The 72,089-nt window shown below is 36.9% G+C and overlaps 1 protein-coding gene and 1 long non-coding RNA gene across 2 annotated transcripts; both read right to left on the reverse strand.

Annotated features, from left to right (window-relative positions):
• Positions 1–11,990: 11,990 nt before the first annotated feature.
• LOC104113055 (uncharacterized) lies at positions 11,991–13,261 on the reverse strand. The gene is made up of 2 exons (XR_011409063.1): positions 12,936–13,261; positions 11,991–12,549 (listed from the first exon to the last, which is right to left on the reverse strand). It is a non-coding gene; the product is annotated as an uncharacterized lncRNA (long non-coding RNA).
• A 14,824-nt stretch (positions 13,262–28,085) lies between these two features.
• On the reverse strand, positions 28,086–28,487 carry LOC138893633 (uncharacterized). Its single transcript, XM_070178277.1, has one exon. It carries the CDS (start codon positions 28,485–28,487, stop codon positions 28,086–28,088), a length of 402 nt encoding a protein of 133 aa, XP_070034378.1.
• Between the last annotated feature and the right edge of the window lie 43,602 nt (positions 28,488–72,089).

Genomic DNA, 72,089 nt, shown 5'->3' on the forward strand with positions numbered 1-72,089 from the left:
TGCTACTATTGCTTACTTTATTGTTACAATTTGTGAAACAATTGTGAAGTTGGTGAATTGAAGTCTTCAACGATAATCAATTTCCAACAAATTGTTCGTCAATTCGGTAAACTCGTTCCAACTCTTAAGTTTTAATATTATAATTTTATTTGTGTTTATTTATTTTCTATTACTTTATTAATTAAGATGACTTCCTTTTAAAAAAAAAATTGGTAAAAATAAGGGAAAATCCAAGAGTGACGAATGTAGTGCTCAAGCTTACGAAGAAATGCTAGCTGAACTTGCGGAGGATGTTGCTTCGCCCGGAAGTGGCGATGACCAAGCAACTTTTCCGCCACGACCAACGGAAATTCCTCCGGATCTTGATAGATTTATGAAGTTTGTAAGAGATACCATGTAACTTGTATGAACAAAAATTAGTATGTATTATGTAACTTATATTTTGGCACATCTTGATTAGTTTCTTTTTCTTCTAAATGGTGGTATTAGCACCTTGTTGTGCTCATTCCATAGGGGGATGAAGATTAAGAAAGATATTGCCATATTTTTTAATGCTATAATAAAATTACAAGGCATATCTCTTTACAATATTTTTGTCTTTAGACTTAGATATTATTTGTACAATATATATACACATCTTATATATATACTATATATACATTTAATATATATACTACACTATATATACATCTTATATATAGTATATAAGATGTATATATAGCTTATCGAATATAGCTTATATATATATATATATATATATATATATTATATATACATTTAATATATATACTATACTATATATATATTTAATATATATATAATTTAAATGACGCCAAATAAAACGTATTCAATTTTGGAATAGTTACGTATTTCGCCATATTTCTATGACTAATATGTGGTGTTCCAATCATTACAACTCAATCAAACATTTGAACTTACTTTCGGAATATCACGTGACCTAAATAAATACTCTATAATAATTAATTGAATTTAATAATATAAAATTCAAGTAACCAAGCGAACAAATTAAACATCGACGCAATCTCATCGCTCCCTCCTCTGCCAAACTATGTACAGTTTTTTAGGTGAGATATATCATAAAGATATAGGGTGTGCTTGGCACGGAGTTTTCACATGTTTGATTGGTTTAAATATTTTGGAAAATATTTTTCTTAATATATTTTTCTCCAATTGGAGAAAAATATTTTCCTTAGCAAAAGAAGGAAAAACATTTTCCAAAACTCCTTCTCAATCTTCCCCACTCTCAGCCTCCCCCCACCCCACTGCCCTCACCCCGCACAAAAAAAGGTTTTTTAAACTTTTTTTTTGTAATTTCAAATTTCTATTTTTTTTTCCTGCGTTTATCTGTCCCCCCCTCCCCCGGGAAAAAAAAAATATTTTTTATATATTTTTAGTTTTAGTTTTTTCATCTTTCGGTTTACAGATTTGAAATTTTACAAGTTCCAAAGTTATGAATTCAGAGGTTTATGTGTTTCGAAGTTTATGGGTTTAGAAATAATAAAGTTTATGGGTTCAAAATTTTGCAGTTTCGAAAGTTTAGCGGTTCAGAAGTTTATGAAATTTGTGGGTTTGAAAGGTAGTTGGTTCGAAAGTTTATGACTTCATATTTATTGTATCTAAATTATTTATGAATACTCTTGAGAAATTATTTCCTTAATTTGCGTACCAAACACCGAAAAATAAATAAGATTACTTCTTGTTTTCCAAGAAAATATTTTTCACGGAAAAGTTTTTCCGTTATACCAAACACACCCTTAAGCGAAAGTATTTTTGCCTAAATATAGCTATGTTACTTATCGGTAATTTTTGGCCTTTTGACCTTTGACACACTTCTTATGAAAATATTAACTCCTAGAAAAAATAGGTATTTTGACTAAATACCATAATTAAAATTTACATATTGTTAATTTGATACATTGAGATATGTAAATAAGGTACCCTCACAAGGTACTATTCCTCATAATAGAGTTTTACGAAAGCCGGCATCCTTGGTGCGTGATAGCTACGCAATATCCTTAGTTTCATCCTTTTTAAAGATACCAGTTTATGACCAAAATAAAATTAATTATTCTATTATGGAAGTAGGGATCCCACACTCTGGGTTAATCACTAAGGTCTTATACAATTTTATGTTGGATAATTTCGACCGAGGACCTTATAAAAAGAAAATTAATTCTTGAACCCCTTTCACGTTCATGTCACGTCAAGGTACTGCAGAAAAAAAAAGAAAAAGCAAAATCCGATCCAATTTATCATAATCGATTAGTTAACATGTTAGTTAACCGTATTCTGAAACACGTAAGGCAAAGGAGAAAGAAGTTGTCCCCTCTTCTCTAATGTCGTCGCATATGTAGAAAAAGAAGGAGCAGAGAAGGAAGAACAACCATTTGACTTTGGTACATGAGGGGGCGGGTTTGGCTAGGTAATATATTGGAAATGTATCACACTGTAAAAGCAAGTAGTGGACCGTCTGCTATCGGGACAGTCAGCCCAGTCGGCATCGGAGAATGCAAAGAAGGAGCGTATGGATTAATTCGAATCAATATGGAATTATTACCCCATGCTCATTCTATATTTTCTCCTTGGTTGATGATAATAGGTACAATACAAATAATCTATGCAGTTTCAACATCTCTTATCCAACGGAATTTAAAAGAAATAATAGCAAATTTTGGATTAACAAAGTTAATTCCTTCTTGATAATATAAAAGGTCACTTACTTTAGAACAAAATAAAAAAAAAATCACTTATTATTGACTAGAGGGAGTAGTATGTTAAAATAACTAGCGGAAAAAAAAAACTCCTAAAAAGAATTATTATGGCCTATTTGAAAAGCCACCGTGTAATTGAATTTGAGTGTAATTATACAGTTTTGGCATGTTTATTTGACCAATAATTACTTGGTCAACAAGTAATTGGGTGTAATTAAGGAGTTGTAATAACACTCTCCAATTCTCAAGGGGAGGCTGAGAATCACTAACTTTTATGTGAATTTTTTAAGAAAATGAATTTTTTGAAAAATGAGGCTAGAGTTGACCACTGTCAACATTTTGAGTAAACGATTTCGGATCAGTATTTTGACAATTCCGGTAAGTTCGTATGATATTTTTGGATTTGTACTCTCACGACCCAAAATCCCACCACAGACATCGTGATGACACTTAGTATCTAAGACTAAGTAAGACGATTACAATTACATTATCTCCCAAGACAGGTAATACTGAGTCACGAACTCTAACTGAATACATGGAATTATCTCAAGGATCGAATATACAATACTGTTCGAATAAGAGTTGACAGTATAATAAAAATGGAAAGACTCCAAGAGACTGCGACGGCCAAGCAGCTCTACCTTAAATCTTTGTGATCACACTCTAACCTCAGTCCAAATCTGATATCTCTAATACCTGGCTCTGCATAAAAATATGCAGAAGTGTAGTATGAGTACACCACGGTCAATACCCAGTAAGTATCAAGACTAACCTCGGTGGAGTAGTGACGAGGTACAGTCAAGACACTCACTAGTATAATAACCTGTGCAATATATGTCACGACCTAACATTTCACTTGCTAGGCAAGCCAACGTTAGAATAATATTATCCATTTTAAAATAATTTTTAAATTTATTAATAATAATTGAAACAAATGCGGAAGTAAAATCTAAAATATAGTGATTAATCCATACAAATAACGGTGTCTAAATACCATCCCAGAATTGGTCTCAAGTGCACAAGCTTCTAGAATAATACAAATAAAGGTCTGAATAAAATAAAATTATCTGGAAACAAACACACAAATAAAGTAAAGTAGACGGGGACTTCAAAACTGCGGACGCTGTGCAATTATACCTCAAGTCTCATCTGAGTAGCTGAAATCTGAGCATGTTTATGGTACGCCCCAGGGACCCACTCTGAAATATGAACAAGAAGTACAGAGTGTAGTATCAGTACAACCGACCCCATGTACTGGTAAGTATTGAGCCTAACCTCGACGAAGTAGTGACGAGGTTAAGGCGGGTCACTTACATTAACTTGTACGCAATATTAGTAACAATAACAAATAATAGAAATAAATTAGATAACTCATTTATAATAATTGAAACCAACTCAGCAGTCATAACCCATTATTATTTCAACCAATTTCTGTTAGAGCGTGCAAACTGCTCCTACAATATATTCATTTCAATCTTCTTATATATTTATTTTAATCAAGTATATATAGACTTTTAAATAAGTTTATTGCGGATATGATCCCCCAATATTGACTTTTAAATAAGTCTGTTGTGGCGTGCAATCCGATCTCCCAATATTGACTTTTAAATAAGTCTGTTGCGGCGTGCAATAATTATGATTTAATTATGAAACAAACAATGACAAATAACAATTTATCATGGAAATCAGGAAGAAAATAGAAGGTTTAATATTTAATATGCTAAATATCAAGTAGCAATTAATGAACATAAATCAAATAAGCATGTAGCAATTATTGCAGTAATTCAAGAACTAATATTTGACAAAGCATAGGAGAGAAATAATTTTTATAACAATTAATTCGTGTATTAAAACAAATTTAGGATTTTTAAATAATTATGAAAACAATTAATTTGATGACGTATAGACACTCGTCACCTCGCCTATACATCGTTCACATGCATTTCACATAACTAATAATTTAAATGTTCTATTCCCTCAAGTCAAGGTTAACCACGACACTTACCTCGCTTTGTAAATTCCAATAAATTATTCGACCACAGCTTTCCCTTTTGAATTTGTCTCCAAAAGCATCAAATCTATTCACAAACAATTCGATATACTCAATACGAATCATAGGAAATAATTTCATATGAATTTACTAATTTTTCGGATAAAAATATGAAATTCATTTAAATATTCGACTGTGAGACCCACGTCTCAAATCCCGAAAAAAATCTCAAAATTCAAACACCCTTTCCGATACGAGTTCAACCATACAAAACTTATCTAATTCCGATGTCAAATGGACCTTCAAATCTTAAATTTTCGTTTTTGAAAGATTTTATAAAAATCTGATTTTTCTTCCATAAACTCATGGATTCATGATGTAAATGAGTATGGAATCATAAAATATAATCAATATAGAATAAGGAACACTTATCCCAATTTTTTCCGTGAAAATCGCCCAAGAATTCGCCTTACCCGAGCTCAAAATGACCAAAATGAGTAAAACTCGCGTACTCTTCGATTTATACACTGCCCAAGCATTTCTGCACCTGCGGTGCCTGGGCTCGCATTTGCGAAAACAATCTCGCATCTGCGAAATGGGACTGCCAGGCGAGGCCTCGCATCTGCGGAGGAAAAATGCACACCTGTGTTGCCTTCCGCTTATGCGATCGTTGAGTTCGCTTCTGTGGACGCGCGAGTGCGTGCAAGTTTCCGCACCTGCGGACTTTTGCCCAGCTTGCCCAAGCCGCTTCTGGGAGCTCACACCTACGGTCCAAAATCCGCAGGTGCGATTACACCAAAAGGCCAAATATCAGATTTTTTATTAATATCACATCAAACATCGTTGAAATTACAATTCACACCCCGATTGAAACTTTTGAGTTTTAAACTTTCCAATTTGCAAATCTCGTGCCAAAATATATTAAATGAATCCAGAATGACTTCAAATTTTGCACACAAGTCCTAAATGATATAACTGAGCTATTTCAATTTCCAGAATTGAATTTCGACTCCGATATCAAAAAGTTAATCCTTTGGTCAAACTTGGAAATCTTTAGCCTTTAAATTACTAGTTTATGTTAAATGGTCATAACTTGAGCTAGGGATCTCCAAATTAAATTTTGGGCATACGCTCAAGTCCCAAATCACGATACGCCCAAGTCGGTTTGCTCAAAATGTTGATCAAAGTCAACTCAATTGAGTTTTAAAGCTCTATTTTATATTTTAATCTATTTTTCACATAAAAACTTTTCAAAAAGTTTTACGTACTGCGCACGTCAGTCGAAGAGTGATAAATAGTGCTTTTCGATGTCTTAGAATACAAAATTTATTATTAAATTTAAGGATGACACTTTGGGTCATCACAATATATTATACAAAAATAATAGGAAACAAATAGGAGTGATAGCAACCATAATCAACTAGTTTTGTAAACAGCAAGGTAACAAGAACACCATAAATATTTCTCAAACGAATAATAAACACAAGTACATCTAATTAACCAAGTCCTTCAAAATATACATCTTTTATCTATAATTTTTTCAAATAAAAATCTTTAGAATGTAATCCGTATAATTAAATGTATCTCGAATATACTTCCTCCAAATAAATATCTTACGAATATAATTCTTTCAAATAAATATCTTCAAATATAATTCTTTCAAGTAAATATCTTTCGAATATAATTCTTTAAAGTAAATACCTTTCGAATATAATTCTTTCAAGTAAAAGTCACCATGTGACACCTCATTTAACTTTTCTGGTGTGAGAAATATATTCAATATATCACATCAAATGGCACGATAATACCTTCGTGCACTTGTCTCATTCTCACCCGATATATATATATATATATATATATATATATATATATATATATATATATATATATATATATATATATATATATATATACTCATTCTCACCCGATATATATATGTAGATCAAATCAATTGGCATGGCAACACCCTTCATGCATTTATCTCTTTCTCACTGTGCATACATATAACAATACCAACTAGGTGGGAGAAATGTCAATAATAATAAAAAAAAATAAAATGGGAGGCACACAAGAAGCAACAACGACTACAAGTCACATAGAAAACATAGGGGCATAATAACATCTCAAGATAAAGGCGTGAATGTATACACAACGAAAAGATATCACAATATAATGTATGTCTCTCGTCCTCGCCTGCACGAAAACACCCTTCGTGCCATGAACATATAATAATATAAAAATAATGGCACGGCATCACCCTTCGTACTTTACACTCTCAATGGCACATCACCCTTCGTGCTTTACACTCTCAATTGGCACGGCATTACCCTTCGTGTTTTACACTCTCAAATGACACGGTACCACACTTTGTGATTTATACTCTCCCTCACATGATAATATAATTCAAATGGCACGGCATCACCCTTCGTTCTTTACACTCTCAAATGGTACGTGATCACCTTTCGCGCTTTACACTCTTCCTTACCAAGCACATGTATATCATTAACAAGCAAGGTAGGAAGCATAAATAACATCAAGGAGAGTGTTTAAACGATAACACAATACAACAATTCATATCACAATTTTCCCACTCACCACAACCAAATTCCAAAGATGTAGTAAAATCAATAAATTTCTCAACAAATAGCCCAAGGCTCCACAAAACGTATATAAAACCTCAAAAACAACAACATAGATGGAAAAGTAACTCAGCATAGGACACCAACTTCTTTATTCCAAATTTTTAATAAATATAAATTAATGCCTCATTTTAAACTTACATAATAATTATTTCCAGATAAGGATTTCAAGAAAAATATCAAATCAACAAATATATAGAATTCACATAAAATCCAAGTGACAATAATACTAAATTATCATATAAAATATAAACTCGACAAATAAGTAATGAGGCATGACAATTCAAGGATTTACCAAATATCAACAATTATCCAATTAAATACATAAAAATGCCTAAAACTTTAAACCAATAAAATTTACACATATAAGCCGTACATACTCGTCAGCTCACGTACATAGCTTCCAATCACATAATTTTCACATAAGACTCAATGCCTAAGGGGTAATTCCCTCACTCAAGGTTAGAAAAGATACTAACCTTTTTTGAAGTTATGTCAATATTTCAAAATAGTCTTCTTGCTTAAATTGACCTCCGGACAGCTCAAGTATATCCAAATTAATGCGATTAAGTCAATATAGATTATAGGAATTAATTCCATATGAAAATACAAATTTTCTAACAAAATCTGAAATTGCACTCAAAAATCGCTCCGTGGCCCACGTTTCGGTACCCGACAAAAGTTACAAAATATGAACTCCCATTCAACCACGAGTCCAACCATATAAAATTTACCAAATTCTGACTTCAACTAGACCTCCAAATCTCAAATTCTTATTTTGAAATCCCTAGGCCCAAATTCTCAAATTTCACCTCAAAAACATGTAATCTAGTCGAAATACTCAATGATAATCCAATATTATTGACTAACAATGATTAGAAGTGACTTACCTCAAGATTTTCCGTGAATTCTCGCTCAAACATCGCCTCAACCCGTGTTTGAAATGTCAAAATATGAGAAAAACTTTTGGACCCTTCGTTTATATTCTCCCCAGACATTTTTTGCATATACGATGCACTTAGCCGTATCTGCGGTCTCGCAGATGCCAGGGCCTTCACGCGTCAACGGTATGAGATGCTTCTGCAGACAACAATCCGCTTCTGCGAAGAAATTGTCCGCTTCTGCGATGAGGCTTGGCCTTTCCCTTTTCCGCTTCTGCGGTAAGGAGTGCGCATCTTCGGCCACTGCCCTTCCTAGTCCATGCCGTATCTGCGACCATTTTGTCTCTTTTGCAGTCGCGCGCCTGCGACCATTTCCATCACATGTGCGATTACACCAGAACTGGAAAAATTTCAGAATTGCTCAAGTCCAAATTTGATCCGTTTAACAATTCGAAACTCATCTGAGGCCCTCGGGGCCTTAATCAAATATAGAAACAAGTCCTAAAATATAATACGAACTTAGTCGAGGCCTCAAATCACATCAGCCATACCGAAACTACGAATCGCACCTCGAATCAAACTTATGAGTTTATGAAATTTCAAAATTCTATAACTTGTGCCGAAACATATCAAATCAATCCGGAATGACCCTAAATTTTGCACACGAGTCCTAAATGACATAATGGAGTTGTATAAATTTTTGGAATCAAATTTTGACCCCGATATCAATAAAGTCAAATCCCGATCAAATTTTCTAAAAATCTTCCATTTTCCAACATTCACCAAAATGCGTCAAATTATCCTATGGACTTTTAAATCCAAATTCGGACATACGCCTAAGTCCGCAATCACCATACGAAGTTATTGACATCATCAAAATCCTATTCCGGATTCGCTTGCTCAAAAGTCAAACTCCGATAAACTCTTTTCATTTAAACTTCAAAAATAAGGATTGTTCTCCCAATTTGATCCCAAATCGTCTGCAAACCAAACTCAACCACATACGTAAGTCATAATACGTATTACGAGGTTGCTCGAAATCTTAAGCCGCTGAACGGGATGCTAATACTGAAAACGATAAGTCGGGTCATTACATGTACACACATTTGATTGAGGTCCGGGGTGACTCGAACGTGTTTCAACGCATTATGGTGTTTACAAGGTTATTTTTGAATATTTTTTAATTTATTTTAAATTTACTCTATTCTTATTTTCTCTCAAATTTAATTTTTATTTTAACTTTCTAAATTCTTTTTTTTCAAATATTATTCCTTTTACATTATTTATCTTTTATTTTCTTATTTCTCATTTCTCAACCTTCACTTCACGTGTTTCTGCATAATTTCTCATATTTGATCACACACTTAAGTTTTGCTGATGATTTGCTACTATTTGCTATAGGGGATCTGAAATCAATACATGCAATTCAACAGAAGTTCTACCAGTTCACTCAAGCTTCTGGGCTACAAGCAAAACTCAACAAGAGTGAGGCCTACTTTGGAGGGGTTGCCTGAGATCATAAATAACTGTTCTTTAGTGGCAACCTCTCATTGAAAAAATGACTGCCAAAATTACTTCTTGGACTGCTAAGATTTTGTCTTATGCTGGGATGACTCAATTAGTTCAGAGTGTTTTGTTTGGTATACAAGCTTTCTGGGCACAATTATGTGTAATACCAACAAAAGTGATCAAACTTATTGAGGGATTGTGCAGGTCCTACATATAGTCGGGGGTCAATGAAATTACAAAGAAGACATTGGTTGCGTGGGACAAAGTTAGCTTACCCAAAGCTGGGGGTGGCCTTAACCTCACCAACTTGAAGATTTGGAACAAAGCAGCAATAACAAAGACTTGCTAGGACTTAGCACACAAACATGACAAATTATGGATTCACATATGACATCAAAGGGAAACATATCACTAACATGCCAATACCATAACAAGCTTGCTAGATGGTGAGGAAAGTGATAGAGGCTAAAGAGATACTGGAAAAAGATACTTTGAACAATCACACAAAAGAAGCTTGATCAGACAAATCTACCTATATTTTCTTGCTGACTATAGTCGAGTGGAATGGAAGAGCTTAATGTTCAACAATGCAGCAAGACCAAGAGCAAGATTCACAATGTGGCTAATGCTGTAGGGAAGATTGCTGACTTGTGATAGACTAAGCAAATGGGGAAATACTGTAGATCCTCAATGTGTGCTTTGCAGAATGCAAGAGGAAACGAAAGATCATTTGTTTATACAGTGTGAATACACAAAGCATATCTGGAACAAGCTATGTCAATGAATACAGACACAATATTTGGGAGCTCTGGATTGGCAACAATTCACACAATGGGCAATTCAATGTTCTAGAGGAAAATCCCAACGGGTACAGATGTTCAAAGTTGTGTATGCAGAAGCAGTTCATCAAATATGGATTGAAAGGAACATACGAATCTTTGAACAAAACAATCGAGTGTGGGAGAAGATTGCGAATGAAGTAGCCTATGTTTGTAGTGTTCGAGTAACTCCTAGGAACAAGTCTTTTTTGCATAGTTTGTGTTTCTAGGGAGTAGAGTATGGCCTTTGTCCGGAGATTTGATAGCAAGTTGTGTTAGCTTTGCTATGGTTTTGTAATTGATTCTTGGTGATTAATAAAATAAGTTAGTTACCAAAAAAAAATATGATATATTACTTATTAATATTTAACTAGTATTCTCATTTTTCAACTGTTATTTTTTGTGATTCCATGTACTTGCTCATATTTTTTATTTTATTTTATTTCCTTCATTTAACATAATTGTGCTATTATTCTAGTTTTAAAACTACACACCTACTAATATTAAAAATAATGAGTCATTAATAAATTTGATATATAACGAGTGATGTCATTAAAGTAGAATCTCATTCTTGAATAAGGTTATAGACTTATATTTTCCTTTTCTTTTGAATTATATTTACTTATTATGTTGAAACTTATTTTATGTTATGTTGTAATTAACATAAGAGTATTATGTTTTTTTTAAAATTTTAAATTTATATTTTAATTTCGGTTCCATTTTATTTGCTTTAGTAGTATTGATTATTAATTCAAATTGTATGCCATCCATTTTTCAGTTAGAGTTGATATATAGATTATTTTTTCGTAAAATATATGAGTAATGTTATGGAATTATATTTATAAATCTTAATCTTTTTATCAAACATGCAGTCCATGATGTTCTTAGAAAATATGTACTTTTAGTTTTTATAATTAATTAAAGTAAAACATTATTAACTTAAAAAATATATGTCAATTATTTTTACAATATTAGTTACAAATATATGATTAGTAAGTAATATATTTTCATGAAACAATATGTATCTTAAGTGTCAAATTTAATATCATTTATAAAGGTATATATTTGTTAAATATTTAACTTTTAATGTTTGATAATTATCTTTATATTAAATTTTTTTATTTAACAATTACACTTGTGCAACCAAACAGTACACTTGTAATTACACTGTAATTACATTATGACAAACAAACATGTCGTCGTAATTATAATAAAGTATAATTACTAGGTTGTGTAATTACTACCCTACTAATTATACCAATTTCAATTACCTGGTGGCTTTCCAAACAGACCCTTAATGTTGAAGTATGTGTATCATGTGCGGTAATGGAGATACGATCGCACTAAGGAAATTCAAAATATAAGGAAGTAAACACATGAATAGTTCTTGGGTTATGTAAATGGGATTCAACATCTACTATATACTATAATAAATAATCTTCCTTAATATATACAGTATAATTTCTAGGCGAATGAGAATTCGGATGGACCTCTTTGTGCCCCTTAGCTCCGCCCTTAGATCGCGTGTTTTTTTACATCCGTCTCATTTCAACATCATGATCCATTATAGCTTTGTTTTTGTACTCTATATCCGACTATAAAGAATTTATCAAGTATCCTGCAAATTGACTTCGGTACCAAAGAGAACAATAGAAGCCATAACGATGTTAAGACTATTGCATAAACCCTACCAAAATAGATGGTCGCAAATAAGGCGAAAATAATCAAATAAACACTTGAGCTAGATTTCTTGATATCATCACTTGTTGCTGCTGAAGCACTTATGGCATTTCTGTGGTTGTATGAATATGGCCTTGATGACTGTTTTCCCTTAGATAAATTGCCAATTGAAGTAATTTCCCTTTGCTGGTTATGATTACCCTTCAAAACTAGCGTTTCTTGATTCCTTGAGTGATCACCATGTAATGCTTTGAGTAACTTGTCCCTTCTATTTCGCCTGTAATTACTTCTTGATTCAAACTGCAAAATTGAAGGTTGCACTCGTCGTGACTCTAGCTATTACTTGGCGACTGTTGAAGACGTAATTCAGTAAATAAAAGAGCCATATATCTAACAATAACAAAGCAGCTAAAAATCATGAGTTTGAGTCTTAATACCACCAACAATCAAAAAAAAAATTCATGTGCTTCACCATGAAGAAAATATCAGGTCGGCAAGAGACATATTAAAAATATAATTAAGTAAATATAAGTGTATCACTGATTGAATGATTACACACTTCGACAGCAATAATATTTACAAAATTGATACACTCACATATATATCCTGGAGTTTGGATAGTCTAACATCAAAAATGGAAAAAGACAATTGGAAAGACTTTTAGATTCACAAGAAAGACTACTAACCAGTGGATCATTTTTGCCACATCTTTTTGTAATAATTGGAGAAGACCGATCAATAGTGTGGTTGTGAAGAACAGAGTCCTCAACAATGGGACGAAAACAAAGGAAGAACTTGCTCTTCATTGTCTTCTTTAAGCAAAAGACAAAGTATACTATTGGCCACACCAAAATATGAGTGTGTAATATATATAGAGAATAAAAGATGATAAGAGAGTGGTGAAAAACAAGAAAATGCTCTGCTTTGTTTGGTGGGGATTCAACAGTCTTGGCCGGCTGGCCCCTTTCTTCTCTATTTTAGTAACAATATTGGATTCGGAGAGTACTTTATGAACGAGTTTGGTGTTGGCCTAATAGTTGCGAATTGCGATTTTTAAGTACATATTTCAAATCTCACCAATCACTAAACGACTTCTATACTGTAATTTTTCTTCTTTTCTTTGTGTCATTTAAATATTTTCTTAAATGTCTTTTGTTTGATAAGATATGGGCAGTTAAAAAATATTTACACAGTGGAGTTTTTTAGTTTTTGACGTGGAATTTATATAGTGCTAAGCGCTGATAAAAATTAGTTTCGTAACCTTAATTTACTATATTATAGTGAGTAAAGTTATTTTAATATGAAAAAGTAATTTTAGACCTTCCATCGATAAACTTCAGTATTATGAGTGAAATCAACTTTAGCTTCTTAAGTTCCAAACAAAGAATTAACCTTACATATGACTATGAATTGTCAATATTAATTAAAATATAAAAGCAAATTGAGCATGTGAAAAAGGGACAGAACAATGTCCCAACATTAAAGTCTTGAGGCTCTCTGCCTAACTAAATAAAAAGATGAATTGACCTTAATTAAGATGAACTTTAATTAACTCTGTAAACAACACGCTTTACTTGTTCGAGTCTTATTATATTTCTATCCTGTAGTCTTTCTTTTGGACAATGTATGTGATGAGACTTTAAAATGTTGGAGAAGATACAAACCTAGTGGCATTATTTAATTATAATATGTGCCTTTTGTCTTAGCCTTTTAGTTGATTATCTGCTAACAAAGTACCACCATGATTTAGCAACTTGTTGTAGCGGCTTACATGACCGAGCAACCACTACTAAAAAAGAGTGTAATTCCGTCCGCTATTTCCGACCAAAATCAGTCGGAAATTAATAATTTCTGACCGAATTCCGACCGATTTTAATTGGTCGGGAAAACAATGGTCGCAAACGTGTACCGATCGAATTCGGTCGAAAACGTCAAAGCGTTGACTGACTGTCAAACTTTAATTTCTGACCGAAATCGGTCTGAAATAATTAAATATATTTTTTTTTAATTTTCAAATTTCCGACCGAAATCGGTCGGAAACTATTATTATTATTATTATTTTTCATTTTCATTTGCCGACAGAATTCAGTCGGAAATTTAAAATAATAATAATTTTATTTAATTAAATAATTAGTTGTAAATTGTAATAAATTATTAATTTATTTATAAAAATAAATATAAATTCATAATTTCCGACCGAATTCGGTCGGAAATCTGGGTAAAACTGGGCAAAATTGCCTATTTTTGAGCTACACCACCTGCCAATTACAACCAATATATGGCAGCATTACATTGCTTCCATTCAACCATAATTAATCAACAACAATGAATATACTAACAACAACAATAACAATTAACTAACAAAAACTATTAACTACACTATCAACCATTAGCTAACAACAACAACAACTAATAACAACCACAACAAGAACTACTAAAATGTTCAATAACAAAATAATAATATAATCATCATTCAAAACTAGTCTCAACTAAATATTGACAAGTTCAATACTTTGTTTAGCAATACACACCATTCAATCAGTTTTTTATCTAGCATCATCTCCATCTTCATTCCTAGAACCTTCATCGTCGATTCTTAAATAAACAAGAGTAGCTATTCCCTTCCCTTAGTGGATGACTAACGGCCTCTAACTGTTCATAAAAATATTTTACCTCTTCGTTAGGAGATTGTTCAACACTTTCATGGGTTTCAAAATCGAAGTGCATCCCAAAAGCATCCGCAACCATTTCATGGTATCTAGGATGTTGAACGTTATTCTCCACCGACCTACTACTTTCACCAACAACTACATTATGAAATACACCATCACTACCATCAATCTCTCCATGACTAGTCCACACAAAATAATTATCCATAAATCCTTTTTTATAAAGATGAGCCTTAACATCCTCCGATCCAAAAAATTGCAAACACTTGCACTTCACACCAGGACAAATAATCAACCCTCCAATCCGAAACGGTTCAAGTGACATTGCATGCGTAATAAATTCTTTAACCCCTTCTATAAATTACTTCCTTGAAAACCGATGATTAGGATAATTCCTATTATACATCCAACTACGATATTCCATCTACATAAAGAATGAATAAATTATATTAATCATAGTTCAAATTAATTTATAGAATTAAGTTATATAATAAACTTTAGTTACAATATAATTAATTTAAATAATTTGAGTGCTTATTAATTTAAAAGTTCATATATATCCCTAAAATAATAATAATCTTCTAACATAGATAATGCTATCATAAACATAATCAATATGGGTAAACCCTAAATCTAATTAATCATTAACTAAACTCTAGTTTATACAATAGAAGAATTAAAATTACTTAAATTAAAAAATGTAGATAACTAACCTTGAAAGAGAAGAGAGGGGGTTTGATTTTGGGTGCTAAAAGCAGTGGGTGGTGGCAGCGGAGGAAGCAGTGGTGGCAGCCGGCGGCCGAACAATGGCGGGGGAGGGGAGGGAGACGATGGGGGGCTTTGATTTTGGGTGAGGAGGGAGACAAGAGTTGATTTTGGGTGAAAATGCAACTAGAAAGGAGATGATGAGAAATGGAAGAGAGATAGAGAAAATGGGAAAATGGGGAAGAAGCCCGTTCCTGGCAGATCTAAATTGAAAATTTCCGACCGAAATCGGTCGGAAAATTCGATCGGAAATATTAAGTGACATTTGACCGTTTGACCATGCCATTTCCGACCGAAATCGGTCGGAAATGTTTAGTTAATATTTAATAATTAGTTAACTACTTATTATTTATTATAAGTTATATATATATAAGTTTTATATATATATATATAAGTATTAAATATTATTTATTTAAAAGCTCAATATTATTTACACACACAAATATATAGTATAGTATAATATATATACTAAGTGTATAGTATATAAGCTATATTCGATATAACATTAGCTATATTAAGATGTGTGTATATATATATATAAAAGCTCATTATTATTTACACACACAAATATATAGTATAGTATAATATATATACTAAGTGTATAGTATATAAGTTATATTCGATATAACATTAGCTATATTAAGATGTGTATATTTATATATATATATATAAAAGCTCTTTATTATTTACACACACAAATATATAGTATAGTATAATATATATACTAAGTGTATAGTATATAAGTTATATTCGATATAACATTAGCTATATTAAGATGTGTATAGTATATAAGCTATATTCGATATAACATTAGCTATATTAAGATGTGTGTATATATATATATATATATATATATTCGATAAAATATTAGCTATATTAAGATGTCTCTCTCTCTCTATATATAATATAGTATAAGATGTATATATAGTATAGTATTAGAGTTGTAGTTTAGGAAGTAATTGAGTCTTGTCTTATTTCGTACCGTTGTGAGACTAGTCTGGTAGAGTTTTTGTCTAAACTAGCTCGAGGCAATGTCGTGTCTTACTATTCTGCGTTTCAGTGTCAGACCTATTTAGTAGCTATCGTTTTTGTTTTTGCTTTTTTTGTTTTTGCTTTGCATCTTTCTTCTAGATTTCATGTTGTTCCTATTTTTCCTATGATTTATGTGATGATATTGATATTGTCTTATTTTGTCTTTTTGTTCTCTTGAGCCGAGGGTCTTTCGGACACAGCCTCTTTACCTCTTCGGGGTAGGGAAAGGTCTGCGTACACACTACCCTCCCAAACCTCACTAGTGGGATTTCACTGGGTTGTTGTTGTTGTTGTATATATAGTATAGTATAATATATATATACTAAGTGTATAGTATATAAGCTATATTCGATATTACATTAGCTATATTAAGATATCTATATATATATATATATATAGATAGAGAGAGAGAGAGAGAGAGAGATATAGATAAATAATTATTTTTGTACAGTATATACAAGTATGACCAAATATTTGACCAATTTCCGACCGAAATCGGTCGGAATTTTTATTTTTTTGCTGTCAGAAAATTTTCGTTGACTTTTGCGACCAAATACTCTTATTTTCGACCGATTTCGGTCGGAAAGCTTTGGACGGAAATCACCCGATTTCTAGCAGTGAACAAGACTTTATGTGTTCTAGTACAGGATTAAGAACTTACTCCTCTTGAGTTTACACCAAATTATACCAGCTTATCATGATTAAGTGATTTAATTATGATATAAGAATATACATTAATTATCTTTTTTTTAATAATAAAAGCCACCATGGTGGTGTGAGGGTTAAGGCATGACCCTCAACCTGTATATTACCAAAATCCAAAAAGTAAACACATGAAGCAGGGGGCATGATGCCTAACCTCTCCCAAGTACATATGTTAGTTGGATATCACCAACTTTAAATTCATGTGAGGCTTGCAAAAGTTACATTGTGCCCAATCAGTAGCTTGATTAGTTAGAGATATACGGAGAAGGGAATCTGTCTAGTTAAGGTTTGTTAGGATAAATATAACAAAAAAGATAATTACATAATTATTCACGGGTAATATCATGGCTCCTCTTGATTTGTCTGATTCTGAAGCATGGGAGTGTGACGATCCAAAATGTTATCGTATGTTTTAGAATTCGAATTTGAGCTCTTAAACCTTACAAATCTTATTTTTTTACTCTTCGATTTACGTGAACAGTACGGGCAGGTTTCCGAAAAGTTTTTATGTTGAAAACTATTGAAAATAAGAATGTGTGCCTTAAAAGTTGATTTTTGTTGACTTCGACCAACATTTTTGATAAACGGGCCCGGATCCGTACTTTAACGGTCCCGATAAGTTCGTATCGAATTATGGGACCTGGGCGTATGCCCACAATTGAATTCGGAGGTCCCTAGCTTGAGTTATGATTTTTTGATGAAAATTAAAAGTCTAAAAATTATTTGTTTTTAAGAATTGATTGATATTTGATATTGTTAGCATCAGGTTCGTATTTTAGTTCCGGAATCCGGTACAGGTACGTTATGATATTTAAGACCTGTCTGTGAAATTTGGTGAGAAACAAGGTTGATTTGATGTGATTCGGACGTCCAGTTGAGAAGATAGAAATTTTAAAGTATTTTTGAGAATTTCATTTGATTTTGTGCTAAATTCGTAGTTTTAGGTGTTATTTTGAAATTCGTATGATATTTTTAGACTTGTGTGCATGTTTGGTTTGGAACCCTGAGGGCTCGGGTGAGTTTCGGATAGGCTACAGAGTGAGATTTGACTTGGAAAACATTGTTGGGCATCTGATATTATTGGAGGCCTATGATCTCGCATTTGCGAGATCAGGCATCGCAATTGCGACCTCTGAGAGGTTCGCATTTGCGAGCTTCTCATTGCAAATGCGAAGAGAAGCTGGGCCAATAGTTTTTGCATTTGCGAGTTTTCTTTTTCATTTGCGAAGGGAGTCGGGGAAGGGCAGTGATCACAAATGCAATCATTTAGTCGCATTTGCGAAGATTCAAGGTCGCATTTGCGAACTTATCTTCGCATTTGCGAAGGCAGCAAAAGTGTGAAGGGCTTAGAATTTGCGATGACTCCTTCGCATTTGCGAAGCTCAGGTCGCAAATGTGACATCTGCAGCTGATCAAAATGACTTTTGGACGGGAATTTTCATTCATTTCCCAAATATTTAAGACCTAAAACACAATAAACGATTTTCCAAAGACCATTTCTTCCCCCAAATCATAGGTAAGTGATTCTAAACTGGTTTATTTCAATCTTTCACTACATTTTACAAGATTTCAACCCAAAATCTAAGGTTTTCATGGTAGAATTAGGGGTTTTGGGGTAGAAACTAGGGAATTCGGAAATTTGGGGATTTAGACCTCAATTTGAGGTCGGATTCCAAAAGCAATTATATATTCGGGATCGGGGGTGAATGAGTAAATATATTTTGATCCGAACCTTGGGTTTTGACCAAGCGGACCCGGGGTCGATTTTCGACTTTTTGGAGGAAAATTTGAAAAATCTAAATTTATGCAATGTAATTGATTTCTTTAGCAATATTTGATATTATTTCGTCATTTTTGAATAGATACGAGTGGTTTGGAGGTGAATTCTAGAGAAAACGTTGTGATTGAGAATTAAGTGGCCTTCGGAGCGAGGTAAGTGTTGTGTCTAACTTTGGCTTAAATGAGTAGGTATTGTGTGAGTATTTGCTACGTGTTTTGTTATTGAAAACGATGTAGAGTTGAGATGACGAGCATCTATGCATTGGGGTCGAGTCATAGCATACGAGTGAAATTTCATTCTTGCAAATTTGTAGTCTTAAAGCTTGTTATCCATGCCTATTGTTGTTGTTGAAATATTGGGAGACTTGTATTCGGTTTCACCAAGGTTGATAAAATTGTGAATATTGATTCGAGGTTGAGATGTTAAATTGTGAAAGTAATCATTGATGAAATATTGATTTCTTCATGAAACTTCTCTCTATCCGTTGTTATTGATTCTGTAAATTATGAGGAAGAGTGTAAAGCACGAAGGGTGATGCCGTGTGTGATTTATTTATATTGTGAGGAAGAGTGTAAAGCACAAAGGGTGATGCCGTGTATATTATGAGAGGTTTAAAGCACGAAGGGTGATGTCGTGTATATTATGAAAGGTTTAAAGAACGAAGGGTGATGTCGTGTATATTATGAGAGGTTTAAAGCACGAAGGGTGATACCGTGTATATTATGAGAGGTTTAATGCACGAAGGGTGATGTCGTGCCGTTCTATTTATTTATTTGGTGAGGTTAAGAGTAAAAGCACGAAGGGTGATGTCGTGCAGTTTTTCTTGTTATTTTAATTGCTCAATTCCTTTAAGAATTTTCGGTTTAATTTTGTCGTGCATGATTATACTATTAAGGTTATATGTGGGTGTCTTGTCCTAGCCTCGTCACTACTTCGCCAAGGTTAGGCTCGCCACTTACCAGTACATGGGGTCGGTTGTACAGATGCTGCACTCTGCACTTTTTGTGCAGACTTTGATACCGGTTCGGGTTGATCAAAATTTTGCTATTGGTCCGCTATACGGAGACTCAAGATAGATCTATCAGCGTTCACAGACCTTGAAGTCCCCGCCTATCTTTTCTGTTCTACTGTTTCTGTCATTCAGACAGTTGTATTTATTTCAGATTATTACTTGTAGTAAATTCTAGAATGCTCGTGAATTGTGACTCCAAATCCGGGTGGTAGTAATTAATACAGTTTTATGATAGTCTGCATTTATTATATTTCATCTTAATTAACTATTGTTAATTACTGAATGAAAATAAGGAATTGGTTAATGATTCTCTAACGTTGGCTTGCCTAGCAAGTGAAATATTAGGCGCCATCACGGTCCCGTCGGTGGGAAATTTCGGGTCGTGACTGTTGGTATCAAAGCACTAGGTTACATAGGTCTCACGAGTCATGAGCAAGCTTAGTAGAGTCTGAAGGATCGGTACGGAGACGTCTGTACTTATCTATCAGAGGCTATGAAGTTTAGGAATAATATCACCTCTTTCATTCCTTATCGTGCGATATTGATTTTGCTTGAAACCTATATCTCACATTCCTTTGTATCTACTCGTGTATGACATTGCGCACTCAGTATCAATTTTGCGTCGATGGTTCGTGATGTCGTAGATGAACTACGAGGGAGCCAGAGATGCTCAAACATTGCCTAAATGTATGATTTCGACTGAAGATGCGGACGTATAAAGAGATCACTCTGTGAATAATGTGGGGGGTGCAACGTACCTTAGCATCTGGTTGATTTATACGAGTTGTGAAGGTTAATATTATGGACCATCGGACGTGGTGAACTATGACTACGCGCCGAGTGGGGGAGTCCACTATCAATGAATGGATTGCGAGTCATGTGTTATATCAGTTTTGGCCTAAAATGTATATATGTGGTACTGAAAGGTTCTCCCAAAATTTACATGTGTTTAAGGCCTGAGATTTTGTAGAGGATAAGGTTGGACTTACGGTATGTACGCCTCCGTAATAATCTTATACTTCAGTACCAAAGAAGTTAGAGAAACAACATTAAATTTACAGAAGGTCTACTCAGCATGGACGTCACGGTTGCGGATTTTGGGGTGCTTCGGAAGAAGTACAGTGGTTGACGAGATTCTGGACTAAGAATTATCTGTATGGAGCTTTACTTTTGTGATTATTAATATAAATAGGGGTAAGGGTTACCTCTGAGAAGAATCGAAGAGTATGTTAAGAAATGGGCCAGCTCAACAGTGTTGAGTCCGCATAATAAAAGAAGAAATTGGCCTTGGGAGATATAATTCTCCACATGTGTTCGTGGCAAGCCTATGAAGAGGGCAGACCAGCCAATACAACACCGCCCACTTGGCTCGGTTCTCAGAAATATTTTTGAAAGAGTTTTTTTCCCGGACTCTCCGAAATGCATGGCGCATAGGGTTTGAGCGATTGCGTCAGGTCACCATGACGGTGTCATAATATGCCATCAGGTTCAATCAGTTAGCCCGTCATATTCCTACTTTGTGTCCTACAACCAGAGAGCGAGTCGGTAGACTCATTAAAGGACTTAATTATGATCGTAAAAATTTGTATGATTCGGGAGCTACAGACTGATACTTCGTTTCTAATAGTGGTAGAAATTGCCAAGATATTAGAACGTGTTCGGGGTGACCAGGACGAAGAGACCAAGGAGACCAAGATGTCTCGAGGTTCTGGGGGATTCAGTAGATTCTACTCTGCGAGTATAAATCATTACAATGGGGGGTCGGGTAGTCAGCCAGCCCAGTTCGCACATCGGATTAATCGAGGTGCCCCAGTAAGTTCTTTTAATGCACCACTGACATGAGTTTCCTACAACGGTTATTCCAGTTATCTCGCACAGACTCAATATGAGCATCTAAACCCGCAAACTGTTTGTTATGAATACGGCGAGACTAGGCACATCATGAGAAAATTGTCCCAAACTTGGGAGAGGCATAATTCATCAAAGCACTCAGGCTATGTTCCCCATTGCAGTTACTACACCACCCACACGATCAGTTAAGGGTGTAGGACAGGCGGGTAGAAGGCGTCCTAGAGGTGGAGACCCAGCCGTTATTATATTTGTTTTATGGTATGGTGGATGTCGTTACATCAGATGGTGTCGTTATAGGTACGACCTCGATTTAAAATAAAGGAATAATTTCCTTAACTTGATTCGGTTCTGAGTATCAAGACGAGTCCTCATATTGTGCTTCACTTATGAGTGAGCTTCGTAATTCTATAACCTGCTTATGTGTTTACTTCTATTGAGAGGTTTTATGGAGATAACTACACCTATCATTCCATGATGGACTCTAATAAGATCTGTGAAGCTAAAGGTGCCTTTCTTGTACTTATTTCGGTATGTTTTGATGTATTTCGGGATAATTTATTTACAAATTGTGAATTATATACCCTACCGGTGTGGGGTTCATTATGTGTTGTGATTTTGTTTAATGAAAGTTATTTAAAAGGAGAAAATAGAAAGTTTAGATTGGCAAGATGTGCATATTACTTGTGATTCAGAACTGAGGCCGAGGTCCTCATATTTTAAAATAAATTGATATGTTTAAATCGGGCTATGAGCTACGGTGGAAGTTATATAAGGACGAGATCCTTGTGATAAAAAATTTTGTGTTTAAATTCTCCATTGTGAAATTAAATTTGTATTATATTACTAATAGGGAGTCATGCCTCCTAGGCTTATTTGAAAAGAAAAACAAATTGTATGAAATTCTCTATACATACTTGCCAAAATCGTGTTGTAATATTGAGTTGTAACCTACGAGGTAGGTGCCCGCCCAGGTGGCATTAAATGTAACTCGTTAATTCGGGTGAATAATTATGAGGTCTTCATACCTCGCATCTCGTTATTAGTATTGTGAAGGTTTGAAACGAGATTTTTGTTAATATGAAGTTAATTGACGATTCTGTAATTGATTATGAACAACTATTAAGACCAGATTGACCCATAAGGTGTTCCCCATTTAGATAGTCAGACGAGGGTAAGTTGAGCTTTCAGAAGCTCTAGGCCGCTTTGACTACAACGCTAGTGTTGGTATTACCCATAGGTTCAGGATCGTATACAGTATATTGTGACGCCTCTCACATTGGGCTTGGTGCAGTATTAATGCAAGATGGCAAGGTAATTGCATATGCGTCACGGTAATTGAAAGTTCACGAGAAGAATTATCATGTTCACGACTTAGAATTGGCAGCCATTGTTCATGCGCTGAAGATTTGGAGGCATTACCGCTACGGTGTCTCGTGTGAGGTATTTACTAATCATCGTAGCCTTCAGTATTTGTTCAAACAAAAGGATATTAATTTGAGGCAGAGAAGATGGTTGAAGTTGTTGAAAGACTATGATATCACCATTTTGTATCACCCCGGAAAGGCCAATGTGGTGGCCGATGCTTTGAGTAGAAAGGCTATGAGTATGGCCAGTCTTGCGTATATACCGGTTGGTGAGAGGCCATTAGTTGCAGATGTTCAGACTTTGGCTAATCAGTTCGTGAGATTAGATATTTCAGAACCCAGTCGGGTTCTAGCTTGCACAGTCACTCGGTCTTCTTTATATGAGCGCATCAGAGAGAGGCAATATGATGATCCCCATTTACTTGTCCTTAAGGACACAATGCGGCACGGTGATGCCAAACAGGTTGCTGTGGGGGAAGATGGGGTTCTGCGAATGCAGGGTCATATTTGTGTGCCTAATGTGGATGGGCTTCGTGAATTAATTCTTGAAGAAGCACACAGTTCCAGTTAATTCTCTTCATCTAGGTACCGCCAAAATGTATCAAGATTTGCGACAACATTATTAGTGGAGGAGAATGAAAAAGGATATAGTTGCATATGTAGCTCGGTGTCTGAATTGTCAGCAAGTTAAGTACGAGCATCAGAGATCTGGTTGTTTGCTTCAGAAGTTAGAAATTCCTGAATGGAAATGGGAGCGTATCACTATGGATTTTGTTGTTGGACTCCCACAGATTCAGAGAAAATTTGACGCAGTTTGGGTCATTGTGGATAGGTTAACTAAATCAGCACATTTCATTCCAGTGGCAGTTACCTATTCTTCAGAAAGGTTAGCTGAAATTTACATTAGTGAGATTGTCCGCCTTCACGGTGTGCCCGTGTCTATTATTTTAGATCGAGGTACGCAGTTTACCTCACACTTCTGGAGGGCTGTACAAAGTGAGTTAGGCACGCGAGTGGAGTTGAGTACAACATTTCATCCACAGACAGACGGACAGTCAAAACGCACTATTCAAATATTGAAAGATATGCTCCGCTCTTGTGTTATAGACTTTGGAGGTTCTTGGGATCATTTCTTACCACTTGCTGAGTTTGCTTATAATAATAGATACCATTCGAGCATTCAGATGGCTCCATATGAGGCATTATACGGAAGGCGATACCGATCGTCAGTTGGTTGGTTTGAACCGGGAGAGGCTCAGCTATTGGGTACAGACTAGTTCAGGAGGCCTTGGACAAGGTCAAGATTATACAGGATCGACTTCGTACAGCTCAGTCCAAGCAAAAGAGTTATGTCGACCGTAGAGTTCGTGATGTGGCATTCATGGTCGGAGAGAGGGTATTACTCTGGGTATCGCCCATGAAGGGTGTTATGAGATTTGGGAAGAAGGTCAAGTTGATCCCTAGGTATATCGGGCCATTTGAGATCCTCGAGAGAGTGAGGGAGGTAACTTACAGGCTTGCGTTGCCACCTAGTTTAGCAACTGTTCATCCGGTATTCCATATTTCCATGCTTCAAAAGTATCACGGCGATCTATCCCATGTGTTAGATTTTAGCTCTGTCCAGTTGGACAAGGATTTGACTTACGATGAGGAGCCGGTGGCAATTCTAGCCCGACAAGTTTTAGAGCGGTTGTTTTAGAGGTGGAGAATGTGATGACCCAAAAGGTCATCTTATGTTTTAGAACTCGAATCTGAGCTCTTAAGCCTTACAAATCTTATTTTTACCCTCATCGATTTGCGCGCTCAGTCCGGGCAGGTTTCCGGGAAGCTTTTATGTTGAAAACTATTGAAAATAAGAATTTGTACCTTAAAAGTTGATTTTTGTTGACTTCGGTCAATATTTTTGGTAAACGGGCCCGGATCCATACTTTGACAGTCCCGATAGATCCGTATTGAATTATGGGACCTGGCCTTATGCCCGGAATTGAATTCGGAGGTCACTAGCTTGAGTTATGAATTTTTGATGAAAATTAAAAGTCTGGAAATTATTTATTTTTAAGAATTGATTGACGTTTGGCATTGTTAGTATCGGGTCCGTATTTTGGTTCTGGAACCCAGTACTGGTTCGTTATGATATTTAAGACCTGCCTGTGAAATTTGGTGAGAAATGGGGTTGATTTGACGTGATTCGGACGTCCAGTTGAGAAGATGGAAATTTTAAAGTGTTCTTGAGAATTCCATTTGATTTGGTGCTAAATTCATAGTTCTAGGTGTTATTTTGGTGATTTGATCGCGCGAGCAAGTTTGTATGATGTTTTTAGACTTGTGTGCATGTTTGGTTTGGAGCCCCAAGGGCTCGGGTGAGTTTCGGATAGGCTACGGAGTGAGATTTGGCTTGGAAAATATTTTTGGGCATCTGATATTTTTGCAGGCCGTTCTTCTCTTCGCATTTGTGAGATCAAGCATCACAATTACAACCTTTGAGAGGTTCGCATTTGCACGCTTCTCATCGCAAATGCGAAGAGAAGCTGGGCCAATAGTTTTCGCATTTGCGAAGGGAGTCGGGGAAGGGCAGTGATCGCAAATGCGATCATTTAGTCGCATTTGCGAAGATTCAAGGTCGCATTTGCGAACTTATCTTCGCATTTGCGAAGGCAACAGAAGTGTGAAGGGCTTCGCATTTGCGATGACTCTTTCGCATTTGCGAATTTCAGGTCGCAAATACGACATATGCAGCTGATCAAAATGACTTTTGGACGGGAATTTTCATTCATTTCCCAAATTTTCAAGACCTAAAACACAAGAGGCGATTTTTCAAAGACCATTTCTTCCCCAAATCATAGGTAAGTGGTTCTAAACTGGTTTCTTTCAATCTTTCACTATAGTTTACAAGATTTCAACCTAAAATCTAAGGTTTTCATGGTAGAATTAGGGGTTTTGGGGTAGAAACTAGGGATTTCAGAAATTTGGGGATTTAGACCGCAATTTGAGGTCTGATTCCAAAACCAATTATATATTCGGGCTCGGGGGTGAATGAGTAAATGGATTTTGGTCCGAACCTCAGGTTTTGACCAAGCGGACATGGGGTCGATTTTCGACTTTTTGGAGGAAAATTTGGAAAATCTAAATTTATGCAATGTAATTGATTTCTTTAGAAATATTTGATATTATTGAGTCATTTTTAATAGATACGAGTGGTTTGGAGGTGAATTCTAGAGGAAAAGTTGTGATCGAGAATTAAGTGGCCTTCGGAACGAGGTAAGTATTGTGTCTAACTTTGGCTTGAGGGAATAGGTATTGTGTGAGTATTTGCTGCGTGTTTTGTTGTTGAAAACAATGTATAGTTGAGGTGACGATCATCTATGCGTTGGGGTCGAATCATAGCATGCGAGTGAAATTTCATTCTTACAAATTTGTAGTCTTAAATCTTGTTATCCATGCTTATTGTTGTTGTTGAAATGTTGGGAGACTTGTATCCGGTTTCACCAAGGTTGATAAAATTATGAATATTGATTCGAGGTTGAGAGGTTAAATTGTGAAAGTAATCATTGATGAAATATTGATTTCTTTGTGAAACTTCTCTCTATCCGTTGTATTTGATTCTATGAATTGTGAGGAAGAGTGTAAAGCACGAAGGGTGATGCCGTGCGTGATTTATTTATATTGTGAGGAAAAGTGTAAAGTACGAAGGGTGATTCCGTGTATATTATGAGAGATTTAAAGCACGAAGGGTGATGCCGTGTATATGAGATGTTTAATGCACGGAGGGTGATGTCGTGTCGTTCTATTTATATATTTGGTGAGGTTGAGAGTAAAAACACGAAGGGTGATGCCGTGAAGTTTTCCTTGCTGTTTTTATTGCTCAATTCGTTTAAGAATTTTCGGTTTAATTCTGTCTTTTCATTATTCTAAGTCTTTATGTTGTATTCTCCCACTGCATGTTCCCTTCCCATTATTTTTGCGTTATTTTTTTATTTACTGTTGTTGCCACTAGCATGATTAAACTGTTTAGGTTATATGTGGGTGTCTTGTCCTAGCCTCGTCACTACTTCGACGAGGTTAGGCTCGACACTTACCAGTACATGGGACCGGTTGTACTGATGCTGTACTCTGCACTTTCTGTGTAGACTTTGATACCGATTCAGGTTGATCGAAATTTTGCTATTAGTCCGTTGTCCGGAGACTCAAGGTAGATCTGTCGGCGTTCACAGACCTTGAAGTCCCCGCCTATCTTTTTATGTTCTATTGTTTCTTTCATTCAGATAGTTGTATTTCTTTCAGATTATTACTTGTAGTAAATTCTAGAATGCTCGTGAATTGTGAATTCAGATCCGGGTGGTAGTAATTAATACAGTTTTATGATAGTCCGCACTTATTATATTTCATCTTAGTTAACTATTGTTAATTACTGAATGAAAATAAGAAATTGGTTAATAATTCTCTAACGTTGGCTTGCTTAGCAAGTGAAATGTTATGCGCCATCACAGTCCCGTCGGTGGGAAATTTTGGGTCGTGACAGAAAGTTGGTCCTTTTCCATTATGAAAGTACCTCTAGCCGAAGGGGGTAACTCCCTAACATGGTAAAAGGTCTCAGCTTCTAACAAAAGTTGTAACCCGCCCCATACTTAGTTAGTGTATCAACAACTTCATTTCCCTCTCTATATATAGCAGTGTTGGACTGTAATACTTTGAGAGTGAATGATGTGTCTCATACTTCTTATGTCGTCAACCAATTCCCAGGGAGTATTGTAAATATCCTTAATGATGTTCACAACCATCAAAGAGTCCATCTCCAAGATAACATTGTGAATGTTATTATTCTTACACCATTGCAAAGCATGTAAAGCTGCTTGAACTTCAGATTGGTTGTTAGTGTAAAATTGTAGAGCTTTAGCAAATGCGGTGATAAGCTCTCCATTTCTGTTTCTAACAACACTGCCTATGCCCGCCGTCTTCATAGTTTTATTGATACTTTCATCTATATTAATTTTTATCCACCCATCAGGAGGCCTACCCCACCATATTGCTTTGCCAATGATTGTAGGCATGTGATCCTCCATATTACATAGAGGCGGATCTAGGATTTTCGGAGGATGGGTGCACCATTACTTTTTATTTTTAAATTAAACAAAAAAGTTAGTAGGGGATTTGATCCCCTAACCTTAGGTTATTGGAAATAAGAGACCAAAACCGGTGCACCACTTTGTCTCTTTTTACCACGGGTTCCATCAAATATATATATCTAATTTTGCCAAATTATGTACATCATATCTATACTTTGGGTGGAGAGATTGTTGTTAATGTATGTATGGCCTAAGATTGTAACACATCCTTGATCAAGATAACCCTGCCACCTATACACAAAAGGTGTCTCTGGCAGCCACTGATTTTATTCATGACCTTCTTGGCTATATCAGCAAAATAATATAACCTGTGATCCTGCTCAACATATTTTTTCTCTGATCAGATATATAATTAGAGATTAAGTAGAAATATTTTCCTCTGTTAATCTCCTTACTAGAGGCTTTCTCATATTGATTTAGGATCTTCATCACATGTTTGATGTTATATTTGTTATCAGAAGTAAAGATAACCAGGTTATCTGCATATGCGAGATGACTAATTTTAGGACCTCTAGTATTCATTGAGAAACCAATATACTTTTTCTTGTTTTGAAGATGATTAAGAGTTTTGGATAAAGCCTCGACAGCAATAATAAGCAGACTGGGAGACAATAGATCTCCTTACTTTAAGCCTCTAGAAGAGGGAAAGAAGTCATATCTAATACCATTAATTAACACTCAGTACCAGACATTAGTAATTAATCTTTGAACCATATTAATGAACTAATCAGCAAAACTCATTTTTTTAAGCACAACATTAAGGAAGTTTCAAGACACCTTGTCAAATATATAACATGCATTTATTGATTTGATGTAAACATCTGATGCAGGTAAATTTTTATCCGTTGTATTACTGGTATACAACGGTACGCGTTAATCTAAACTTAAGCTCCCGTTTGGCCATAGATTTTGGCTACTTTTTTTTTTCAATCAGTTTTTGAAAAAAAAAAAAAAAATATCAAGTTCCCAAAAACTGGTTTAGGGCAGTTTTTGGGTGAAGGTTATTTTTTTCACTAACAAAGCTTCAACTTTTTTCTTAAATAAAATGCATGTTCAAACATAACTTCAACTTCCAATTTTTTTTTTCAACACAACTAAAAAACTATTTTTTCAAGTTTCAACCAAATCTATATCCAAACGCTAACTTAGAACTGAAAATATTTTTTGGAGCTTTAACTATTTTCTTTTATCAGTTTTACAACGTGAAGAAAAGAAAAGAAGAAGATATTCCAGTGGAAATAATAGGTATATGATTCGATCCGACATAGTACTAAAACGGATTATTTATTTTCTTGATCAGTTTTTACCACGTGACGGAAGAAGATGTCAAAGTAGAAAGGAAAGTTATATATATGATTCCATCTGATCATTTTTATGTTGCTCAGGTTAAAACTAGTTACAATGGCATGACACGTGTTATTTTTAGAATAGTTTAAGTTATGTACAACAGGGTATAGATTGTTTTAATCTACAATAATTGTTAATAGGTAAGATTTCATAGCAAGTGTATGCGGTAAATTAACTTGAAAAATACAATAACATGCTACATATTTCCGCTAAATTGTATTGTTAGGTAATTTTTTTATATTGCATGTATATCGGTATATGTAAGTTAAAGTTTTTTTTTTGTAACGAGTTAAACTCACATATACCTTCTTGTAAAGAAATTATTATGTCACCTAAAAGATATTTATAAGTTATCCTACGTAAAAGTTGATTTATAATCTTAAAAATAAGACAACTTACCTACTACAATATATAAATATGTTATAGGTGCATATAAGTTAACTCTTTATTGGAAGCCAGAGAATTGCAAGCTAGGATCCAAAACTTAAGCTTTCTTTAAATCATTAAAGTATAATGATATTTAATATTACAAAAATACTACGAATAAAAGGTGGAAAATTCTAATAGTGACGAAAAGGAATCAATATTGTTACGGATAGAGATAAAATCTTAGAAAGGAAATAAAATGCCTAAGTTCAGATACTCACTGAAGCAACCAAGTGCTACTTTATGATGATAAGAATACATTTGATTGGAGAAACTTGTCTATTTTACCTAATATTTAATTAGAACGCAAAGCACTTTAAAATGAATAATAAAATAGTTAAGGCTGCCGAGGGCGCACCACTTTAAAATGAATAAATGATAATAGGGTTTAGGTATCCTTAATATTCTTTATGATCTTAATTAGAGCTTGCCAGTTGCCACTTAATTCTGTTACTTATTCCAATTGACCTCTTAAGGGTTCGATTATTTCTAAAAACGTGATAAGTTATATATTGTTTCTTGTGTGATAATTTTATAATATGTTAAATATGCATTATGCAACATGCATATCATAAAGTTTAGGGATTTTTACTTATCTATACTTATTTTGAAATTTATTTATCTTCACTATTGAGATTTTAACTTAATTACAAATTCATAAATAAATTAACACTTTTATACATTTTTAGTGTTAATTAAGTGTTCCCTAATTAATTCTTGCTTATAATCCTCAGATCTCTTCTCCAAATCGAATATTTGTGTAATCGAATCCGTCGATTTTCCAAGTTAATTCAACACTAGTCATTGTTGGATGATAAAGGAGGGAGTTTAACTGAAGCATTTAGCACTAATGGGGTCTAAGAAGAAACTAAATTCCCAGAAAAGTTTTCGTATTGCTTCTCTACTTAAAGAAATGCAAATTCCAAATCTTTGTGCAAAGCATATATATATATATATATATATATATATATTTAAAAAGGTTCTTAAACAATAACTTGGCATCAGGGGCGGATCTATGTAGAGAGTTGAGGTGGCACGCCATCCGGTCGCTCGAGTAAAACTTTTTGTGTGTATCTGTTGATATTTTACAAAGAAATTATATATTAGACGGATGGCACCCAGAGTTATATGTTTGCTCTAGGTTCCATGGTTCAAAGCCAACATTTCAGATGCTAGATGCAGTATCAAATCCCTGCATTTAGCTTTTCTTTCTTTACTTTCTTCTTCTTCTTATCTAAATTTCTTGATTTCTTTATCTTTTGATTTCCTCTCTTAGTACAACTATTTTATTATTTATTTAATATTATATTTGCTTCTCTTTTCTTTGCGTTGATCTTCAATATTTTATGTGAATGTGATTTTTTTATTATTTTTTTATCCATATAATTTTATTGTTTCCATGATTTTGAAAATTTTTCATAATGATGGCATCAATAGACATATAAGGGATGTATTTGCTAACTTAAGATTTTATTTAATTTCATGCATCTAATCACATCATTCAATAGAGCTAGAGAATTAAATCGAATTGGACAAAATTTATTCGGTTTGATGGCCATATATTTATTTATGCACCAAAAATCTTGGAAATCGAACCGAATTAATTCAAAATAGATCGAACCGAACCAAATTAGTTCAAAATGGACCAAACCATCCTAATTCAATCTCATTCACCAACGGTAGGTTGCATTAAAAAGTGGCACCCGTAACCATCAAATCCTAAATACGCCTTTGCGTGGCAGTAGTTAGGCGAATATGTTGGGTTAGGTATTTTAAAACAGTGAAAATGCCACGTCTCAGAATACCCTAGACGTGACTGGCACCCATCTAATACTACCCACCAGGCGAACCAACCTATACCACACACTTAAACATTTTTTTAAAAACTCAACTGAAATAATAATGCGAATGATTACTAATCCAATTGTTCCATAAATATTTATAAATCATAATAACCAAAACGAAGGAAAAATACTCTAGCCCAAATCCCACACTAGACCATGGAGTATCTAAGAGGATTACAAAAGACATCATATGAATAAATGATAAAGACTCTTTTGGCAGCCTTCACGAACAATGCAGTGACTCACCTCAATAACTGGATCAACTCTAGTGAACTCATCAGCTACTAGCTCTGTATTCACCAATATTATTTGCATAGCCAGGCATGTAAGGAGTGAGTTATATGTGAATATAACCCAGTAAGATCCTCTACGTGCCACTTTAAATACTCATGGAACAAGTGTTAGGAAATACGAACACACAACGAGCACAAAAATAATATGCACAAAAATTATTTTACAATATAATACTCAATAAAGTATAAACCAATATTTAATAGGAAACATTATATATCTCAATACCATTCACACTAAGAACTTGTCATAAACGACAGTGAAGAAAATTAACCAACATCCCGGCAAGTCTACGACGATATCACAATGCCTCAAATATGTAACGGAGCATACACAATGCCCCAAAGTACACAATTGTCATGACCCAAAATTTTCACCTTCAGGACCGTGATGGCGCCTAGTATCACCGCATTCATAACAACCCCTTTGCGGGTTTGGCTTCTCATATTGAGTGTGTGATAGTAACGGGAATAACTATTGTAGGAAACTCATGTCGGTGGTGCATTAAAATAACTTACTGGAGCACCCCAAGTAATCCGTTGTACGAACTGGGCTGGCCGACTGTCCGAGCCCCCGCCATAATAATTTATGCTCGCAAAGTAGAATCCACTGAATTTCCCAAAACCTCGAGACGTCTTGGTATCCTTAGTTTTCATTTTCCTTACCCGAACACGTTCTAATATCTTGAAAATTTCTACCACAGGTGGAAATGAAGTATCAGCATGTAGCTCCCAAGTCGTACAAAATTTTACAATCATAATTGAGTCCTTTAATGAGTCTTTGGACTCGCTCCCAGGCTGTAGGAAGCAAAGTAGGAATATGACGGGCTAACTTATTGAACCTGGTGGCATATTCTGACACTGTCATGGTGACATGACACAACCGTTCGAACCCTATGCGCCACGTATTACGGAGAGTCCGGAAAACAAACTCTTTCAAAAGTATTTATGAGAACCGAGCCAAGTGGGCGGTGTTGTATTGGCTGGTCTGCCCTCTTCATAAGCTTGCCACGGACATCTGTGGAGAATTATCTCTCCCAAGGCCAATTCCTTCTTCTGTTATGCTGACTCAACACTGTTGAGCTGACCCATTTCTTAACATACTTTTTGATTCTTCTTTGGGGTAACCTTTACCCCTATTTATATACTATAATTACAAAAGTAGAGCTCTATACAGACAATTCTTAGTCCAGAATCTCGTCAACCACTGTACTTCCTCCGAAGCACCCCAAAATCCGCAACCATAACGTCCACACTGAGTAAACCTTCTGTAAATTTAAAGTTGTTTCTCTAACTCCTTTGATACTGAAGTATAGGATTATTAAGTAGGCGGACATACCGCAAGTCCCACCTTATCCTCTACAAAATCTTAGGCCTTAAAAATGTATAAATATTTGGAGAACCTTTCAGTACCACATATATACATTTCAGGCCAAAATTGATATAACACATGACCTTGCAATCCATCCATTGATGGTGGACTCCCCACACTCGACGCGGAGTCATAGTTCACCACGTCCGATGATCCATAATATTAACCTTCATAGATCATATAAATCAACTAGATGCCAAGGTCCGTTGCACCCCTCCCCCCACATGATTCACTGGGTGGTCTCTCAATGTGTTCATATCTTCAGTCGGAACCACACGTTGAGGAAATGTTTGAGCATCTCTAGCTCCCTCGTACTCCATCTGCGACATCACGTACCGTCGACGCACAACTGATACCGAGTGCACAATGTCATACACGAGTAGATACAAAGGAATACGAGATATATGTTTCAAGCTAAATCAATGTCGCACGATAAGGAATGATAAAAGTGATATTGTTCCTAAACTTCATAGCCTCTGAGAGTTAAGTACAAATATCTCCATACCGATCCTTCAGACTCTACTAAGCTTGCTCGCGACTCATGAGACCTATGTAACCTAGTGCTCTGATACCAACTGCCACGACCCGAAATTCCCATCTTTGGGACCGTGATGGCGCCTAGTATCACCGCATTCATAACAACCCCTTTGCGGGTTTGGCTTCTTATACTGAGTGTGTGCCAGATAACTGGAATAACCATTTTTGTGCGACCGCAGGAGATGAGATGTGCGACCGCACTTGGAATTGTTCGGACCGCACATGTGAGTTTAGAGAATGTACTATATAACCGAGCCTTAGGTTATTATTTCACATTTTGGGACTTTGGTAGCTCGGTTGTGACGATATTTCGTGAGTTTTCAAGAAATTCATTGGAGGTAAGTGTTTCTTATCCTATATTGATTATATTTCATGATTCCATACTCAATTACATCACGAATCCGTGAAATTATAGGAGAAAAATTAGATTTTTAAAAACTCTTCCAAAAACGAAAATTTAAGATTTGAAGGTCCATTTGACATCGGAATTTGATAAATTTTATATGGTTGGACTCGTCTTGGAATGGGTGTTCGGATTTCGTAAGTTTTTTCGAGATTTGATATGTGGGCCCCACTGTCAATTTTTAAAATGAATTTCGGATTTTTATCCGGAAAATTAGTAAATTCATATGGAATTTATTCGTATGATTCATATTGAGTATACCAAATTGTTTGTGAATAGATTTGAAACTTTTGGAGACTAATTCAAAAGGAAAATCTATGGTCAAGTAATTTATTGAAATTTGCAAAGCGAGGTAAGTGTCGTGGTTAACCTTGATTTGAGGGAATAGAACCCCTGAATTATTTGCTATGCGAATTTTTTCTGCAACGATATATAGGCAAGGTGACGAGTGCCTATACTTTGTCAATTTAATTGGTTGCTCAATTATTTAAACATCTTAAATTATTTTAAGACACGAATTTATTTTTATAATAATTGTTTCTCTCCTATTCTTTATCAACTATTAATTCTTGAATTCTTGCAAAAATTGTTACATGCTTGTTTGATTTATGTGTCTTAATTGCTACTTAACATGTAGCCTATTAAATATTAAACTGCCTATTTTCACCCTAACTTTCATAATAAATTGCTATTTGTCATTGTTTGCTTCATAATTATTGTGTGCTTGTTATCTTATAATTTCATATTAATTGTTGTATTTATTGGGGAAATTTCTTTTTACAGAATTGATTGAAATGAATATATTGGGGAATCGGGTTGCACACCGCAACAGACTTATTAAAAGTCCATATTGGAGGATCGGGTTGCACGCCGCAACATACTTATTAAAAGTTCATATTGTGGAATCGGGTTGCACACCGCAACAGACTTATTAAAAGTCCATATTGGAGGATCGGGTTGCACGCCGCAACATACTTATTAAAAGTCCATATTGTGGAATCGGGTTGCACACAACAACAGACTTATTAGAAGTCCATATTGGGGGATCGGGTTGCACGCTGCAACAAACTTATTAAAAGTCTATATTGGAGGATCAGGTTGCACGCCGCAACAGACTTATTAAAAGTCTATATTGGGGGATCGGGTTGCACGCCACAACAGAATTGAATATGAATATATTGTGGGAGCGGGTTGCACACCGCAACATAATTGAACATGAATATATTGTGGGGCGGGTTACACGCTGCAATGGAAATTGATTAAAATAATAATTGAATATGACTGCTGAGTTGGCTTCAACTATTAAAATGAGTTACCTGATTTATTTCTATTATTGTGGTTATTACTATTATTGTGTAAAGGTTAATGTAAGTGACTCGCCTTAGTCTCGTCACTACTTCGTCGAGGTTAGGCTCGGCAATTACCAATACATGGGGTCGGTTGTACTGATACTACACCTTGCACTTCTTGTGCAGATATCAGAGTTGTTCCCAGCGGCGTACCATAGACTTGCTCGGATTTCAGCTATTCTGAGGAGACTTGAGGTATAACTGCACAACGTCCGCAGTTCCGAAGTCCCCGTCTACCTTATTTTAGCTGTGTGTTTGCTTTCAGACAACTTTATTTTATTCAGACCTGTATTTGTATTATTCTAGAAGCTCGTGTACTTGTGACACCAAATTCTGGGATGGTATTTAGACATCGTTATTTTTATGGATTAATCACTACATTTCAAATTTTACTTCCGCATTGGTTTCTTTGTTATTAATTAATTTAAATTTTTTAAAAATGGCTAATATTATTCTAACGTTGGCTTGCCTAGCAAGTGAAATGTTATGCGCCATCACGGTTCCGAAGGTGGGAATTTCGGGTCGTGACAACAATACTCCAACATCATGTCTCACAGCCGTATCAAACCCAACATCATCGCTCACATCCGTATCAAACCCAACATCATCGCTCATATCCGTATCAAACCCAACATCATCGCTCACATCCGTATCACATCATCAAATAACTTATAAAATAATTTTAGTCTTTTTTTCATAAAATAATATATTCACGACTATTGAAAGACCACTGATTCTGCCAAGTACACGCTTGTTCCAACACATGAACCAGACAGACGAAACACATTTTCAAAACGTATTTTGGAGAAAAATAAGTATCAAAACTTAAAGTCTCACTCACCTCGCTAACGTGAAGTTATTCAACCTTAAATGTCTAGAACACTAACCAAACAACCTCAATCTATGCAAAATATTAATTAACAATATCAATTATATTAGTCGTGGTCAAATCTCAATCTCCCTAACTTTCAAAATTATACCTAACTTTTCTCAATATTACTATTCAATTCGCTATTAAATGCATTCGATATACTATCTCCAGGAGAATAATAATATGAGAGCTGCTAAACGACCACACCAATTTGGCCCAAATGTGGCCACACCTATGAAAAGACTATCATAACCTTATTCGAATTTTGCAATATTTTCCCAACACTTTTCCCTCCAAAACATTCTAATAAATGCAGAACCTATTCCTATTCCCAAAACAGAATAAGCAACTAAAATTGATCCATATTTTCATACCGATGAAGTTGAAATATCTCTACATATTTTGTGTATTTTATGTGTATAACAAATTCTACAGTTTATTTAATTAAAATAATTATATACTTTATTTAATAAATAAAAAAAAAAAATATGGTATATTCAATATGAATTCAAACCAACAATCAACAGTTGATCACATCAACAACAAAACAAACCTTTTATTTTTTTTCTCCTTAAGCTAAACATGAATTCAAACCAAATAACTTTGGCGGTGCAAGAAACATTAGCTTGTTTGAATTTAAAATTTATTCTACCATACTCGTTTTAATATTACAAATAAAATAAAATTATTTTAATAATAACTTTGACTCTATTACTCATATCCAAAATATAATTTTTCTTATTATATTTCAAAAGAGAAAAATATCATCTCAAATTCAGTCTTATCCTTCTATTTTTAAATTGGACCCCATTTTCAAAAAACTATTTTATACTTTTAAACTTAAACTAGCGACTCCCAATTACGATATTAATCATAAAAACTATTTTCTTATTTTTCTGAACACATTATATATAATGTTGCAACAAAGCTCCGACTAATTTTTTGTTTTTCTATCTAGTGTTTCCAAAAATGAAAATAAAGTTGTGAAATGAAAGAAAACGGGTCATGTAGTAAGTCATAACTTTTAAAATAAGAGTCTAATCTTTTAGAAGCTTTCAGAAGCTATTTACTATATAAATAGGAATCAATCATAATTAATTTGTCTAAATTTTTCTTAATCCTTAATAAATTGGATCATATTTTGTTAATTCTTATTAGATTTTTCAAAAGAAAATTAGGCTTTATCCTAAAAGTATCAAGTGACTTTTGTCAATACGCCACTTAATTTCAAGCTTGACTACCCTAATTTTAATATAACATAAATATAAATATAAATTTTTACTGTATTTTTTCTTTGGCATGCGGTACCTTCAATCATTGAAAAGAAGGCCAATTGCCTCAGACTTAGTAGTAGGTACCTTATTACATAAACTCTTAAGCTTATAATACTTCTCACATCGATTTATTTAAACGAATAATGCATCAACTCAAACCACACAGTTTCAATTCTTTTTTTAAAAATGTGTAGATTATGTTGGAGATATTATTTGCATTGCAAACTACTTTCTTCTTCATATATATATATATATATATATATATATATACAAAATTTGTATTGATAGTCCTTATTAGATTTTATCCTATAGTTTATTAGATTTTTACCTTAAAGTATCAACTGACTTGTTCTCAATACACCACTTGGCTTAATATTATACTCCATTATTGTCATGACCCAAAAATCCATTAAAGATCGTGATGGCGCCGGACACCACTGTCCGGCAAATCAACAATACGTACTTAACTTAATTACTTATTTTAGTATTTTATTTTTTTGAAATCAATTTTTTTTTAATGAAATAATAAAGATATAACTCATAGAGTAAGTGATAAATATTTTTAGCAACTAAATTTCTAAACAATTCATAACCATTCCCAAAATCCGGTGTCACGAGTGCATGAGCATTTACTAGGGAGTTAAAAATAAAATACAACATCTGTCCAGAATACAAATTAGACAGAAAAATAAAAATAACTCCGAAGGAGACTCTGTGGGCTGTAGATCGTAATATAGAATGCAGCTCACCTAAGTCCTCGCATTTTAACCACACCTCTGCGCCCACTAGGCCGCTAGACATATCTGTACCTGCACAATAAAACTGTGCAATAAGTGTAGCATGAGTATGTAAACAACGTGTACCCAGTAAGTATCAAGCCTAACCTCAAATAGGTAGTGACGAGAGGTCGACTTTTACACTCACTAAGGGTCAATAATAATAAATAAAATAAAAATAGCAATATCTAAATTGACATGATTTATAGAATTAACAATAATTTTCTTTAACCAATAGAAATAATTAAATTTCTTCAAATGCGATAATTTTCAGTTTATTAATTAACTTCACAAACTGCAATAACATATCAAAGTATCATGTAATTATTATTATTATTACGTACGATTTCTGTCGAGGTCATACAACCCAATCTAGAGTATCGTGTACACTGCCGAGGGACGTGCGGCTCTATCCATAGATGCATCTATACAACCGAGGCATTCGGCCCGCTCCGCAAGAAAGGAGGACATTTTCTTATGTACCTCCGTAATGAGAATATATTTATTATAAGATTTATTCGAGAGGATGAACAAATTTCAATTAACAGTTAAAGAGTTTTTCACAAATATTCAAGTATATAAACTTTCAGAATCTTTACAAATTTTCCTCTTACCAATTTACAATATAGTCCAAATAACTTAATTAAATAAAAGATACTATTTACACACATAATTCATGATTTGAGTCCTAAACTATTCGGACTTTAGCATAGAAAGTAGCTATGTACGGACTCTAGTCACCTCGTACGTACATAGCCCCCACAATTAGCAACAGTTATTAATTTAAATTACTTATGGGAAAATTTCCCCCTCACGAGGTTAGACAAGAGACTTACCTCGTTCTGAAGCTCCATAGCTGGCTCCAATGCCACTTTAATACCTCAAACCGATGCTTGTCGATCCAAAACTATGCAAACAAGGTGGAAACAAATCAAAATGTGTTATAATGCCCATAATTAATCAATTTCAATAAATCTCCAATTCCGCTCAAAAATTTTGCTAGTGGGACCCATATCTCAGAACCCGACGAAACTTACAAAATTTGACAACCCATCCACTTACGAGTTCAACTATACTAATTTCACTCAAATCCGACTCCGAATCGGCATTCAAAACTCGAAAATTTATTTTTATGAATTTATAGAAATTTCCTTCGATTTCTCTTGAAGTTTCGATAATCATACACCAAAATGAAGATTAATTCAAGAAATAAAATTATAAACAAGTCAAGAACACATACCCCAAGTTGTGTAGCAACATTCCTCTCCAAAATCGCCCAAGCCGGGCTCCAAAATCTGAAATGAAAATGAAGAAATGACCAAGTTCGATCCCCTTATGTTCTGCCCAGTTCTCGCTTCTGCGGATCCTTTGGCCGCATTTGCGCTCCCGCTTATGCGGATTTCCCATCGCTTCTGCGATCCATACTTCAAGTCCATTTTCGCATCTGCGGTCTCCAATGCACAGATACGTACCCGTATCTGCGGGTAAACTTCCGCACCTGCGTCCCCAGGCTTCCTCTCCCTTTCTCGCACTTGTGACCTCTCTCCGCATCTGCGACCTCGTAGGTGTAGACTTCCCTTCGCATCTGCGGTCGCTGCCTAGCTTTGCCCAAACCGCACCTGCGATCATTTCCTCGCTCATGCGGTCAAACTTGCGCAGGTATGATTACACTAGAACTGCTGCACTTCAGCCATTCCTTAAGTCCAAAGCTTGTTTCGTTAACCATCCGGGACCCACCCGAGGCCCCCTGGACGTTAACCAAATATACCAACCTGCCCCAAAATACATTACGAACCTAGTCGATCCTTTAAATCACATCAAATAACGCTAAAACCATTAATCACACTCCAATTCAAGATTAATGAACTTTAAAACATCAAACTTCTATATTCGATGCAGAAACCTATCAAATCGCGTCCGATTGACCTCAAATTTTGCACACAAGTCACGTTCGACATTATAGACCTACTCCAACTTTAGGAATCAAAATCTGACCCCGATATTAAAAAGTCCACTCCCGTTCAAACTTCTCAAAATTATCCAAATTTCCAACTTTCGCTAATTAACGCCGAAGTGACATGCGGACCTCCAAATCCATATCCAGACGCGCTCCCAATACTGGAATACAGAGCTATTCCCAAACTCGGAATCCCAAATGGACATCGATGATATTGAAATGCACTTCAACTCAAATTTATGAAATCCTTCCAAAATGCCAACTTCTATAATAGGCGTCGAAACGCTCCTGGATCATCCAAAACTGGTTTCGGACATACGCCCATGTCTAAAATCATCATACGAATCTGTTGGAACCTTCAAATCCCGATTCTGAGGTCGTTTACTCAAAAAATCCAACCTTAGTCAATTCTTCCAACTTAAAACTTTCGAAAAGAGAATTTTATTTTCAAATCAACTCCGAACTTCCCGAAATTAAATTTCGACATGTCATAATACCTGAAGTGAAGCTGCTCAGGGCCTCAAAATGTCGAATGACGCGCTAGGGCTCAAAACGACCGGTCAGGTTGTTACATTCTCTCCCACTTAAACATACATTCTTCCTCGAACGTGCTAAAATCTGCTATAGAGTTGTCTGAAATCATTGTTTAACACATCGTGCACTTACCTGTGCTACCATAACTTAGTTGAGCACATTAGCTCGAGCCAATTTGAAGATCCCCCCTTTATTTAGGCAAATAGGCCTTAGAGCCAAATTCTAACATCCAGAATTCTCCACCATGCCTGTTTCCAACCAACGAACACCGTATCAATCACTACACGATGGACCTAAACAAGATTGCATAACTCTGTTGAATTTAGACCATGTACCGCACCATTCACATGCCCATAATAACATTCCCCGATAACAATAATCGAGATTCCACGGATCTGATGTCCACAACACATCTCATGATACATATAAGTCCTGTTCCAACTCTTGCAATGCTTCCACGATGGAAGAAATGTGTAGAATTTATAACCAACTGTCGAGTCAACAAATTATTGAGCTTCTCCTTCTGAAAAGGACCATTACCTCATTCTGAACTGAATAGCGATATTTATTCTTTGTTATACCTTATATAAATCTGATTGCACTAATTTTAGGTCCAATGGTCTCGTCTCACACAATATAAACTACACGGAAAATAAGCCACCTCAAACCCTAACCAAGATCTCATGTGACGCCAACAATGCGCCAACATGCTACAAACTCGAATGTGATACATAAGGAAAAATGAACTCTCGAAAGAACTACTCAACCCGCGTAACTAATTTAACAACTGAAAAGAAAGAAAATGTCATGAATCTTTCTTAGAAAATGCGGACAAAACACACAGGAATAAATATAGGGAATTGTGCTCAACATCACGCTATTTCGGCGTGCAACCCAATTCACATACGATACCCATGGCAGCGTGCCATCCGATCCATGCTTAATAATCTAAGGAAAACACACATCGAACTGTAATTCTTATAATCACTAATGTCTGACTATTAACTATAAGCACGCCAAGTGCATAATGCAAATCCTGGGGAGACGGGTAGCGTCATACGATATAAAACTCAAGCACAACTAAGGTGCGATATATGATCTGCATCTCGAGAGCCATCCTGTTCACATAATACCACCGATGTGCAGGACCTCAGCACATTGTACCGATAATCAAGTTGTCTCACAGTCCATATGGCACAATAAAGTATCACCTGAAATAGCTGGCGACGAAATTAACATCCCACACCCGAATATTCTTCCATAAGGAATGTTATGCTGAATGACACATCCAGGCTAGTGTAAAGTACACATCCACATTTGGACACATCAACAGACCTCAAACTGATTCTGATCATACCACGCTTGGGTAAATAATCTCTCAAGGATCCACAATGACCCTTTTCCTATGACACGCAAGAACAACCATCGAATTCAAAACAAACTTTCACAATTCTTAACCAATTGGATAGAGCGACCTTCAGGCATAATTTCTCAAATTAGTGATAGTACCACAATCTCCATACTGGTCGCAATCTCTGATCAATTAAGTGACTACAGGTCATACTTATACAATCTTTCCGTGGAATACGCTCCCACAACCTACCGTACAAGACCACAAGTCTGCACATCCATACCATCGGCCATACAAATGTTGAAAAGCGAATCAAGGAACTGCAAATAAATACACAAAGCCTCTTACACATGACACCGATCTCAGGTGAAGCTGAAGACAATACCAGCTTGCTTTAAACCTCTAAATCTTTTTCTTCTCGTCCGAGCTTGTGTCATTCTTGTCAAAACTGAACCGCAACCTCGATCCTCAACTTCCAATTCCATAGCTCTCACCGCAATTAGCATGCCAATACACGAGGGTACAAAAATTCCATCATAACTCTTGAACCACTAATAGACCAAACACTTAATCATATAACAACCTTTTGCTTAACTCAATTCAGGAGAACCATTGCAACACGCTACTGAATTCCCATAATCGCAGGAAATAAACTCCTTAAGTAGTGGTCTAAACCACCATAACTGTAATGACCCAACCGGTCATTTTAACTTTTAGAACTCCGTTCCATAAAATAAGAATCCCAGTATGTTCTTTTAATGATTTATGACTTGCGGGGATGGTTGGTTCGGGATTCGGAAATGTTTGGGTTGGAATCGGAACACTTGGTTCCTTGAGTTAGCCTAAAAAGGCCAGGTTATATTTCGGTCAACATTTTGAGAAAATGACCCCGAAATCATGATTTCACGGTTCGAATAGATTTGTATGATGATTTCGGACTTGGGCGTATGTTCGAATCGGGTTTTGGATAACTCGGGAACATTTTGGCGCTTAATAATGAAAAATCAACTATTTGAAGGTTTAAAGTTCTTTAAATTTGGTTTGGAGTAGGTTTTTGAGTAATTGAAGTTCGATTCTAATTCCGAGTTTTGGAATAGTTCCGTATTATGATTTAAGACTTGCACGCAAAATTTCGTGTCATTCCGAGTAGTTTAAGTATGTTTCAGCGCATTGTAAGTAAATTGAAGAACTTGAAGTTATTAAGTTTGAATCAATTTGGTTTGGGGTATGAGTCTTAGATTTGATGTTGTTTTACACGTTTTAAGAATTCGAGCGAGTCCGCTTTATTATTTCAAACTTGTTGGTATGTTCGGGCGGGGCCCCGGGAGCCCCGAGTGTTAACCGGACGAGGCTCGGACCAAGTTAGAAATTTGGAACCAAAAACTGAATCTTCCAGCTTCTGCTGCAACCGCATCTGCACTTGGGAAGCAGCAGATGCAAGCTCTCAGAAACGAGCTCCAAGCCGCACATGCGAGGAAGGGAAAGGATAGCGCTGACCGCAGAAGCGACCAAGGAAGCGCACCTGCGAACCCGCAAGTGCGAAGACCATGACTGCAGAAGTGGAAACGGTGCAGGTGCGATGGGCTTAGATGCAGAAGCGGGACCGCATATGTGGTCATAGCTCCGCAGGTGCGAAAATCACTGCTGGCCAGAACCTTAAAATGGACGAAGCTCAGTCTATTTCTTTCTATTTTTCATCCATTGTTGGGCGATTTCAGAGCTTTTGAGAGGGGGATTTCAACAAGCAATTTGAAGGTAGTTAATTCCACACCCCTTTAGTTAAATACATAGATTATGGGTAGATTATAACTAGTAAATCTTAGAAATCAAGGGTTTAGGTGAAAATCCTAGTTTTTTAATTAAAAAAAAGAGATTTTTACCACAAAAATGGTTATGGAATTGGATAGAAATTATATATTTGAGTTCTTGAGATTATGAGTGACGTTTTCATATGAAAATTTTCGAAATCCGGGCGCGTGAGCTCGGGGTGAATTTTAGGAATTTTACCATTGCTGATAGGGTAATTTATTTAATAGATGAATTTTGAGATATTGAGCATACATTAATTATTTGTATAATATTTGGATAGTTTGGAATTTTTCGGCACCGAATCGACAATTTTACACGACGCGGTAATCGAAAAGTGGACTTTGAGATAAGGTAAGTCTCTTGTCTAATCTTGTGAGGGAGAAATTACCCCATAGATAATTGAATTAATAATTATTTCTAATTTCGGGGGCTACATACGCACGAGGTGACGAGAGTCCGTGCGTAACTACTATAAATGTTAAAGTCCGGGTAGTTTAGGACTTAAAGCATGAATTGAGTCCTAAACTACCCGGACTTTAACATATATAGTAGCTACGCTGTGAATTGTTAGGGAAGATGTTAAAAGATGAAGTTTTCATATGTTAATTTTTGTTTAAATTAATTAATTGTTGAAATAAATTGTTTATCCTCTCGAATAAATCCTGCAATAAATACTTTCATTCCGGAGGTACATAAGAAAATATTCTCCTTTCTTGTGGATCGGGACGAACGCCTCGGCAGCATAAATGCATCTATGGATCGTTCCGCACGTCCCTCGGTAGTGTACACGACACTCTGGATCGGGCCGTACGTCCTCGACAGAAATCGTGCTTAATAATAATAATAATAATAATAAATACACGATACTTTGATAGTTTATTGCAGATTGTGAAGCTAATTGATAAATTAAAAATTATTGGACTTGAAGGAATTTAATTAATACATCGAGAATTGTTGCATTTGGAAGAATGTAATTACTTATGCTGATTTAGTAATAATTATTGTTAACTCTGTGAGTGTCAAAGTCGACTATCTAGTTAACTTCTCCGGATAATTATTGTTAACTTCTCCGGATAATTATTGCTGAATTAAATAAATTCTATCTCATCCTATTTATTATTTTTGACCCTTAGTAAGTGTCAAAGTCGACTATCTCGTCTCTACCACTTCGAGATTAGGATTAATACTTACTGGGTAAACGTTGTTTACGTACTCATACTACACTTGCTACACTTTTTGTGCAGGATCTGAGATAAGTACTAGTGGAGGACCTATCATTACATATCCACGTCATCCCGAGGTATAGTGGTGAGCTGCCTTCCTGAGCCGTTCTGCAGCTACCGGTGTCTCTTCTTATATTTACATTTTTGTCTATTTTATTTCAGATAGTATTTTGGGAGTTTTGTATAATCTATTAGATGTTCATCCACTTGTGACACCAGGTCTTGGCACACACATTGGTAGAATTTGAGGTTTTATTATTTTTTTGAATTTAAATCTAATCAATATATGTTTAATTTATTGGTTGGCTTGCCTAGCTGCAGTGTTGGGCGCCATCACGACCTTTAGGCGAAATTGGTTCATGACAACATGGTATCAGAGCACTAGGTTCACGTAGGTCTCACAAGTTATGAGCAGGCCTAATAGAGTCATGCAGATCGGTACGGAGACGTCTGTACTTATCTTCGAGGGGCTATAGGGTGTTAGGAAACTACCTTTCTTCATCTTCCATCGTGCAATTGATGCAGTACTAAATATCTTTACCTTACTCTCTCACAGATGGTGAGAACGTGCTCTAATGAGGCTCTAGACCAGGGAAGAGCTACCCCCCCAGTTGTTAGAGGTCGAGGGAGAGCTCCAGCCCGTGTTAGAGGTAGAGGACGTCCCAGGACTATTCCAGTTATTAAACCAGTGGGTCCAGCAGAGGACCCCATTATTGAGGACCAGGGTAAAGTGCCTCTAGCATAGCCAGCTCCGGTGGATTTCACATCTGCACCGGGATTTCAGGATGTTATGAATTGTATGCTGCGATTCATGGACACTATGACTCAGGCCGGTTTATTTCCGGTAGACCCAGCCACATCTCATGCGGGCGGGGGAGCATAGACCCCTACCGCACAAGCTCATGGGCAACCAACTACTGTATGCCAGACCCAGGGTGCACTACCCGTGGGTGGAGCCCAGCCAGTGGCAGCAGCTACACCTGAGCCAAGGCAAGCTCTAGCCGCTGGTCCGCAGAATCTATTGGACAGATGGACTAGACTACATCCTCCTGTCTTTGGGGGTGAGCGACATGAGGATCCCCAGGATTTCATTGATCAGTGTAGGGACAGACTGCACAACATGAGGATATTGGAATCTCATGGGGTTGACTTTGCTACTTTTCAGCTAGAAGACAGGGCCCGTGGATGGTGGCAGTTTTATGTTCTTGGCAGACCGACAGATTCTCCTCCCATGACTTGGGACAGGTTCACCCGTATCTTCCTGGACATGTATATTCCGCCCTCTCAGAGGGAAGAGTTGCGGTTTCAGTTTGAACAACTCCAGCAGGGTCAGATGTCAGTGACCAATTATGAGGCGAGGTTATCTCAGTTATCTCGCCATGCACTTATGATTCTACCTACTGAGGTGGAGAGAGTGCGGAGGTTTGTAGCTGGTTTACATGCTGGCATTCAGGCCACTATGGCTCGAGAGGTTAACATGGGTACTTCTTACGAGCTAGTCATGGAGATAGCTCGAAGGATTGAGGGTGTACATCAGATGATTCAAGAGCAAGTTATGAGAGATAATCGGTTCAGGTATTCTGTAGAGTTCAAAGGTGCTTCTTCTGGGGGCAGAGGTCAGTTCGTGAGATGGCAGTCCAGCAGACCCCCATATCCAGTACCACCGCCTCCTCGAGGTGCTCCAGTTCGACCTTATCGTAGTGCTATACCAGAGAGTTCTTACCGCCCACCGGCTATTCAGGGTTCTTCCAGTGGGTATTCAGGTCCTTTGGGCTAGACTTCTAGTCAGCGGCTTATTGTACCGTAAGGTTGTTACGAGTGCGGGGATCCTTGTCACATACGGAGATTCTGTCCCAGGATGCGGGGTAGACCCATACAGCAGGGTCAGCAACTTATGATTACCGGACCAGTTGCTCCACCAGTCATCCGAACACCAAGAGGTGGAGGATAGATGGGTAGAGGTCGTCCTAGAGGAGGAGGTCAGCTAGGTGGAGGCCAGCCAGTTGGCGCTCCAGCTCGGTTCTATGCTTTACCGGCCAGGTCAGATGCAGATGCCTCAGATGCTGTGATTACAAGTATTATTTCCGTTTGCGGCAAAGATGCCTCAGTATTATTTGATCCAGGATCTACGTATTCATATGTGTCATCTTTATTTGCTCCATTCTTAGGTGTTTCTCGTGAGTCCTTGAGTACTCCTATTTATGTGTCCACTCTTGTGGGAGATTCTGTTATTGTGAACCGTATCTACTGGTCTTGTATTATTATATTCTGTGGTTATGAAACTAGAGCAGATCTCTTATTGCTCGAGATGATCGAATTTGAAATTATTCTAGGTATGGAATGGTTATCTCCATATCATGCTATTCTAGATTGTCATGTCAAAACTGTTACCTTGGCTATTCCATCTTTGCCTAGGCTGGAGTGGAAGGGTTCATCTGTTAGTTCATTTAATCAGGTTATTTCTTTTATAAAGGCTCAACGCATGGTTGAGAAGGGTTGTTTAGCTTATCTAGATTATGTTCGGGATACTACCGCAGAGACTTCGGCTATTGATTCAGTGCTTGTAGTTCGGGAGTTCTCCGATGTATTTCCTTCAGATCTTCCAGGTATGCCACCTGATCGTGATATTGATTTTTGTATTGACTTGGCAACAGATACTCAGCCTATATCTATCCCACTGTATCGCATGGCTCCGAAAGAATTGAAATAACAGCTTGAGGAGCTACTAGCCAAAGGGTTCGTTAGACCGAGTGTATCGCCTTGGGGTGCACCGGTATTATTTGTGAAGAAGAAGGATGGAACAATGCGAATGTGTATTGATTATCGTTAATTGAACAAAGTCACTATTCAAAACAAGTACACGTTGCCGCGTATTGATGATCTATTTGACCAGTTGCAGGGTGCTAGGGTGTTCTCTAGATCGACTTGAGGTCGGTGTACCATCAACTGAAGATTCGTGATTCGGATGTTCCGAAGACTGCTTTCCGTACTAGATATGGTCATTATGAGTTTCTGGTGATGTCTTTAGGTTCAACCAATGCCCGATAACATTTATGGATTCGATGAACATGGTATTCAGGCCATATATTGATTCATTTGTCATTGTCTTCATTGATGCCATTTCTATCTACTCACGCAGTAAGAAGAAGCACGAGAAGCATATGAGAGTAGTGCTTCAGAGGTTGCGGGAACAGAAGCTATATGCTAAGTTCTCCAAATGTGAATTCTGGCGAGAGTCTGTAGCAATCTTGGGGCATATTGTATCGGGCGAGGGCATTAAGGTTGATCCCAAAAAGATTGAGGTAGTTCAGAATTGTTATCGTCCCACTTCGGCGACTGAGATCAGGAGTTTTCAAGGTTTAGCAGGTTATTATCGTTGATTTGTGAAAGGTTTTTCATCTATTGCAGCACCTTTGACCAAATTGACCGAGAAGGCTGCTCTGTTCTGATGGTCCGATGATTGTGAGGTGAGTTTTTAGAAGCTCAAGACAACATTGACTACAAAACCAGTGTTAGTGTTGCCTTCCAGTTCGGGGATGTATACAGTGTATTGTGACTCTTCACGCGTTGGTTTAGGTTGTGTATTGATGCAGGAAAAGCAAGTTATTGCATATGCTTCACGTCAGCTGAATCTAGGGGTGTTCAAAACCGAACCGAAATCGAAAACCGAATCGAAACCGAAGCTTAATGGCTTATTGGTATCGGGTTAACGGTTTAACGGACGGGGAACGGATTGAAATATTTTTATTAACGGCTTATCGGTTTGGGGGCGGATTATTCAATTTTCTTAACGGATAATCCGTTCACCCGTTAAGAATATATATATATATATATATATATATATATATTAAATATCAAAAACCCTTTCACTTCTTCCAGTACTCCATCTCTAAGTTCTAACGCCTAATTCCTAAATAATCAGAACCCTTACGTACTATGCATCAGAAAATCCCAGGCTTGGCTTAGCTTAGCTTATTCTCCCACCGTACAACAAGATTGTTTAAGATGTTGTCTATGGTTCACCTCTGCTTTTGTTTTTTTAAAACTAATGCATGTTGTCTATGTTTAATAGAAGAACAACAGTGTTGTGCCACAACTTTTTTCACTCTACAACACATGACACACTACATCATTCTTATGTAGGCGTTAACAGACATGTATGTCTGGACTCAATGTGTAATTTCCTATTCTGAATTTGTATGCTAGGCGGTCAACAAACAATTAATGAACACAATATAGATTGAATTAGGCCGATAAACCGCCCAATAACTGCCCGATAAGAGCTAAACCGTTACCAATCCGCCCGATATCTTATCGGGTGGCTAGCGGATTAATACATTTAAAATCCGATAACCGTTAAGACAAACCGTTAAGAGTAATTAACCGCCCAATCCGCCCGATAAGCAGCCCTAGCTGAATCCCCACTAGAAGAATTATTCGGTACATGATTTGGAGTTAGCTGCGATTATTCACGCCCTTAAGATATGAAGGCATTATCTTTATGGGGTGTCCTGTGAAGTTTATATTGATCATCGTGATTTGCAACATTTGTTCAAGCAGAGGGACCTAAATTTGAGGCAGAGCAGATGGCTGAAGTTACTAAAGGATTATGATATTACTATCCTGTACCATCCGGGCAATGAAAATATGGTTGTAGACGCCTTGAGTAGAAAAGGCGGAAAGTATGGGTAGTTTGGCTTTCATTTCAACAGAGGAAAGTCCATTAGCTTTGGATATTCAATCCTTAGCTAACAGACTTGTGAGGATGGATATTTTAGAGCCCAACCGAGTTCTTGCATGTGTTGTGGCTCAGTCTTCACTATTTGAGCAGGTCAAGGCTCGCCAGTATGATGATCCAAACTTAATGTTTCTTCGAGAAACGGTACTACGAGGTGGTGCCAAGGAAGTTACTATTGGAGCAGATGGTGTTCTATGACTCCAGGATCGTCTATGTATTCCTAATGTGGATGGACTAAGGAAAAAGATTCTAGAAGAAGCACACAGTTCTAGGTATTCTATTCATCTGGGAGCTACAAAGATGTATCGTGACTTGAGGCAACATTATTGGTGGCGGCGAATGAAAAAGGATATAGTTGAGTATGTAGCTAGGTGTCTGAATTGCCAGCAAGTTAAATATGAGCACCAGAGGCCAGGTGGCCTACTTCAGTAGATGACTATACCAGAGTGGAAATGGGAACGTATCACTATGGACTTTGTAGTTGGGTTGTCGCGGACCTTGCAGAAGTTTGATGCAGTTTGGGTCATTGTTGACAGGTTGACCAAGTCGGCACATTTTATTCCTATTGTGACTACATATACTTCGGAGAGGTTGGCCTAGATTTATATTCAGGAGATAGTTCGGTTGCACGGTGTGCCAATTTCTATCATATAAGATCGAGGTCTTTAGTTTACTTCACATTTCTGGAGAGCAGTACAAAGTGAATTGGGGACCCGTGTAGAGCTTAGTACAACCTTTCATCCGCAGACCGACGGCCAATCAGAGCGGACAATTCAAATTTTGGAGGATATGCTCAGGGCATGTGTGATTGACTTTGGAGGTCAGTGGGATCATTTCTTGCCTTTGGCCGAGTTTGCTTATAATAACAGTTACCAATCCAGCATCGAGATGACTCTATTTGAGGCTTTATATGGTCGGCGATGTCGTTCGGTACTGATTTAGTGAAGGATGCCTTTGAAAAGGTGAAGTCGATTTAGGAGTGACTTTGTACAGTACAGTCCAGACAGAAGAGTTACACGGATCAGAAAGCGCGTGATTTATCATTTAATATAGGTGAAAAAGTTCTCTTGAAAGTTTCGCCAATGAAGGGAATCATGAGATTTGGGAAAAAGGGAAAATTGAGCCCGAGGTTTATAGGACTATTTGAGGTGTTGAGACGAGTTGGGGAGGTTGCTTATGAGCTTTCATTGCCTCCCAATCTATCGGGAGTTCATCCGGTTTTCCATGTATCCATGCTCTGGAAGTATCATGCCGACTAGTCACATGTATTGGACTTTAGCATGGTTCAACTAGATAAGAGTTTGGGTTATGAAGAGGATCCATTTGCCATTGTTGATAAACAGGTTCTCTAGTTGAGGTCCAAGAACATTTCAGCAGTAAAAGTCCATTGGAGGGGACAACTAGTCGAGGAAGTGACTTGGGAGGCCGAGGAGGACATGCAGAGCAAATATCCACACTTATTTAGCACTCCAGGTATTATTCTAAACCCATTTGAGGACGAACGTTTGTTTAAGTGGTGGAGAATGTAATGACCCAACGGTCATTTTAACTTTTAGATCCCCGTTCCCTAAAATAAGACTCCCCGTATGTGCTTTTAATGATTTATGACTTGCGGGGATGGTTGGTTCGAAATTTGGAAGTGTTTGGGTTGAAATCGGAACACTTGGTTCCTTGAGTTAGCCTAAAAGGCCAGGTTTGACTTCGGTCAATATTTTGTCATGACCCAAAATCCCACCACATGCGTCATGATGTCACCTAGTCTCTAAGACTAGGTAAGCCAATTTCAATTACATTTTTGGAGACATTTTGTTTTAAATAAATAACCAAAACTAACAGTGGAACAAATATGAATGTATAACCACCCAAGACTGGTAGTACTGAGTCACGAACTCTAACTGAATACATAGAATGATCACGAGGACCGAATATACAATACTATTTGATTACAAGTTAACAGTACAATGAAATGAAAAGACTCCAAGGGACTGCGACGACCAAAATACTCTACATTGAATCCTTTGGGTGAAATGCCACCCTTATCTCCCCAAAATAACAATTCACATAACACAATAATTTACACGGGAAATTATCACAACAACATAACAAAAATCAATTCATATCACAATTTGTCCAATGACCACAACCAAATTTCAAAGCTACAACCAAGTCAATTAATTTCACACCAGATAGCCAAATGCTCCACACAATGTGTACAACGCCCAAAAACAATTAATAGAGATAGAAATTACTCAACATAAAGCAAAGTCTTCATAAAAGATCAAATTTTCAATAATCATATAAACACCTCTTCTTAAGCTCATTTAATTAATTATTTGCAGAGGGAAAAATCCAAAATGAAATTAAATTCCAATAATTATCAAACCAGCAAATTTACGAAATTTCATAAATAATCAAATAACAATCACATCACATTGTCATATAACAACAGAGTCAACAACAAGGGTTTAGGCACGACAAGTAGATAATTAAATATATGCCAAAAATTATCCAATTTACTACACAATATGCTCTAGACTTTAACTCAATAAAATTTGTACATATAAATCAAGTACTTACTCGTCACCTCGCGTACATGGTTTTCAATTACCCAAGTTTCACATAAGACTCAATGCCTAAGGGAATTTCCCCCACTCGAGGGAAAGCAAGACACTTACCTCTTTGAAGTTATGCCGATATTCCAAAATCGCCTTCTTGCTTGAATTGACCTCCGGGCCGTTCAAATATATCCAAATTAATTGTATAACTTCATTAAAATTCATCAAAAATAATTCTGGATAATAATACGTCGACTTAAAAATTTATTCCAAAAAGTCAACAAAATTCAACGCGAGACCCTCCTCTCAGAACCCGACATAACTTTCATGAAATTCGAACACCCATTCCGATACGAGTTCAACCATACCAATTTTATCGAATTACAATAACAACTCGATTTCCAAATCTTATATTTTTGGTTTTGGAAGATTTTAAAAAAATCTTGATTTTTACTCCATTAAATCCAAATTAAATGATGGATTCAAATATATAATCATGGAAATTAATCAAAACTGGATAATTACCCCAAACACTCATGCAAGAATCTCTCCACAAATTGCCTTCTACCGAGCTTCAAATTAGATTTTGAGTTATGAACTCAAACCCCCGTTTTTTGGACTTTTAATTCTGCCCAGATAGGCCTTCTTCGCGTTCGCGACCATTGCTTCGCGTTCGCGAAGGCCAAAACCCAACTGCCTTAAATCCTTCATCGCGTTCGCAACCTCCTCGCCGCGTTCGCGAAGGCCAACTGTATCTACCTCATCGTTTCCTCTTTGCGTTCGCGAACTCCTTGTCACGTTCACGATGACCAGCTGACCAACTCCTTCGCGTTCGAGTTCCACTCTTCGCGTTCGCGAAGGCCAAACGACCCCAGGCCCCAATCTTCCTTTCTTCTTCGCGTTCAAGTTGCCTGGGCCACGTTCGTGAAGGCTTGCCCTGCTCCTTTTTTCGCATTCGCGTCCACAGCTTCGCGTTCGCGAAGGCCAAACCTTGAGTCCCTCAAATTCGTCTTCGCGAACGCGGGACTCCCTTCACGTTCGCGAAGAAGGAAACCAGACTTCAGCAACAACAGTTCAAACAGCTTCAATTTGGCCCGAAACCACCCCCGAAACACACTTGAGCCCCTAGGGACCTCAACCAAATGTACCATCAAGTCCCAAAACATCATAAGAACTTAGTCGAGGCTTCAAACCACATCAAACAACGCCAAAATTATGAATCGCGCATCGAATCGAATTATGAACTTCCAAAACTTCCAACTTCTAAAACTCGTGCCGAAACCTATCAAACCAACCCGGAATGAGGCCAAATTGTGCAGGCAAGTTCCACAAAACATAACGGAGTTGTTCCAACTCTCAAAATCACATTCCGACCCCGATATCAAAAAGTCAACCCCCGGTCAAACTTTTCGAAAATTCGACTTTCGCCATTTCAAGCCTAAATTGGCTACAAACCTTTGATTCACAGTCCGAACATGCTCCTAAGTCCAAATTTACACAACGGAGCTAACGTAATTGACAGAACTCTATTCTGGAGTCGTCTTCATAAAGTTCCGACTACGGTAAAAATTCTAGGACTTAAGCTTCCATCTCAGAGACTAAGTTTCCTAAATCTCTCCGAATCATCCGTAAATCAAACTCGACCACACACGCGGGTCATAATATATATTGCGAGGCTGCTCAAGACCTTAAGTAACTGAACGAGGCATAAATTCTTAAAACGACAAGTCGGGTCGTTACATTCTCCACCTCTTAAATAAACTTTCGTCCTCGAACGTTCTAAGAATTATTCTGAGGTTACCGAATTGATAATTTTACTTTTAGACATAAACTAACGGTTGATTCCACGTTACCGCATTTTAGATAAGCCCAACAACATCATCTCACTTGAGATTATTTGTTTTATCCATATATGTAAACTTTAAGGCCATTTTCTTATACTCCAATATTTTCAAAAGGCCTGATTTCTCACAACGCACAATATTAGTCTCAACTGGCTATACCAACTCGTGCCTATGCACACATCAATTTTCTCGATAGTGTTGAAGTAATTCAAAACATTCTTTGGGGTGCTGCATTATTCCCCGCTTAGGATTATTCGCCCTCAAACACATAACATAATTTGTCTCTTGTTTTTCAATTCTCAATCCTTCAAATTTTACTAACTCCCAAATTTTTCAGAAAATTTCGGCGGAGTCTCCCATGTAATTGGGCCTATCCACCTGCCAGAGTAACACCCAAACAACTCTTAACAACATATCCACAACCCAACAAAATACCACAGGATATATATCAATAATATTAATCTAAGCATTGCCTGATCATAATGATATCAGGACATGAAGCACATCATATGTATGCTCATCACCACAACTCTGGTCTTAAAAGTTGTTCATAATTAATTCCAACATCATCAATTAATCTCATATTAATCATCACTTTGTTTCGAATTTTCACAACACTGACAACAGAACGTAAGGAATGAAGACCTCATGATTACTTACTCAGATTAATGAGTCACATTTAACACCACCTGGGCACTCACCTCATAGGCTAAAACTCAATATTTACAACACAAAAATGGATGAATATGATCACAAAATATACAAGCATTATCAAATAAGCCTAACAGGCATGACTCCCTATTAATATTATTGTACAAATTAAATTTCACACACGAAAAATTTAAAGTCATAAATATTTCACCACAAGGACCTCGTCCTTATATAACTTCCACCGTGACTTATAGTCCGGTTCAAATATTTCACATCATATAAAAATGCGAGGATCTCGTCCTCAACTCTGAATCACAAGTATTTTGCACATTATGCCAACTAAAATTTCAATTTTCTTTCTTTTTTCTTTTCAATAAATTTCGTAGACAGTTTTTACAACACATAAAGAACCCTCATACCGGTTGGGCATATAATTCATAAAAATTGGAATCAATTATTTTGAAACACATTAAACCCATTGTAATGAATAATAAAAATTAATTTTGGACTTATAGCCCTGAATGGTGTACAAAAATAAATGACAGACATATGCTCACACCCCAAATATCCCAATAGGGATAAACATATAAATGGGTTACAAATTTACTTAACTCACCCATAACTGAAGCATAATAAGAGGACTCACCTCAATATTCAGAACCGAATCAAATTAAGGGAAATATCCTTTTATAATAGAAATCAAGATCGTACCTGTAACGGCACCATCTGGTGTATTGGCCTCAACCAAATCATAGTGATTAAATCAATGGGTCGAGCCTCCACCTCTTAGGCGCCCACTACCCGCCTGTCCTCCACCTCTAGCTAACCGTGCACGTGGAGTATCAGCTGGAATAAAGCTTGTAGCTGGAGTGTTCTGATGAAATCCACCCTTCCCAAGTCTGGGACAATCTCTCATGATATGCCTAGTATCACCACACTCATAAAAAAAACCTGAGGTCGCGGTTGCTCGTACTGAGTCTGTGCTGGATAACTTGAATAACCACTGTAAGAATCTCGTGTCGGTGGTGCACTATAAACTGGAGCACTCCGAGTAATATGATGTGCGGACTGAGCTGACCGACTGCTCGAGTCTCCGCTATAATGGGTTCTAGGTGAACAGTAAAATCCACTGAACCCTCCAGATCTTCGAGACCTTTTGGCCTCCTTAGACTCCCTTTCCTCGCCTAAAACGCCCTCAATCTTCCTTGCAATTTCCACAACTTGTTGAAATGGAGCATCAGTTTGAAACTCTCGTGCCATACATATTTTAATATCATAATCGAGCCCCTCAATGAATCTGTGGATCCGTTCTCTGATTGTCGGAACTAAGATAGGTGCATGACGGGCTAACTCACTGAACCTGATAGCATATTCTGACACCGTCATAGTACCCTGACGCAACTGTTGAAACTCTGTGCGCCACGCATCTCTGAGAGTCTGGGGAATAAACTCTTTCAAGAATATTTCCGGAAATTAAGCCCAAGTTGGTGGTGTGGCATCGGCTGGTCTACCTTCTTCATAGATTTTCCACCACCGATATGCCGCGCCTGACAGTTGAAATGTAGTAAAGGCAACTCCGCTCACTTCATAATACCCATGGTGCGGAGAATACAGTGATAATTTTCTCTAAATTCTTGGGTATTCTCTGTAGTTGTGCCACAGAAAGTTAGTGGATCATATTTCTTAAACCTTTCAAGTCTCGTTTGTTCTTCTTCTGATGCCTCGGGCCTGACCTCAGGCCGAACCGGAATAACAGGTTGTACCGGTACTATACCCAAAATCTGACCAAAGTGAACTTGCTGCTCTGGAGTTGTTGTAGGAGTTTGAGCTACACCCCCAATCTACGAAATATTTAGTGCAACAGAGATCAATCCCGCATGAGTTAATATACCAAACAAACTCAAGAACTGTGCTAAGGTCTCCTGATGTCCGGGGGTAACAATAGGTGCTTCCGATATCTGTCCCCCAACTGGAGCTACTAGTGGCTCCTCAACTGTTGTTCTGACAGGTGCTCTAGTCGCAGCACGTGCCCTTCCTCGACCTCTACCTCACCCTCTATATCGGCCCCGGCCTCTTGCAGCCCTAGCAGTATGAGCGGATTCCTGCTCAGCTAACCTGGTAGCACGTGTCCTCACCATCTGTGAGAGAATAGAGATACAAAGGCTCAAATTTCAAATTCAACAAATTATGTACGACATGAATGAAAGAAATGGAAATTTCCTAACAGTTCTGTAGCCTCTCGAAGATAAGCACATACGTCTCTGTATCGATCCACAAGACTCTACTAGACTCGTTCATGACTCGTAGAACCTATGAACCTAGAGCTCTGATACCAACTTGTCACGACCCAAAATCCCACCATATGCGTCGTGATGGAACCTAGTCTATAGGACTAGGTAAGCCGATTTCAATTACATTTTTGGAGCCATTTTAAAAAAAATAAGTAAACAAAACTAACAGCGGAAAAAATATGAATGTACAACCTCCCAAGACTGGTAGTACTGAGTAATGAACTCTAACTGAATACATAGAATGATCACGAGGACCGAATATACAATACTGTTTAATTACAAATTAACAGTACAATGAAATGAAAAGACTCCAAGGGACTGTGACGACCAAACAGTTCTACCTTGAATCCTTACGATCCCGCTTTAACTCTGCTCAAGTCCGTTATCTTCAATACTTGGCTCTGCACAAAAATGTGCAGAAGTGTATAGTGAGCACACCACAGTGGTGCCTAGTAAGTATCAAGACTAACCTCAATGGAGTAGAGACGAGGTGCAGTCAAGACACTCACTAGTCTAATAACCTGTGCAATATAATATACAAAATAATAGGAACCAAATAATAATAAAGGCATGATAAAACAACCAGTGATATACACAACAGACAACAAGAATACCATTAATATCACTCAATAATTAATAACACAATTATACCCAATTAAATCAAGCCCTTCAAATAAATGTCTTTCACATAGTTCTTCCAGATAACTCTCTTTCAAATATAATTTTCTCAAATAATTATTTTTCAAATATAATTCTTTCAATAAATCTTTTCAAATACAATTTCCATAAATAAATATGTTTCAAAATACAATTCTTTTATATAATACTTTCTAAGTAAAAATCCTTCCAAATAAATATTTTGAATATAATTATTTCAATTAAAAAGTCACAATGTGACACCTCATTTCAAAATCATCAAAATACGGGTCTCAGCCCATTTTCATATTTTTCGTAAATACGGGTCTCAGCCCATTTTCATATTTTCACAGCACCTCGTGCCATAATTAAATCATCATATTTGCCCGGCACCTCGTGACTTCATTTCATATCACAACTGCACGAACAATTCACGTGCCAAATATCATTATCTTTTCATCACAGTACCTTATGCCCATATTTTACATCACAACTGCACGGACAATTCACGTGCCAATATCCCCATTTCATATTACAATTCACGTCATCTCGTGCCCACATTTCATTTTATAAATCGTCTGGCAATAGCCAAATGCTCCCAATTTAAACATAAATCAGATTATTATATATTTATTAACAACAAGACAAGTTGCTCAAGGTATAAAAATAAACACAAAAAAATCATAACATCACATGAAAATTGTCAATACCACAACCCCACATCATCACAAATCTTCCCTGACAATAGCCACCCTTATCGCTCCGCCCAGACAATATCAATAGCCACCCTTATCACTCCTATTGCCACCCTTATCGCTCCTATAGCCACCCTTATCGCTCCGCCCAGACAATATCAATAGCCAACAAACACAATAGTGAAATGCCACCCTTATAACCACATAATATCAACGGTGAGATGCCACCCTTATCTCCCCAAAATAACAACTCACACAACACAATAATTTACACGGGAAATTATTACAACAACATAACAAAAATCAATTCATATCACAATTTGCCCAATGGCCACAACCAAATTTCAAAGCTACAACCAAGTCAATTAATTTCACAGCAAATAGCCAAATGCTCCACACAATGTGTACAACACCCAAAAATAATCAATAGAGATAGAAATTACTCAACATAAAGCAAAGTCTTCATAAAAGATCAAATTTTCAATAATCATATAAACACCTCTTCTTAAGCTCATTTAATTAATTATTTGCAGAGGAAAAAATCCAAAATGAAATTAAATTCCAATAATTATCAAACCAGCAAATTCATGAAATTTCATAAATAATCAAATAACAATCACATCACATTGTCATATAACAACATAGTCAACAACAATGGTTTAGGCACGACAAGTAGATAATTAAATATATGCCTACAATTATCCAATTTACTACACAATATGCTCAAGACTTTAACTCAATAAAATTTGCACATATAAACCAAGTAGGTACTCGTCATCTCGCATACATGATTTTCAATTACCCAAGTTGCACATAAGACTCAATGCCTAAGGGAATTTACCCCACTCGAGGTTAAGCAAGACACTTACCTCTTTGAAGTTATGCCGATATTCCAAAATCGCCTTCTTGCTTGAATTGGCCTCCAGGCCGTTCAAATCTATCTTAATTAATTGTATAACTTCATTAAAATTCATCAAAAATAATTCCGGATAATAATACGTCGACTTAAAATTTTATTCCAAAAAGTTAACAAAAGTCAACGCGGGACCCGCCTCTCGGAACCCGACATAATTTTCATGAAATCCGAATACCCATTCCGATACGAGTTCAACCATACTAATTTTATCGAATTCCAATAACAACTCGACTTCCAAATCTTACATTTTCATTTTTGGAAGATTTTACAAAAATCTTGATTTTTCCTCCATTAAATCCAAATTAAATGATGGATTCAAACACATAATCATGGAAATTAATCAAAACTGTATAAGAATCACTTACCCCAAACACCCACGCAAGAATCTCTCCAAAAATTGTCTTCTACCGAGCTCCAAATTAGATTTTGAGTTATGAACTCAACCCCCCATTTTTGGGACTTTTAATTCTGCCAAGATAGGCCTTCTCCGTGTTCGCGAAGGCCAAAACCCAACTGCCTCAATTCCTTCATCGCGTTCGTGACCTCCTCGTCGCGTTCGCGAAGGCCAATTGTTTATGCCTCATCATTTCCTCTTCGCGTTCGCGAACTCCTTGTCGCGTTCACGATGATCAGATGACCAATTCCTTCGTGTTCACGTTCCACGCTTCGCGTTCGCGAAGGCCAAACGACCCCAGGCCCCAATCTTCCTTTCTTTTTTGCATTCGCGTTGCCTGGGCCGCGTTCGCGAAGGCTTGCCCTGCTCCTTCTTTGCGTTCGCGAAGGCCAAACCTTCAGTCCCTCAAATTCCTCTTCGCGAACACGGGACTCCCTTCGAGTTCGCGAAGGCCAAACCTTCAGTCCCTCAAATTCCTCTTCGCGAACACGGGACTCCCTTCGAGTTCGCGAAGAAGGAAACCAGACTTCAGCAACAACAGTCCAAACAACTCCAATTTGGTCAGAAACCACCCCCGAAACACACCCGAGCCCCTTGGGACCTCAACCAAACGTACTATCAAGTCCCAAAACATCATATGAACTTAGTCGAGACTTCAAACCACATCAAACAATGCCAAAATTACGAATCGCGTATCGAATCGAATTATGAACTTTCAAAACTTCCAACTTCTAAAACTCGTGCCGAAACTTATCAAACCAACCCGGAATGACGTCAAATTGTGCAAGCAAGTCCCAAATAACATAACGGAGTTGTTCCAACTCTCGGAATCATATTTCGACCCCGATATCAAAAAGTCAACCCCCCGGTCAAACTTCCCAAAAATTCGACTTTCGCCATTTCAAGCCTAAATTGGCTACAGACCTAAGATTCACAGTCCGAGCATGCTCCTGAGTCCAAAATCACCCAACGGAGCTAACGGAACCGACAAAACTCTATTTCGGAGTTGTCTTCACACACTTCTAACTACGGTAAAAATCTTAGGACTTAAGCTTCCATATCAGGGACTAAGTGTCCCAAATCTCTCCGAATCATCCGTAAATCGAACTCGACCACACACACGTGTCATAATACATATTGCGAGGCTGCTCAAGACCTTAAGTCACTAAACGGGGCGTAAATGCTTAAAACGACAAGTCGGGCCGTTAGACATTTTGAGAAAATGACCCGGAATCGTGATTTGAAGGTTCCAATAGATTTAAAATTCTTTACATTTGGTTTGGAGTAGGTTTTTAAGTAATTGAAGTCTATCTGGAATTCTTAGTTTATGAATAGTTCCGTATTTTGATCTAAGACTTGCACGTAAACTTTCGTGCCATTCAGAGTAGTTTAAGTATGTTTCGGCGCATTGGAAGTAAATTGAAGAACTTCAAGTTATTTAGTTTGAATCAATTTGGTTTGGGGTATGATTCTTAGATTTGATTTTGTTTTACACATTCCGAGAATTCGAGCGAGTCCGCTTTATGATTTCAAATTTGTTGGTATGTTTGGGTGGGGCCCCGAGTGTTAACAGGACAAGGCTCGGACCAAGTTGGAAATTTGGAGCCAAAAACCAAAGCTTCCAGTTTCTGCTGCAAACGTATCTGCGCTTGGGAAGCCGTAGATGCGAGCTCGCAGAAGCGAGCTCCAAGCCGCAGATGTGAAAAAGGGAAAGGCTGGCGCTGACCGCAAAAGCGACCAAGGAAGCGCACTTGCGAGCCCGCAGGTGCGAAGACCATGACCGCAGAAGCGGAAAGGGAGCAGGTGCGATGGGCTTAGCCGCTGAAGCGGGACGACATATGCGGTCATAGCTCCGCAAGTGCGAAAATCACTGCTGGACAGAACCTTCAAAATGGACGAAGCTGAGTCCATTTCTTTCTATTTTTCATCCATTGTTAGGTGATTTCTCAGCTTTTGAGAGGAGGATTTCAACTAGCAATTTGAAGGTAAGTTAATTCCGCACCCCTTGAGTTAAATACATAGATTATGGGTAGATTATAACTAGTAAATCTTAGAAATCAAGGGTTTAGGTGAAAAAACTAGATTTTTATAAAAATGAGATTTTTACCACGAAAATGGTTATGGAATTGGATAGAAATTATATATTTGAGTTCTTGAGATTATGAGTGACGTTTTCATCCAAAACTTTCCAGAATCCGGGAGCGTAGGCCCAGGGTGAATTTTAGGACTTTTACCATGTTGGATAAGGTAATTTAGTTAATAGATGAATTTCGAGTTATTGAGCATATATTAATTATTTGTATAATATTTGGATAGTTTCGGATTTTTCGGCGTCGGGTCGAGAATTTTACGCGACGCAGTAATCGGAAAGTGGACTTTGAGACAAGGTAAGTCTCTTGTCTAATCTTGTGATGGGAAAATTACCCTATAGGTAATTGAATTAATAATTATTGCTAATTGCGGGGGCTACGTACGCATGAGGTGACGAGAGTCCGTGCGTAGCTACTATAAATGTTAAAGTCCGGGTAGTTTAGGACTCAAAGCATGAATTATTTATGTAAAATATATTCTTTATTTAATTAAATTGTTGATATATATATATATATATATATATATATTTTGTGAATTGTTAGGGAAGATGTTAAAAGGTGAAGTTTTCATATGCTTAATATTTGTTTAAATTAATTAATTGTTGAAATAAATTGTTTATCCTCTCGAATAAATCCTGCAATAAATACTCTCATTCCGGAGGTACATAAGAAAATGTCCTCATTTCTTGTGGATCGGGCCGAACGCCTCGGCAGGATAGATGCATCTATAGATTGTGCCGCACGTCCCTCGGCAGTGTACACGACACTCTGGATCGGGCCGTACGTCCTTGGCAGAAATTGTATTTAATAATAATAAATACACGATAGTTTGATAGTTTATAGCAGCTTGTGAAGCTAATTGATAAATTGTAAATTATTGGACTTGAAGGAATTCAATTAATTCATCGGGAATTGTTTCATTTGGAAGAATTTAATTACTTCTGCAGATTTAGTAAAAATTATTGTTAACTCTGTGAGTCATGCTGAATTAAATAAATTCTATTTCATCCTATTTATTATTTTTGACCCTTAGTAAGTGTCAAAGTCGACTATCTCGTCTCTACCACTTCGAGATTAGGTTTGATACTTACTGGATATACGTTGTTTATGTATTCATACTACACTTGATGCACTTTTTGTGCAAGATCTGAGACTGGTACTAGTGGAGTACCTATCATTATATATCCACATCATCCCGAGGCATAGTGGTGAGCTGCCTTCCTGAGCCATTCTGCAGCTACCAGTGTCTCTTCTTATATTTATATTTCTGTCTATTTCATTTCATATAGTATTTTGGGAGTTTTGTATAATCTACTAGATACTCATACACTTGTGACACTAGGTCTTGGCACACACATTGGTAGAATTTGAGGTTTTATTATTTTCTTGGATTTAAATCTAATCAATATATGTTTAATTTAATAGTTGGCTTGCCTAGCTGTAGTGTTGGGCGCCATCACGACTTTTAGGCGAAATTGGGTCGTGACAATAACTCTTCTGGGATCCATCTACACATAACAGACCATAATGCTCGAATGCCTCCAATTAAAATCAATTACGGCGGTCGTCACGCCTCGTACGTACCGCCACAAATCACATGCCAATTCAAACATTGCTAACAATCATGCCAATTCAAACACTGCTAACCGATCCAACTACTTCTAAGTTTACCCTAAATTTTCTTTAGAAATAACAATAGCTTCATTCCAATTATATCGAGATCAATCTGCACTTGCCCCGAGTGACTGCATTTCACGAGCCCACATTGTCCTAAAATCCACAAACCATCGCATAACCTCATTGTGCACACATTCGCATCTTCAACTGATACTCTTATTCCGATATTTCCTTTATGAATCCGTAGTCATTTTTCTCCCATTCCTCCAATGCTACACAGCAGACCGAAGATAACATAGAACACTCCAAACCCCTTTTCATAATCTGCTACAAAAGCTCGATACTTAACCATACTACAGACTCGAACTCCTTAGGCACCATACTTTAACGTTTTGAATCCACTAGGACCATTGTTGAGAGTCACCCATTCCGACCTGGTCCCGAATATAATCAACTCCAAGGCTCTGCTAGCAATTGAACACTCTCTCAAAGAAGCACCCGGCCGAATCACCTTCCTTGTACATCACATCAACACGCAACATAGACTCTGAGTCTTCCCAAAGCCTGAACATGCATCGATAAGTCCAAATATGGCACACATTCCCCAAATTATTTGCTCAAATTACCATTGATGGTTTCTTTCCTTAGTTGAAATGACCCACTAATACATCGATAACTAGAAATCTCACAAATAGACAACCATGCAATCTAATTGTAGATGGTGGGGCTCTCCCACTTAGCTTAAATCTACAATTACATAACTCTGGAACCCACCAAGACTCCTTATCCCCAATTGACACAATCTCGTATAATCGACCCACCAAATTCCTCGAAATTCTTATGTTAAACATTTCATGAACATTCTGAATCACTAGCCATATTCACATACTTGACCTGTTACTGGATAGTCAGTAAAATTCTTCGTAGAAGCTCTATCAGCACCCCGAAACTGCTAATCTGCTTACAGGAGATATCCCACCTGTGGAAATTCCATGCCGCCATCCTCCAACAATGCTGCACTGAGTACTATTACCACGAAACCAATAAACCATCCTGAGCTCGTGCTCGTTCACCAGCTGTACAAGTCTGTTCAATACCCGTTGATATCAACTACCGGTGCGACGATACATCCCAACCCGAAGTCATGTTGAATTCCTCTTCATATAAGGCAAACTCATTTCTGTCGCATCCAATCTTCCCCCAGTATAACAACTAACATTCCAAATTAAGTCTGTAGACCTAGTCACTGTCCATCATGAATCCCAAATGTCCTTCCCCCACTCCCTCACTTTAGCCAAACCCTCTCCTTTAAGCAACTACACGACTTTTATTTCTCACACTTGGCCTTCTAGAATTTTAACCACCGCAAGACACCTCCCACATGTCCTTCCTCATCCTTCGCTGCCCAAATATTGTATCAAATCAAAATCTATTTCTGTAACACCTGGACTAACAAATTGCTACCAGCCTTAATCCTCCTGGAAGATCATCTTCCTGGAGCCGTCAATACTTGGAACATCGCTTTGGTCTGAAACCACTGCACCTCGCGGTCTCTTACAGTTGCTTCCCCGACATCATTTCACAATATCCTGCCCCAAATGAAAAATCAAAGGAGATCATAACACCGACGAACTTAACACATTCAATCATGGATGCCGTTAACACATCATAGATGAAAATTCCACCATGATCGAAAATACCAAATCTCGTTACTCCATCAACCCAAACCTGAACATTCTTAGTCTAATTACCTTTCATCCACTGGAAATAAAATACCGAATCTCTGAATCATGCACCGAGCACAACCTACTTCCAAGTCATTCTCTGCCTCGACGCATAGACAAGCACCCTACCATTATACAAATACTGTGCGATAGCAACACACGAATCGTCACAATAACAAAATGCCAAATCTCAAAACCTTTGGTAATACTGATACTGAACTGAAACGACAGAGCGGCCTTCTGCAAGGCGACGACAATAGCCCAATTAAATACGCAGGGAGAAGCATCCTGCACTACATCTGTAGTACCATTAAAATTTTCCTCGATCTCCAATTTATAACAAGCGCTTCACGTCGCATAGGATTGAATAGGAAGGACATGAAGGCATAAGCTTCAAAGGAATCGAATCGCACGATGAGGAATCAAGAAGCAAAATGCTCCTAACAGCCGTGTAGCCTCTCGAAGATAAGCACAGATGTTTCTGTACCGATCCGCAAGACTCTACTAGACTCGCTCATGACTCATGAGACCTAAGTGAACCTAGTGCTCTGATACCATATTGTCACGACCCAAAATTCAATTAAAGGTTGTGATGGCGCCGGACACCGCTATCAGGAAAGCCAACAATACATACTTAACTTAATTACCCATTTAAATATTTTATTTTAAATCAGAATTTCTTTAATGAAATAGTAATGATAGAACTCATAGAGTAAGTGATAAATATTTTTAGCAACTAAATTTCTAAACAATTCATAACCATTCCCAAAACCCGGTGTCACAAGTGCATGAGGATTTACTAGGGAGTTAAACATAAAATACAGCATCTGTCCAGAATACAAATTAGACAGAAAAAATATAAATAACTCTGAAGGAGACTCTGTGGGTTGCAGATCGTAATATAGAATGCAACTCACCTAAGTCCCCGCATTTTAACCACACCTCTGCGCCCACAAGGCAGCTAGACATATCTGTACCTGCATAATAAAAATGTGCAGCAAGTGTAGCATGAGTACGTAAAAAACGTGTACCCGGTAAGTATCACGCCTCACCTCAAAGAGGTAGTAACGAGAGGTCGATTTTGACACTCCCTAAGGGTCAATAATAATGAATAAAATAAAAATAGCAATATCGAAATCGACATGATTTATAGAATTTACAATAATTTTCTTCAACCAACAGAAATAATTAAATTCCCTTAAATGCGACAAATCCCAATTTATTAATTTACTTCACAAACTGCAATAACATATCAATGTATCGTGTAATTATTATTATTAGGCACGATTTCTGTCGAGATCTTACGGCCCGATCTAGAGTGTTGTGTATACTGTCGAGGCACATGCAACGCGATCCATAGATGCATATATACTGCAGAGGCATTCAACCCGCTCCACAGGAAAGGATGACATTTTCTTATGTATATATGGAATGAGAGTATATTTATTATAAGATTTATCGAAAGGATGAACAAATTTCAATTAACAGTTAAAGATTTTTTCACAAAAATTCAAGTATGTAAACTTTCAGAATCTTTACAAATTTTCCTCTTAAAAATTTACAATATAGTCCAAATAATTTAATTAAATAAAAGATATAATTTACACGCGTAATTTATGATTTGAGTCCTAAAGTACCCGGACTTTAGCATAGATAGTAGCTACGAACGGACTCTCGTCACCTCGTGCGTACGTAGCCCCCACAATTAGCAACAATTATTAATTTAATCACTTATGGGGAAATTTCCCCCTCACGAGTTTAGACAAGAGACTTATCTCGTTCCGAAGCTCCAAAGTTGGCTCCAACGCCACTTTAATACCTCAAACCGATGCTTGTCGATCCAAAACTATGCAAACAAGGCAAACCAATGAAAATGTGTTATAATGCCCATAATTAATCAATTTCAACAAATCTCCAATTTCGCTCGAAACTTTTGGCAGTGGGGCCTACATCTCATAACCCGGCAAAACTCACAAAATCCGACAACCCATCCACTTACGAGTTCAACCATACTAATTTCACTCAAATCCGACTCTGAATCGGCATTCAAAACTCGATTTCTCTTGAAATTTTGATAACCAGACACCAAAATGAAGATTAATTCAAGAAATAAAATTACAAATAAGTCAAGAACACTTACCCCAAGTTGTGTGGAAAAATTCCTCTCCAAAATCGCCCAAACCGAGCTCCAAAATCCGAAATGAAAATGAAGAAATGACAAAGTTCGATCCCCTTATGTTCTGCCCAGTTCTCGCTTCTGCGGATCCTTTGGCTGCATTTGCGCTCCCGCTTCTGCGGATTTCCCATTGCTTCTGCGATCCAGGACTTCAAGTCAATTTTCACATTTGAAGTCTCCAATGCGCAGATGCGCACCCGTAGATGCGGGTAAACTTCCGCACCTGCGCCCCCAGGCTTCCTCTCCCTTTCTCACACCTGCGACCCCTCTTCGCATCTACGACCTCGTAGGTGCGGACTTCCTTTCACATCTGCGGTTTCTGCTTAGCTTTTCCCAAACCGCACTTGCGACCATTTCCTCGCTCCTGCGGTCACGCACTTGCGGTTAAACTTGTGCAGGTGCGATTACACCAGAACTGATTCACTTCAGCAATTCCTTAACCCCAAAGCTTGATCCATTAACCATCGAGGACACACCCGAGGCCCCCTGGAGCTTAACCAAATATACAAACATGTCCCAAAACACATTACTAACTTAGTCGAGCCTTCAAATCACATCAAACAATGCTAAAACCATGAATCGCACTCCAATTCAAGCTTAATGAACTTTAAAACTTCAAACTTCTATATATCGATGCCGAAACCTATCAAATCACGTCTGATTGACCTCAAATTTTGCACACAGTCCACATTCGACATTACGGACCTACTCCAACTTCCAGATTCAAAATTCGACCCCGATATCAAAAAGTCCACTCCCGGTCAAACTTCTCAAAATCATCCAAATTTCTAACTTTCGCTAATTAACGCCGAAGTGACCTACGGACCTCCAAATCCATATCCGGATGCACTTCCAATACCAGAATTACCATACAGAGTTATTCCCAAACTCAGAATCCTAAACATACATCGATGACATTGAAATGCACTTCAACTCAAATTTATGAAATCCTTCCAAAATGCCAACTTCCATAATAGGTGTCGAAACGCTCCCGGGTCATCCAAAACTTGTTCCGGACATACGCCCAAGTCCAAAATCATCATACGAACCTGTTGGAACCTTCAAATACTAATTCTTAGGTCGTTTACTCAAAATATCCAACCTTAGTGAATTCTTCCAACTTAAAGCTTTCGAAAAGAGCATTTTCTTTCCAAATCAACTCCGAACTTCCCGAAAGTAAATTCCGACCATGCGTACAAGTCATAATACCTTAAGTGAAGCTACTCAGGGCCTCAAACCATCGAACAACATGTTAGGGCTCAAAACAACCGGTCGGGTCGTTACAATTATCCTCCTTTTAATATAACAAATATTAGAACACACGTGATGCACGAAGAATATAAAAGAATAAAAATCATGTCAAATTGTGATCCGGCTTTTTCAGGTATCATCTTATTTTTTATTGAAAGGTACTCAATTGGAAAAACTCTATGAAGTTAAAAGAATTAAATCCTACTTACGAATTTATTTTGGATAAAACTCAAATATACAAATACAAATTTATACTATAAAAAACTAAAAATATACCTAATGCAAAATAAATAAGAATATATTATACTTAAATGAATATGTATATTTATTCTAAAACTAATATATTTCAAAATTAGTATATTTGTCATATGTAATAAGCAATTACGTTTTCCTTATTTCCCCCCAACCCCCAAAAAAAACATATCAAGTTTTAGTTTAGTTGTTGAGATTACATATATGAAGTTTAATTATATTTTTATAGTTTTAATATGCTGCTTGAAATTCGTATATTTTAAATATTTGTTTGGCTTTATTTATGTGATCGATCCATATACAATACTATGACTTTTATTTTTAGAATTCAAATAATTTTCTCATTTTAAATTTAAATCAACGTTATACTTCTATGTTACGATCACGAGCCCAATTCACCTGTAACAACCCGACTTGTTATTTTAAGCAATAACGCCCCGTTCAGTGACTTAATATCTCGAGAATCCACAAAATATGTATTATGACCCGCGTGTATGGTCAAGTTTTATTTACGGATGATTCAGAGAGATTTGGGACACTTAGTCCCTGAGATGGAAGCTTAAGTCTTAGAATTATTTTTACCATAGTCGGACTGTGTGAAGACAACTCCAGAATAGAGTTTTGTCGGTTCCGTTAGCTCTGTTGAGTGATTTTGGATATAGGAGCGTGTTCGAACTGTGAATCTGAGGTCTGTAGCCAATTTAGGCTTGAAATGGCGAAAGTCAAATTTTTGGAGAATTGGATCGGAAGTGGACTTATTGATATCGGGGTTGGAATTTGATTTCGGAAGTTGGAGTAGGTCCATAATGTCAATTATGACTTGTGTGCAAATTTAAAGTCATTCCGGATTGATTTGATGTGTTTCGACACAAGTTATAGAATTTGAAAGTTCAAAGTTCATAGATTTTGATTTGGAGTGCAATTCATCGTTTTGATGTTGTTTGAGGTGATTTGAGAACTTGGATAAGTTCGTATGATGTTTTAGGACTTCTTGGTGTATTTGGTTGAGGTCCCGGGGGCCTCGGGTGTGTTTTGGGGTGGTTTCAGATCATTTTGGGTTGTTTCAGAACTGCTGTATCTGGTATGTGACTTCCTTCTTCATGAACGCGAAGAGAGTCACGTGAACGCGAAGAAGATTTTTTAGGATGCTGGGATTTAGCCTTCGTGAATGCGAAGGAGGTCTCGCGAACGCGAAGGTATGCCTGAAGAACCTACGCGAACGCGAGGGGCCAGTCGCGAACGCGTAGAAGGAAGGAGGGGACTGAGCCTGAAGTCATCAGCCTTCGCGAACGTGAAGCTTCAATCGCGAATGTGAAGCAGTAGGACCTGAGTGCATCGCGAACACAAACGCGATGATATGCATGGCAGGCCTTCGCGAATGCGACGCTGGTAACGCCAACGCGAAGAAGGCCTTTCTGGGCAGAATTAAAAGTCCCAAAAACTGGGGTTTGAGTTCATAACTCAAAATCTAATTTGGAGCTCAGTAGAAGGCGATTTGTGGAGAGATTCCTACGTGGGTGTTTGGGGTAAGTGATTCTTATCCATTTTTGATTAATTTCCATGATTATGTCTTTGAATCCATCATTTAATTTGGATTTAATGGAGGAAAATTCATGTTTTTTGTAAAATCTTCCAAAAATAAAAATTTAAGATTTGGAAGTCAAGTTGTTATTGGAATTCGATAAAATTGGTATGGTAGAACTCGTATATGAATGGGTGTTCCGATTTCATGAAAATTATGTCGGGTTTCGAGAGGCGGGTCCCGCGTTGACTTTTTAAATTAAATTTTTAAGTCGACGTATTATTATCCGAAATTGTTCCCGATGAAGTTTAATGAAGTTATACAATTAATTTGGATATATTTGAGCTGTCAGGAGGTCAATTCAAGCAAGAAGGCGATTTTGGAATATCGGCATAACTTCAAAGAGGTAAGTGTCTTGCTTAACCTCAAGTGGGGGAAATTCCCCTTAGGCATTGAGTCTTATGTGCAACTTGGGTAATTGAAAACCATGTACGCGAGGAGATGAGTACGTACTTGGTTTATATGTGCAAATTTTATTGAGTTAAAGTCTTGAGCATATTGTGTAGTAAATTGAATAATTATTGGCATATATTTAATCATCTACTTGTCGTTCCTAAACCCTTGTTGTTGACTCTGTTGTTATATGACAATGTGATGTGATTGTTATTTGATTATTTATAAAATTTTGTGAATTTGCTGGTTTGATAATTATTGGAATTTACTTTCATTTTGGATTTTCCCCTATGCAGATAATTAATTAAATGAGTTTAAGAAGAGGGGTTTATATAATTATTGAAAATTTGATCTTTTATGAAGACTTTGCT

Source organism: Nicotiana tomentosiformis, chromosome 6, assembly GCF_000390325.3.
Source record: "Nicotiana tomentosiformis chromosome 6, ASM39032v3, whole genome shotgun sequence".
Classification (NCBI taxonomy): domain Eukaryota; kingdom Viridiplantae; phylum Streptophyta; class Magnoliopsida; order Solanales; family Solanaceae; genus Nicotiana; species Nicotiana tomentosiformis.

What these genes read in the sequence shown, in the direction of transcription:
- LOC138893633 (XM_070178277.1), bottom strand. Translation starts at nt 28,487, where the DNA reads ATGGAGGATCACATGCCTACAATCATTGGCAAAGCAATATGGTGGGGT.